General features: G+C 39.9%; 1 long non-coding RNA gene across 1 annotated transcript; it reads right to left on the bottom strand.

The window, feature by feature from the left end:
* Positions 1-26,695: 26,695 nt before the first annotated feature.
* Positions 26,696-62,752, bottom strand: LOC133423648 (uncharacterized). Its single transcript, XR_009770825.1, has 3 exons — positions 62,639-62,752; positions 56,617-56,758; positions 26,696-27,640 (listed from the first exon to the last, which is right to left on the bottom strand). It is a non-coding gene; the product is annotated as an uncharacterized LOC133423648 (long non-coding RNA).
* Positions 62,753-72,089: the final 9,337 nt, after the last annotated feature.

Here is a 72,089-nt window from a genome sequence, read left to right as displayed (position 1 = left end):
ATAAACATGAGCAGACAAGTCTAAATGAAAATTCCATTGCAAACTTATTTTTAAGACAATTTTATATAATATCACAAAGCAGACAGAAGTCATTTGCACTCTGCTTTCACGTGGTGTAACCATGCATTACTTTAAAAATCTGCTAGAAAGACATGGCAGTCTTTAAAGATCATACATATTTCAAATATGTTAATTTAAGCAGTGTTAGGGAGCAAAATGTACAGTAGAAAACTATGAATTTGTCTTATGAAGAATCAAAGCCTCTCTAATTATTCATTTGGAACAATAATTAATTCCAAAACAGCTTCTCGCATTCAAAGAAAGAACACATATTCAATGGGGAAATGATTACTCCTCTTTTGCATTAGCACTTTTGTGTTGCTCCATTTAAATGCTGCAGTTTTTCCAGCACTGACTAGTCGTGCAGGCTGAAAGACCAACCAGAGTGGCCTGATACCATCACCCTCTTATAACGCACAATAGAGAAGGTGATGAGTGAATGCTTGTCCTCTCACTGTATGCAAATATATATGGGCGTCACATGTTGACACAGTTGATTTTCCAGATTTGCCACCTTAGATATTTTTGTGGCTTTGAAAAATTGACAGACTGCCGTTAAAGACACAAAAAGAGCACTTAATGCTTAAGCACGAGGCTACACCCTCACCGTGAATCTGATTTGCATGATATGTCAGATGAAAATATGTGGACAACAAAGAGCAAACAGCAGGTGACCCAGCAATTAGAGAAAAATCCAGAAGATGAAAGTGGGTTGCTTCCATATCTTTCATATGACTCAAACACTCTTGCAACCCTCCGACAGTTCAAAACTCGTGTTGAAATGACTTGTGTTGGTAAAAATCTTGTAATGGAAAGTGAAGCCTTATAGCTGTGGCAACACTAATTGCTTATTATCCTGGGAGCGAGTTAAGGCCTGGCTTTGATTACATATTTTGTTTTATATGCACTCTACTGTGGAATCATCCACGTTGAAAACGTGTCTGCTCCAATCTGTCAGTAAAGACAAGTGCATGCGCTGCCATATCAACAAATCAACAGCAAAAAGCCCTCTATTGTCTTCACACGATGACATAATAAAGTCGGAATATGTGCTATTAATTTGTGACAATAGCTACACATCTTTATGACATCAAAAGCTAAATAAAACATAGCACCGCCTTGTCAAGCTAATATATCTTTCTACGCTGCAGTCAAAACATATATATCGAAAAACTTTAAAGAACAGCTGCATTTCATCAAATAGGAACTTGGCCTTAAAACGGTGCTCTCACCACTTCTTTATGACTCACAAATCTAAGAGAAGACAGTATTTCTTTTGATGCCAGAAAACTCAAACAGCAATCATAATACTGTCTGCAAAGTGCGAATATTTGTATCTTCTTTTCCTTCCGTTACCTCTTTTTTGTGCCTACCCTGCTGTCTGCCTATGTTGTTTTGAAGCGGTGAATAGATTTAAAAGATGCAGGATGACAAGACAAAGAGCTGGGGAATAGCCCCGGGGCACTTTGCGCTTTAAGTCATGCCATTTCCTTGCATGGCAGGCAGCACTAAATAAGTTACTTATAAGCATTTATTGATGCACAAGTGTGGCATCTGTTCCTAGGCTGTGGTTCTGGGTGTAATTAGCTCAGAACCTTACGCACTTCAATCAAGCGACACATTTAGAGATGCAGCCATCCTAACGCCCCCCCCCCCCCATCAATGTGTCTTCTACGTTCCCTATTTCCGTCTCTCATGCTTGGGTGTTTTACTCATTCACACTGTGTGGAATCCTCCATGCACAGTAATTACTCCACGATAACCTCATCATCATTATTGTTATCCTCCCCAGTATTGGTGGGGATTGTTTAACTGTAAAGCCGGTGAGGTGCGGATCTGGCGTGGGCCCCTATAATTTCGATGATTTTAGAGCAGATACTAGACACTGAACTATTAAATTGGCGCGTGAAGTCAGTTGCCGGTGCAGGTGCGAGCTATTTTGTTGAACTAGAATTTAAACAACCCTTGAAATTCTTTTTTTGTTCCAGTGAGTGCGAATAACATTGTTTCACACACACACACACACACACACACACACACACACACACACACACACACACACACCCTGTGTGTGTTCTGTGTGATTTTGTATATGTGTTTAGGCACGGCGCAAAGGGGAATTAAATTTGATTAATTTCAGACGGATTTTGAAAATATAAACTATTCATTTTGTTATGCAGAACACAAGAGAAGGTTTAAACCTAGCCCAGGGGTAGAGCCTTTGTGTTGAATCCCCTTTGATATTACTGAGGGCTTTTTATTGAGCGCTTGACATGATAGATAAACCATACAGTGGATTGAATGGCCTTCCTCTGCATCACCCAGTAAATGCCATGTGCCATTAACAATGCTGCAGTGGGGTACATAAACCATTAATATAACCTTTATGACCATGCAGTCTAACTGAGCATGTCTCCTATGCAAAGCTCTTCTTCTGATGGACGTGTGCGTTGAGGCCTCCTCACAATACCACTAAAAGAAGAATTTAATTGCACCAAACAGATGAGATGACAGACATTAGCTTTTTAAAGGCTGCTGTAAAATGAGACAACATAAGGACGGGTACACCTATCTCCTACGGTTTCCAAACCAATAAAAACCAAATCTTGCTGTGGGAGGAAAAAAAAAATACTGCTTGCTGTTTCTATGTGGTCTGACAAAGCCAGCAACCAGTCGCAAGGAGTCTACGCCCTGCTGAGTGGCTTTAATTGAGGGGAAAAGACGAGTGCCTCTTACAGGCCAAGGGTGTGGAGAGGGTGGAGAGTGACAGGCGATCCGTCACAAGAAGAGTGGCCCCAGTATTGAGACCTGTGGGGTGCCGCAGACCCTCGGCCACTCCAGCAGGACCGAGCCATTGATCATCACTAGGGGCCTATCGAGGAAGGATTGTGACTAAAGCAGGCATGCATGAAACAATGGTCCATAGTTTAGCTGACGTGCTTAAGCAGCTGGGTGTCAGTGCCTTTAATAGAAGGGGTAGACTCCCTCTATATGGCCCACAAAGCATTGTCTGTTTCCCCCGTCAGACAGAAATCGTGGTTTTCTGTGAGGGGCTGGACCCACTATCATGTGGTGGCTTTCCCCCTCTCAGCCAGCAGTCTCCATCAGCTGAATGGACTTTGTGGCTGACATGGTCTATATGTTTGTGTGTGGATGAAGGGGGAAGCTGCAAAAGAAGAAAGCAACCCATTGAGTCACATTGAGAGGGGGGGAAACACACACAGCATATCACAAGGGAGCATCTGCTAGGAGGAATGTGTACATGATGTCAAATGATAGTCCAAAGATAGGCCTCCCTTCATAAAAACTAGAGAGGGTGATAAAGGCCAGCCCTGACAAGAGAAGTCAAGAGGAAGAGAATCTTGTTTGTGTTGCCTTGTCGGAGAGTTTTCTTAATGGGGTTCATTTGCAATACAGGACAAGATTTGGGGGGTCTTGCCATCTTGTGACACACGAGTTGGACTTTTTGCATGGTAATGTAAACTCTAACTCAAAGTATGAGCTTGGGTTAACGATCATCAGAAAAACTCCTCCCCCTCCCACCGTCTTTGACATCAACACTAAGTTAACAGTCTGGAAAGATAAAGTTTGATGAGCAGGCATGCACCTTGTTCCATCTTCTGAATGCACACTCAGTGTCAGTGCACAGCAAGGCATGTTCAGACACATGGGGGTGATTAAAGATTCCAAAAAAACTCAACTCTAATGCTATGCAGTGTAGCACACTTTAAACATATATTTTTCTATACAAAAACCTTTGTGCACAGTGCAGATGAAGGAGAACATTTTCTGAATAACTTAAAAAAAAAGAAATACAAAAAAACTAATAATTCAAGGACACATTCAGTGTACACTTAAATTTGTCTTGACGAATTTTTCCTGGCTCCAGTGGGACTGGAATAGGTTTATCCAAGTCAATAGGTAATATGAAACAAATATTACATGATATGTAATATACATATCTATACATATAGTTTTAACTCCCCCCACATTTGTACCTTTATCAATTTTCCTCTTTATATATTTATTTAATTGTATCTATTCATTTATTTGATATCTACCTACCTACCTACCTACCTACCTACCTACCTACCTACCTACCTACCTACCTACCTACCTACCTACCTACCTATCTATCTATCTATCAAATATTAATTCCATCCATCCGTCCGTCCGTCCGTCCGTCCGTCCGTCCGTCCGTCCGTCCGTCCGTCCGTCCGTCCGTCCGTCCATCCGTCCGTCCGCTGGAAACTATCCCAGCTAATTTTCAGGTGAGAGACAGGGGTTCACCCTGGACAGGTCACCAGTCCATCACAGGGCCACATATAAACACACAAACCATGCTCACAACCACACTCACGCTCACACCTTCGGGCAATTTAGAATCATCAATTAACCTAATATGCATGTTTTTGGACTGTGGGAGGAAGCCGGAGTACCCGGAGAGAAGCCACGCAAGCACGGGGAGAACATGCAAACTCCACACAGAAAGACCCCTGCCGGGCCTGGGAGTCGAACCTGGGACCTTCTTGCTGCGAGGCAACAATGCTAACCACTAAGCCACGGTAAAATATTAATTGTTCTACTTAATCACTATTATATCGTTATTTTGTGTCTTTTATTCAGTGTTCTCTCAAAAGAATGAAGATGATGTTTCCTCCATTATTCCTCTATTTTTAATGTAAGTGGCATGTGTTTATGTGCATGTTGTTATTTTTATGTGTGCAATCATGATATTATGTTGTGGTGATCGAAGCTGGGAGGCTTTTTTTTTTTTTAAAAGGTCTTTTAGTCATGTAAAGCCCTTTGTGTTGCACAAGTTGTTTTAAGTGAAAAGTGATATACAAATAAAGTTTGACTGATTGATTGAAGGGCAGCACAGTGGCTTGGTGGTTAGCACTGTTGCCTCACAGCAAGACGGTTCCCGGTTCGACTCCCTGGCCCGGCAGGGTCTTCCTGTGTGGAGTTTGCATGTTCTCCCCGTGCTTGCGTGGGTTCCCTCCGGGTACTCCGGCTTCCTCTCACAGTCCAAAAACATGCATAGTAGGTTAATAGATGATTCTAAATTGCCCGTAGGTGTGAGTGTGAGTATGTCTGTGCATTTATGTGGCCCTGTGATGAACTGGTGATCTGTCCAGGGTGAACCTCTGCCTCTCACCTGTAATTAGATGGATAAAGCAGGTATAGAAAATGGATGGATGGATGATTGAAATAAACAAAAAATACTTTATTTCATTTTAACTTCAATTCTATTTTTACAGTGTATGTCCAAGAGTAAAGCAGATCTACCTCATTTCATTGTCCAAAGTCCATCAAAACAGGACAGGGCCGTAACACACAGCTCATTTTGCAGATATCATACAATAATCAAAAAAAGTAACACTGTACCAACATATTTAATCTAAGTCGGTGGTCATGCAGTGTACACTGTAAGACTGATTGTAAAATTGGGTCTGGAATGCCACTGTCGCAACAAGATGGTGACCTTTGCCATATTTTCAATTAAAAAGAGGATGGTGGCGCTAACAGCGCAACCCAACCCAAATTATTAGGTTCTTCCCCTTACTATTTTTCCATCTTCAGCATGTATAGTGAGTTCATACATGTGGAACACACATAAACGGGAGAGTTATTATGAAACCTCAATATCTGCAACTATGTAAACCTCCATTTGCCTGGATTTTTATCATTAAGTAGATTATTCTTTACTGATAATTTAACCAAAAATTAGTTTTTGAAAGATTAATATTTATTTTGATGTGTTGGGGGGGGGGGGGGGGTCAGAAATTCAGAGTGACAGTGGTGGTCAGGATGTGAACACACTATTTTCTAGATTGTTTACCCCTTCATAGATAAATCAAAAGGGGGAATGATTAGACATAACAAGACAAATTTACTTCAATGTGTTTGGAATATATGACTGAGAACAAGTCAGATCACGGAGGTGACATGGTGATAACTAATAAAACAGCTAGACTGAAATTTAGAAAATTACAGCTTTTTTAAGTAAAGCACATGCATTTTTATCAAAGGTATTTGTACAATTGAATAAAAATAAGTTTGTTGGCCAAGTTTCATCTATTTCCAAATTATTTCAAGATAACGGAAGTAGATAAAAAGGTCTAAAGTTGATATCAGGTATTGAGTTAGCATTTGGCAGTTGGTAGACTGGAGCTACTGTACCAGTATCAAGTCCAAGGAAATCTATCTGTCAGTGAAAGAGACCATCATTAGACTGAAAAAAGAGTAGAAAATAGAGAGGGAGAGAGGGAAAAACCTCAGGTGTTTTCAAATAAACAGTTTGGCTCCTTGTTAAAGAGACAGAAAACACTGGAAGACAGCTAAACAGGATGATTACAGGATCCCTTTTATAGTGAAGTAAAACCCCTTCACAACATTATAACAGAAGTCACACAAACTCCGGAGAAGATTGGCGCATAATTGTCAAAATCTCTTACGAAGAGATGCCTTCATGAATGGAAATCCAGAGGGTTTACAACGAGATGCTATCCAACGCTAATTTTCAAAGACAGGAAAGCCAGAGTTGACATCTAAAGAAACCCTCCCATGGTCTGGAATCAGACTGTTTGGACAAATGAGACCAAGATAAACACGATGGGAAAAGAAAAGTTTGGAGAGGGACAGGAACAGCTCCAGACCACATAATGCTTGAGGCATAGTTATCATATGGTTATGTATGGTTGCCAATGCAGTGGGCTTACTGGTGTTCATTTACGATGTTATTGCTGACAGAAATCTGGCAAAGCATCTTGAGGGCAGAAACTCAGGATTTGGTGAAGCTCCCATCTTTACACATTCACTGACTGACAGGGATTTTCATCTAGTATTAAACATTATCATTATGTTTGCAGTTATTTGATTTTGCCATGGTACTTTCAAGCTTTGAAAAAAAAAGATGCTTTGTTTAAAATTGCTGTATTTCCTTAGTGGTTAATGTAATATTTTGTGAAACCTTTTATCACATTTTAACAGTTTTTCTTTTTCTTTTCTCTTTTTCAAATCCATTGTGATGGCATGTAAAAGGCAAAATCAGTAAAATTCTGTAAGTGCCAGAATATGTCTGGACATAACTGTATTTCCATTTATATCAAAAGATTTAGCATTGTGGCTTCTGCACCGTTGGAGGTTGAATACACATTTTAATTGTCATTGTGCATACTAAAATACATACCTATAGGTATTCAAAGAAACCTTATTTATTGAAATTTATTGTACGCAACATTGAGGAATTGGAATAAAACACATCAATATGTACTTAATCTACCTAATCTACAGTTATGTTAAATATACATTAGATGATAAATGTCTGACATGAACTTTACCTGGACCAGAGCGTTTCTTGGCTTTGGTGTGGAAGCTTAAGACGTGCAACTAGAGAGTATGATTAAGTGATTTGTCTTCATTTAAATGGGAATTACACATATTGAATAGCAGCTCTCTATGGCCACAAACATATCTTGCTTTAAGGACGGTAACTTAAACACACACCTGCAAACAATCAATCAATTAATCACTCAATCACTAAAACATCAATTGAATTATGCCCTTTTCCTATACGTTTTATCCAGTTAAATGTTTATTTAAACAAAAATAAATCAAGTGGCCTGGCTATAGGCTAATACATATTTTACTTGACAAACTGACATACCATATTACCCCTACTGTACAGGGTCCACAAATGTGTGTTCTCACATGCTACACAGATTTCATGCAGAGTAAATAGAGTCATTATGCCACTGGTTTTGTCTTGGTTTTGGTATTGGTCCTTTATTTATTGCAACTAGCAGATATTACTTGAGAATGGGGGTTGTGGGCAAGTCATAAACCAGTACTCGCCTAAGCTCTGAAACCCCTCTCCGGTTGACCTCTCCACCTACATCTCTGTCCCCTGGAGTCTGGTGGACTGTGCTCTTCCCAAGGGGATTCTCTTTTCAGCCACCTGACTATTACCTGTGGTCTGAGCTGTCACTGTAAGCTACCTGCACAGGACAGATACGCTGCCTGCACACACACACACACACACACACACACACACACACACACACACACACACACACACACACACACACACACACACACACACACACACACACACACACACACACACACACACACACACACACACACAAACTGGTGTTGACACCCTGAGGGAGCTTTGAGGGGTAGGGAATGTGACTACCAGGGGACCTGGCAGCTCTGAGAAATGAGAGCATGCCATCAGTCAAGAACCGGCCACGTGCTGCCTGTGACATGAGCAAAATGGTTGTATGAGCAGCAAACACATGTCTCAAAGCTGATAAGCGAGAAAATACTTTGCAAGAAATAAGCAATAATGAATCACAACAGCAATGGCAGCAAAAAAAAGAAAGCGTTTAAAATCTCAAAATGCGGCATGACATTACATGACATTACAGAGAGCCTAAATGAACATAAAAGAACAGTGAGAGTTACTGTTTTTGAAGTGCTAATTTACAAGAACTAAGAAGAATTCCAGTTCCGACTAAAATTAGAGCTGGGTGGATCTCTGCAGATCCAAGTAGGAAGGCAATAGATTTAGCTATTGATAGTAGGAAAAACCGTCCTACCAATAATTTTGCTTTGGCAGAATTGTTCTATATTTAAGCAAATTTGTTTACATTATCCCAGAGTAATGTACTTTTCTGCTGATCTATTATGACTTCAAAACAACCATTAGAATTTGATTGAGCCAAATCAAGCGTTCAGGCTGCCAAACTGTTGCTGAATCACCTGGAAGTTACCTAAAAAGCTTCAGTGTAAGAGAAATTTCAATGATCCCAACTTCAATCTATGTTCGCTTGTGAACCCATATCCTTTTCCTCTTGGCTGCCGAGAAACAATACATCTACGTCCGAAAAACTATTTAAAATTTTCTAACCTCTTCCTGGAAAGCGTTTTGGTTGCCCAGCAACTGGCATGGACACAATTCTGTACGTGTATCTCTTGCTCTGCTGCCAGTATATTCTTTCTGAAAGGCCTTTAATGAGTACATCACGCACACACTGCTTCAGACCAGAGCTGGCCAGTGTTCCCATCCTTCTCCAGTCTGCAGCTGCCTGACCTTGGCAGAAATTCAGGTGATTTCCCCCCCACAGCAACTTTTTCTACACTGCAAAAAGAGCCCCTCTAGAAATAAGTCTAAGAGTCCATAAATCTAGACAAAAATGTCTTATTTTAAGCAAAAAAATCTTTGCAAATAGGGTGAGAACATTTTTTTTGAATGTAGACAATTGATCAGCAAATTTTAGGCAATTGATTTCAATTGAAAGTCTTCCTCACCCTGGTAAAGCTGGTGGTGAGGTCTACCATTGTGATGTCAATTCATATTTACAACAATATAAAGTTGTAATAATTTCCCAGCAAACTCTGGCTGAGGTCATCTGTACACTTGCTGTAGGCATTAAAATGAAATGAGTTAATGCAGACTATTCATGAAAATATTACCATCTATGAATCATGTTGCATGCAGGGAGCACAGTCACATATGCAGGGAACATGTTGTCACTACCAATACTGCGACATATCACCTTGTACTAGGTCACCTACTCACATCATTGGGTTGCAAATTGTTGAGTTATTGATTAAATAACAACTTTATATATATATATATATATATATATATATATATATATATATATATATATATATATATATATATATATATATATGTATATATATATATATATATATATATATATACTACACAATATACAAAAATCAACTGCCAGCTTTCAACTCAAGCTGTTAGCATGTTAGTCGGACATTCATCGCGCTGATTTGGAAATCAGGGACTTGACTTGCCTTCGTCTGCAGGTTCATCTGTTTCACAGATGCATGAATCAGTGATATGTTGAATGTAAAAGTTCTTCAGTCTTTGTTTTCAGGTAAATACACTTTTGCAACCTCCTTCTACGTTATCATGAGCTTAACTGAGTCTGCTCAATTTCAGTATTAGCATGCATGGTTAGCTGCAGTGTTGGAATCAGAGTTAGTGTTTCTCCTGGTGATCTGGAAATCAATGGACTTTCCTGAATCTGTGGGTAACCCCAGTCCACTCAGACCCACAGAAAAAGCGTCAGAGATACATTTAATAAAAAAGTGCAGCCTAATTTTCTCCAACTGTACTTTTGTGTGCACCTTCTGACAAAACCAAACTTTGTCTTTAAGTTTGTATTTGACATAAAGTTAAAGTTCAGTGAAGGTTGATACAATCCGCCCACCATAACTATCATCAATACAACCCATTTTTTTAATCATGTAAACTGTTTGTGCCAGCAAACAAGAATTTACACTCCATTATTTTGTTCAACTTCTAGAATCTTGCAAACCCCATTCACTCATCTGACACCTCGAAAAGATGTTAAAAGGATCACATAAGGGTTGAAGCCTCTTAAGAAAGATCTGTGAATCATTAGCTTGGTTCGGTGCCAGGCTGGGCCAACTCATTAGCTATGTCAATGATCTGCCCTCCAGGGAGAATCTCCTTTATGTTAAATAAATCAGAACTTTGCCATACAATCGAGATTTTAAAAGATAATTGCATGCTTTGATGTAACCTCAGTAGGTAGCTTTGTTCTCTATACGCATATACACTTGGCCTGACAGGAGCAAAACAGCAGTTGAGGTCTTTTGTTCCAGCTTGTTACACCCCTAATGTGCTGGCTTTTGCAAGCCAGGGAAGTCAGGCGTCTTAGGGTCACTGTAACTTTATTAAGCACAATGCCAACCCTATGTATCGCCCAAGACATGGCAGGAGGGAGGTGAGGGGGACAAAGCTTACCATTGTGAGTGAGGCTGGAGGACTAGTGTGGGGAACCACATGTTTCTTTCCCACAGTTATCAGTTAGGGGCCAGCATCCGAAAATAACAGATGATGGCTAGTAGCAGCTAGAGATAGATAGAATTAACAGTTGTGATAAAGACAGCATGCCACCGTCCTGTGTGTTTAATACTGAATCATTGGCTCTATTATCTTCTCATGTCACATCACAGCGATGCTAATAATAGAAAATCATTGCTTTAATTTCTTGGTAATTCAGATTAGTGAAATCCTCTGTTGTTTTTAATATTTTAGAAGCCACATGTTCATTGTCATTGACCTTGAAGCTAGAATCTGTCATGGAAATACAAAATGAACTTCCTTCAAAATGCTGCGTTAGCAGCAAATGTGATTTATCTATGAAGGGGTAAACAATCTAGAAAATAGTGTGTTCACATCCTGACCACCACTGTCACTCTGAATTTCTGAACCCCCGCCCCCCAACACATCAAAATAAATATTAATCTTTCAAAAACTAATTTTTGGTTAAATTATCAGTAAAGTATAATCTACTTAATGATAAAAATCCAGGCAAATGGAGGTTTACATAGTTGCAGATATTGAGGTTTCATAATAACTCTCCCGTTTATGTGTGTTCCACATGTATGAACTCACTATACATGCTGAAGATGGAAAAATAGTAAGGGGAAGAACCTAATAAAATATAAATATATACTATATGTGTGTGTGTGTGTGTGTGTGTGTGTGTGTGTGTGTGTGTGTGTGTGTGTGTGTGTGTGTGTGGTTTTGTGTGTGTGTGTACTTCTTTGCATTTTGCATTGTATTTGCAAGAAAGAACTTGTTCAACAAGTGAACAATGCTGTCACCCTGAACTGAAAGGTTGTAACCTGGCTCATAGCACTGACCAGCGAGGTCTACAGACAGCTGAGGAGAGGGACGCAGAAAACAATCTTCTGCTTGTTCTTCTCTCTTGCTTTACGTCTCCTGACATGGCCTGACCCCTCTATCGATCCCCTCTCCACACAATGAGCTTCCTCCTGAAGAGATGACCGCGTGCATGTGTGTGTGTGTGTGTGTGTGTGTGTGTTCTTTCCTGACATTAAATCTAGTTCTAACTAACATACCCATAACTCTCCAGGACAAATCTCCAAGGTGTTTTCCAGAGCTGTAGTCCATTTCCTATACAATATACTATTGTTCTTCTTTCTTTCTTTTTTGTTTACATTTTAAATCATGTTTTTTATTCGTGTTTTAATGTCTGTGAAGCACTTTGAATCAACTTGTTGAATTGTGCTATACAAATAAACCTGCTTTGCCTTGCCTATACTTTCCTGAAAGTGCAACCCGAGGAGACGCATTTACATTTAAACATTTTTTTTTTTTTTACTTTAGCAATACCATAACATATTTCTTAAATTCATTTATCAGTAAACACCACCTAAGGTGTTTATTATTATAAGGAAAAATGACTCATCTACCAGCAGACAGACCGGTCTCTATTTATTCTTGTCAAAATCAATGACTAAAAAGAGTTGAATCATTTTACTTCACACACACACACACACACACACACACACACACACACACACACACACACACACACACACACACACACACACACACACACACACACACACACACACACACACACACACACACACACACACACACACAGTCATATGCAGGTTTGTATGCACACAAACACTGTTCACTCATCCTATTGTGAAAAGTTATACAGTATAATGAGTAAACCAGGATACCTGCCTGAGAAGCAAAATCAAAAAGAAAAAGAAGAAAAAGAACACAACAAAACATCACGGACACAGAGAAAAAGAGCGGAGCAGGAGGTGGAGATGGAGCTGGTCGGGCTTGGAAAGGGACTTGAGATAAAAATAACTAGTCATAGGACACAGAGCAGATCTGAGCATTGCGTCTCTCGCCCCTGGGCTCGACCTGCTCAGCCACTACTGTGAGAGAAGGGAGAGAGTGAAAGAGAGAGGAGGACAGGGTATGAAAGAAAGAAAAGTTTTTGTAATTAGTTGTACAAATGTGGCTGTTTAACGATCCAGGTTGTATTCTTGAAGAGAGTTGAGATAGACTCCAGCAGGTCCCTGCAAACCTAAACAGGAATAAGTGGATATAGATAATGGATGGATGTCAAAAAGCCAATAAAAACAGAAATATAAAACCTAAATGAGCAACACACAAAGGGAGTAAAAACAAGGAAGAAACCTTCAAAGCTGCTCTGTGAATTCTGCACGATAATACGTTACGTATTAATAACATAATGATTCATCTGTATGTAACAGAGGTTTGACGGAAAACGTCTGTTTTTAAAATCAGTTTTGTTCAAAGGATCAAACTGAGAAATCAAAAGAAGCTGAAGAAATTAAACAAATGAAAAAAATAAATAATTGAAATCTTCAAAATATTAGGCACAATTGTATAAACAGTGAATCAAGAATTTGTAGCGTCAGCTTCCAAAGAATTCAAATCCAAATAAAAAAAGGAAAACAGATAGAGGGAGCGTTTTACGACTACAAAATGTAACATGTTTTTACTCAAAACTTCTAGTCGCCTGTACAACGTCAGTGAAGATCCGAAAACTTCTCCAAGTAAAATTGAATCTCTCCAGATGGCTCGATGCCGCCAGGAGTAAGTGGGAAAATATGTTTTTGGTATTTGAAGAGAGACCCTTCAGATACGAGTAAGTCCTACACAAATAAACTTTTTAATACACTGAATAGCTCCCACAGCAGTTGTCTCTGAAATAAAAGACAAAAATCTGCTAGAGATGTAAATATTAAGAATGTGAATATTGGTACAGGAGCAGACTGTGTCGCCAGCCCTCGTCTCGCCTCTCGTCTCACACAGATAACCTGATGAATACCCTCACCACTTAAGGGCATCTTTTTTAAAGTCCGTCCCGCCTCTGCAACAACGTAAAAACTTTTATTTTTCTCTCTGTCAATGTGCAACTGACTGACAACAGCATGTTTCAGTCCTGGCACCATATGCCCTCCACGCTGTTTAACAGTCTCAAATGTGTTGTCTGTAAAGGACCATAAAAAATAGGCGATCACGGATAACGCCTGATGGCCATTCTTGGCATCAGGAGGGGGGTCCCCTCCTCCTCAAGCAGGGCTAATTAACCGACAGGCTTATCTAATGATACCCCTATCTCTTTCTTTCTGTCTATCTTTCTCTTCCTCTCAGCACTGACCCCCCTAGACACTTCTTCCTGCACGCTGACATTGTTTTCTATTATTATTCAGGCGCTGATGCCTCAGTAAGTAGTAAAAAGCCTGTTGACCATTCAGAAGCAACTGGGGAAGAGAGCTGGGGCTGTGGATAATTAAAAGTTCCCCAGGTCTCAGGCCCTCAGGGGTTAAAAGGAGGGGAGGAGCTGGGGCTTTGAGTGACTGAAACAGGGGCTTTCCATGGTAGTGATTTATAGCCAATCTTTTGGGTGACCGCACCACTGAAATGGATCAAATCGATTTGATTTTATGTTCAATTAAAATGTGCCCCAATTAATCCTGACTCAGAGAAACATGCAGACTTTTGAATGTACGTGTATTGTAATTGCTTATGGCTGAACGGTGAAAACTAGGCGTTAAACTTGTTTCCTAGCTTTTTCCGTTTTGAATACCAACTGTTTTTGAACATGCACGTTTATTTTAAAGGACCTGGGACAGCATTCTTGTGTGACATACCAGAGCACAGTCAGGTTACATAAAAACCTGTTTTGCACCTCAAACCCTATGGTCCATGCAGGCTTTGAGCTAATATGCGTATCACTTATCTTTTACATTCTGATACTGTTAATCTGGCTGTGGCCCTAATGAAAATTAAATGGTTTTGTTTCGGATGTAAATGCCTCACCTCCCCCCATTTAATTGTGTTAATTTTTCTTTTTTTCCAATCACATTTGCTTCAGTCCTGATGTTCTGTTGTCTCACATTCGCATATTGGTCATTTCGTTCTGTTTACATTCGTTGCAAAAGATACCTCCTGGTCGAGCCAAGAGTTTCCCCCTTAGATAGTTTACAATGAAGAAACATACATACTTACTACTGCGTACTGCAGCATTTTGTGCTTTTGAAGTACGCATCATCGAATCATGAGTGCCATCATGCTGGCCATCCTTTACACACACAGACGTTGACTTGTTTCTTTGGCTATGATACATCAACCTGTGCTTTATGCAAACCAGACGACAATGCAGTAGGAAGGCCCGCCTGTCCTGCCCTGTGTGAAGAGCTAAAGGAATGTAATGAGAGAGCCCCCTCCTTCCAATCGATCAGCTGATCAACCCTCATTACTCACTAGCTCTGAGCTGATTGTATCCTGTTGTCAAGAAGTCACCTTTAGCCCCAAGGGTTCTGCATGTTTTGTGTCTGTTATTGGGCAAGTGTATGATGGGGGATGTCATAGCTGACTTAATTACTGGGGAGGTGAGAAAAGGAAAGAAGGAGGGGTTTAGCCATCGCAACACACACACACACAACTGCACACAGCAGGGTCAAAGAGGTGAGAAATAGAGGGCTGACATTCATAGAAGAGAAAGAGGTAGTTTAGTTTTCCCTTTTGCAACACTTTCCATTGGCTAGCTTTAATTCTGTCCTTGCTCCCTCCTTTTTCTTCCTCCCGTCCTCCCCTGCCCCCCTCCCTGTCGTCCTTTTTTTTTTTTTTTTTTGGTGGCAGATTTAAGCTGGGTCAAGCAGAAACGCTAGCCCAGTTTCCGCTGCTATGGCCGATAAGGCATTGTACCTTGACTCAGTAAACAATGGGATGCCATCTGTCCATTAGTGAGAGCGCAGCCTGTGTGTGTGAGAGGGAGAGAGAGAGAGGAAAAGGAGGACCCATTAGTGTTCAATGTGGGACCGACACAAAACACAGGAGCTCTAATGGAGAGACGCCTGCTCCTCAGTCAAGAGTCAAGCAAGTTAGTCTTACAATTATGTAATGAGGAATGTGTAACTTTGAACTCGTGTTTTTACCGTGAACTTATCACACATTAACTGAATAAGTACAAAAAGCAACAACAATATAACTGCTATGATGACGTATATTTGATTTCTCACATGTGGAAATGGTACAAATATGTAATAAATAAGTATCATAACATAAATCTACCAAAATATTCAAATAATTATGGACTTGCAATTGTGTGAAACCGAGGCTCAAAATGAGTTTGTAAGGGTTCAACTGCCTGACCCCCCCGAGGCTTTTGCAGCTAAAGACGTGATCACACAGATCGCCTGAGGCAACTCATGTCAGCCTCTGGCAGTGACCCCAAAAAGACCTCCCCACACTATTCCCAGAGGGTCAATAATATCTGTAACTCACATTCAAATGCTGAAATGTAAAATTAAAGTCAGAGATATTTCACCGCCATAATATTAGATAAATTACATAATTTATGATCAGTCATGCAGTTTGTCTTTTGGGATCAAGATACTCGTTACATCAGACCGCAGCCGCACTCACTCAGCCTGCTCATTCTGCCTCTGGAGTGCTTTACACTTCACCCTGCTGTGCTGTGTGGATCGCGTGGAGGCAGGAAAGGCGTAATATTTCACTTCCTGGCTAGTTCGCCACTGTTCCACCTTGGAAGGCAAAATGTGTGAATTTGTGATGTGGAAAGGTGTAATGGAGGCGAATATGACAACAAACTGGTGATGTCGTTTAGGTCCGCTGACCAGCGTTCAGGCAGACCTAAATGCTGACAAGCAAGCTAAGAAAGCTGCAAAAAAGTAGAAATTAAAATAAATACCATAAGGTTTTCAACTACAGAGGCCAGAGAGGTAGAGACCGGCTGCACTGACCGTAATACTGGATCTTTGTGCTGTCACTGTGAATGTACAACTGGAGGAGGATGAAGACCAGATCATGGTGCATCTGTGTACCATAACTGAAGGTACTGTAGCTTAAGACTACATAAACTGGTCATGGAGGGGCTTAATGTAAAGTCAGTTAGTGGATGCTTACCATAAGTTATCCTGGTATCTTTTCAACATTTCCAAAGCTAAATCAGTGCACACATAAGTGAAGGATATGCACATAAGTCTGTATTTAGAGGTGAAATAGTTTCAATGCATTTTTTTCCCCACAGTGATTCCAAAACGTATCTGCCTGGCCCAGTTTAACCGATCCTGTCCTGTGTGCCACACCAACTAAATAACCACACCAACTCCTTTAACTGGAAGGATATGAACTCTTCACATTGAAAACCTAAATAAATGTTTTTAGTTTTAAAATGCTCTGTATCATAATGCAACACTGGTTACAGTAGGTTTTCTGGCTTTAACATTTCTTTTCCCCCATCTCTGTCTCCCTCTGTCTGCACTTATCCCATTTTATCCATGACTCTAGGTAGCTTGCAGTTTTTCTCTCATGCCAATAAAGGGATGTGCTAGAAGTCATGACATCACGGTGTCTTGAGTGAAAGGGTAACAGGTAGAAAAGTGTGCTCTATAGGCGCAGTGTGACGCTAGTACGGACATTGCAGAAATGCTGTAAAGTCACTGAACCATGAGTTGTTTTATGTGAAAATGGAAACTTGAGTGTAGCAGGTACATTTGTGCATGTAATAAAAGTCTTCAGGTATGTGAGGGTATCGTGTATGAATGTTCAGGGATGTGTGCCTTTGACTGACTATGGGGTGCCACAAGGACATCTAAGTTACATCCCTCAGGCGAAGAAGTTCTTTTTGAGTGTTTTCACTAAACAATGTATGTCTCTCCGAGGTTGTAATTCTCACCCCAAAAGTGTTGTTTTTTGTGACAAAAGTTTGACAGGATATAGAGCATGCTTTAATCATGGCACACCTTGGCCAGTCAGCAGTTGTGAATGATGAGACGTCTGTGAATGCTGAACACTGTGTGGATGCCTTTCAGCTCAGCTTGGTTTCCTTTGGTCAGTAGATTAAATTAATACAAAATATTACAGTTTGATATTAGAAATATGAGAGTTTGAAATCTAACTAAGAAACTTTGGAAGAGAGAGGGGAAGAAAAGAAACGGAAGGAAAGCACAAACGAAGTACTTCTATTCAACAAAACAAGCAGTGGTCCTGCATTGCAGAAGCTTATCTGGCTGTTGTGTTTAGTAAGGAGATTCTGTCATTTCAAGTGTTGTGTAAGTTACTAAAAGCTGTAGTTTACCTGCAAGCAGGTTAGACTCATGGTCGTACAAATAAACCCCATCAGAAATGTGCTTTGATATACCATTCATTTACTTAAGACATTGGCATGATATTTCTAGCCTGTTCCAGCACAATACCATGTTGTAAATGAGACCCGCTGGTCGATTACACCACAGAGGGTGATTTTTAAGTTTCGCCCTGCTAAGAAAACCACACACGGCTCCTCTACCTCATAGGAGACAGTGTAGTATAGTGGACGGTTAAAGCAGTCTAAGACGACCTCTGAATGAGCCTAATTTGAACCCAAACAAATATCTTGTCGCAAACAAAACTAAGTTGTTTGCTTCTTAAACCAAGGCAATGTAACGCTTAGAATACAAAGTGTAAAGTGAAAGCTAAAACTGGGAATGCAAATTTATGTTCCTTTATCTGCCATTATTCCTTTATGTCAGTGTGGGCTGGCCTGAACCTAAAGTGTGACACATTTTACTGTCGGGGACCGGCAAGTGGACTGTACACTGCTGTCATTTGAGAATGTTGATACCCGACTGTTTCTCAACTCTACGTCACCCACTCCCCTATAGATTAAAATAAATAAATAAAAGCTATATATATATATATATATATATATATATATATCTATATCAACTATATATAACGACTGTAAATGAGGACGCTGTAGTAAGAATTCCGTCTTAGTAAAACTAAGAGGACGTGTAATGAAGGTGAAAACAAACTTTGAGAAGGATGTGTCCTCTCTGGTATTATACTTCTGTTTATAAGATACTTTGTTTTACTGAGAATTCTGATTTAATCACTCAAGGCGGGTCTAAAAAGCTGCCTGCTTCATAAATAAGGACTTGGACAGTCATGGACTCACATATACCAACAAGCACACATAAAAAGAAGAGCACCTCTTACCTTCAGTAAGAACAGCAATACACTGCTATATATCTAAAATGAGAAATACAGTAAAAAATGTGTTCATTATAATACTCAGATCAAATATTATGATGGATTAAAAAAAAATGCAATCAGGAGAACATACGCCAACAAATGCTAAGATTTGATTGAGCAGTTTGACAACGTCAACACCGTACACAAACTGCTGTCATATTTACAGAACATCTCAAAACAAAGATAATTAATAACCTAGAAAATAAAGTGGGCCAGATTTAAAAAAAAAACTCTGTAAGGTATGTCTAAAAATGCAACACAATTACCGTGTATAATGTGATTTCACCTGTCAGAACAACAAACGCTCATGAACTGTGCTTCAGCGTAAAGTGCAGATTTTCAGGAAGCGAGACGTAGCACATGAGAAATGTGCGGTACGCTGAGGCAAAGTATGAAAAAGACTGACACAGAGCCTGAGGGAGAAGATGGGGAAGGCGAGGGAGGTGCTGGGTACCTGCTGCGAGACTTCAAAGTCCATGCTGTCACTTACATTATTTGACCTTTCACCCCCTGCAAACCTCATCGTTGCATTGTTGGCCGAGTGTGTTATAACGACTGAAACATTTTCCGAAGAAAGAGGGAAAAAAAGCTAAAAAAAAAAAGCACTAAAGACGAAATCCAGACTGAGGTCAGGAGAAGGATATAATTTGAAATCTTAAAAATCATGCCTGTCTAAATGCATATGTCTCCTTCTCTTTTATTTTTTGTTCTGTATTTTTTCCTCTGTTTTCTCTTCCTCACTTATTCTATCTACCTTTTAGTGATGGTGGTAAAGGGAAGATCCTTTAAAATGATTAGAGTTAAATAAATGGTGGTGTGGCTGGGAGCCTGAGGCCAGAGAACAGTGAAATCAGATGCTATCAGCTCGGTGGGGTTGGGCTCACCTAGATCTGCTACAGCAAAAACACCATGGTTAACATCTATGCACATCACTAAACTGTAGCAACTATACTATTTTCTTAAAACCAGGTGCAGCAGCTGGCCTACATGTCATATATCACTACAAGTACAGGAGATACCATACACCTTGTTAGCTGCAGAGATAAGTCAGTCACCGATGTGAGCGGTTTGTTCTCATGTCTTGATGGAAACTGGGATCCAATACTGAACACATCTTAGTGGTTTCAAACTTATAATAAGGAAAAAAAACACTCTTTTTGGACACATGCTTTCTTAATATTATTCTCCAACTGCAGTATGTGCTCTATGTATTTCTCTATTTAATTAACAAGCTTCTAGTAATCAAGGATGATGTCTGATATGCTTAGGTTGTCATCTATCTACCATTTAGGTTTGAATCTGCTTGTGTGTGTGTCTTTGTGTGTGTGTGTGTGTGTGTGTGTGTGTGTGTGTGTGTGTGTGTGTGTGTGTGTGTGTGTGTGTGTGTGTGTGTGTGTGTGTGTTTGTATCTAAGGTCATGCCTGGATGACTATCTGTCTTTTTGTGTTACTGTGCCTCGGGGAAGCTACTGAAATCTGATAAGCAGAGCAGGAGCATAAATACCTGACTACTTTAACATCACAGCAAAGGAGACACACCTTGTGCATATACATATGAATATGTGCGTGCATGTGTGTCTGTCCGTGAACATTAATCATCAGTATCATGTGCCAGAAATTGTGCATGCATGGTTCATTAATGTGCTTTGATAGTGTGCACATGCAATTTTGTGTGTGTGTAAAACGCACGTGGAGCTGTCGTCTTTGTCTTTCTTATTCAGGTGAAGTACTCAGAAGTACATCAACACTGTTTGTTCAGAGTCCATCTGCTTGAGTATCAATGATACTTTAATGAACAAAGCCAAAGCCCCGCACACAAACTGCTGTCATATTTACAGAACAGCTAAAAGAAAGTATCGATAACACTTTATTGGTACTAAACTTGAATGCATCTTGATTCTATAAGTCTCCGGTACTCAAATGGGGAAACTGAACACCATTTGTCCTGAAGATATTCTATCTTTTGGTTGTTTCATGTTGATGGTGGAGAGCATGGTCTACTGAAGCTATAATCTCACCTTATATGGTTGAGAAATAGTAACTGCAAAGGCAGTTGATGATAGGTTGAGGTGTCATATCTGTCTCAGGTCTAATTACAGCCTCCAGGTTTGCTTTCTAGCTTTGCTATTAATGACAAAATCTTCTCAGAACTTATATAGTTTTCTTGACAAAGGAAATTTTCTAAAAGTACTTTGTGTACTGTTTTATATCTCAATACTAAAAAATCCTGTATATTTGGTAAGAAAACCCTGTTGGGAAATAAATAAAAATGCAGCAACCTTACCCAGGTTACCTTTTCTAAAGTCAGATTTTATGTGCCACTTTAATTTGTCTTGCTCAACTTTTAGTTTGGAAAATCAAAGTCAGTCCCATAGTCGGTGAATGCAGCATAAGATAGCGCAGAAGGTCTGAAGAGAAGCCTTTCACCGTTTGTCAGAAGCACAAGAGTCTAAGTACTCTGCAAAAGTATCAGATATGTTACTTCTCACAGAAGAACAAAACATGTACTCTTTAACCAGACTGCGTTCTGTTCACTTCATTACCTCACGACAGATACAGAGCAGCTGCACCCACACATGTCTGCACACGCAGAAGGTCAGCCAACAATTAAAATCACAAATTGCTTAATTTTCATAAGGTTTTGTCAGACATTTATTTACAAAACAGCATACTTTGTTCACATTAAATTATGTCTTTTTTTAATAACTTTGTTTTGTGCACATTCAGCCACTATTCCAATTTTTTCCAATGAATTACACATTAATCATATCATTTCCTACCATTCAGATATATCTCACATCCTGTTCATTGGAGCATAAGAGGCCACTTCTCTCAGGTCACATATGCACAAACTGATCAAAAACCTCAGTTCCAGAAAATGCAAAGAGCATCGCTGTGTTTGACTGGCAGCCTCCAGAAGTTCACTATTTGCACAACATTTAAGAAGTTTGTGATAAAACATTGCGTTACCAGGATTGGAGTCTCATGACATTTAAAACTAAATCGTGGCTGAGGGCCAATTACATGAAATTGCCACATTATAAAAGCTTGTTTAATCTCGGTGGCAGTGAATGTAAACCTTAATTTATTCAGTAATTTTTTTTCATGACTAGTTCTGGCCTTTTAAGTGACGACATCTCACCATTTAACTGCTTTTACAGATCTGTTTAGTGGTGGTTAGACTATATACACACACACACATATATATATATATATATATATATATATATATATATATATATATATATATATATATATATATATATATATATATATATATATATATATATATATATATATATATATATATATATATATATATGTCTTTCTGGACATGCACGTTGCACGTTGCACAGGTTGTATAACTGTACAGTGACTCATGCAAGAACACTATTAAGCACGAGCATGTGTGACGGTGCATCCAGGATGTAAACTCTAGAGCCTTTCGTTCATCTCCTGCTAAGTGTCTAAATCCAGGAGAGCAAGTTTGGGCAGGTTCCTAAACCCTTTTCTCATGCAATAATCTTCGTCCGCTTTGATGTGTGACCTCTGCTCCTCTCATTGCAAGTGGAGAAATTAACGGCTAGATGAGCTTAGAGTTTTACAGTGGATCACTCGCTGATGTACATACCTACTTGCACCAACACATTTATTGTATATACTCGCATATGCACAATGGAAACATACACAGACACATGCTTACACTGTCTCATGCAGGCACATGCAGGTAATCCTGTGCAGATATACACACGTGGCCTTCCCTGACACACTCTTTCATAAGAAATACTAGTGTTTTTTTAACACATTGTTATTCAATCCGATAATTGTATTGCACTTTACAAACAACAGCAATGATAGTGTTGGATAACTTCAACAATTTAAGTTGAAAAACACTTGGATTTTAGAAGGCTTATCACCAAAACCTTAAATGTGCTGTATTTGCACCTTTGACTTTGTGTCTGTTTGTATCAACTCCAACTGCATTTTGCTTGTGTCTTATTGGCCCGCTCTGCAATCCAGTTTCACCTGGTTCTTTGACCCGTTGGGGGTCAAAAAGTCAGAAGAGTGCTGCATGAAAGAAAAGAGATGATCCTCTGAAGCAGCAGTCATCAGCTTCTATCCGACAGCTAAATACTTCTATTCTTCTCTAAGACACAAAGATGCAGACTGGGTTGGGAGACACTGAGGTGGTGCTCAGATGGAGGATTTGCAGGAGGACATTTTGTCCTCTGTCCTTTTTTCCCCCCTTTATTTCCTGACAGACAGGTGGGAGCAGATCATTACTGCAGCACTTGAGCATGAGGTGATGCTGATCCAGTCAGAATGTGAACCCGTGACCCCAACCTGCATCTGTTACACCCAAAAGCCACATTCACTCCTTTAAGCCTTACTCCATGACTTATTCACACAACAAAGCCACGCTTTAATCCATCATGGCGTTGTTTCAGACAACAATGATGTACCAAGTCATCCTCCTCCAACTCCTGTCATCAACTTGGTTGCTCAGTTTAAAGCTTTAATCACCCCAGCACCCTCTGCTAACGTGGCTAACTTGCTCTGGATGCAGCCAGTGGTGTGCCAAGTGTATCTCATCGTGTTTTGCAGTCTTTGTATGGGTATTAGTAAGGATTTAAGTAAGAACTGCTAATGTCTGCACACTCTATCTGCTGGGAAACACATGTAGACGTCCTAGAAAGACTTTGCCTACATTTGTTTACATCTCTGCTTAGACTCTGAGTGTATGGTCTACAGAAACCAAACATACATGCAAATGCCTGAAATGAATTGAGGGGGATGTTTTTAATACTCGTGTTATTTATTTATTTTCTTTCTTAAAGCACCGAAACTCCTTTTTCTGTTTAAAACCTTGACTGCAAACTACTATTTAAGGGCATTTAGAGTTTTTGGGCAAATTGCAAAAACATTTGCACAGCAATACTCCAATACGTCGCCTCGGAAAGTAGTTTCTAGATCAGGGTTTTATTGTGTTTGTTGATGACTGCCGTCTTTTTATGTGCTTCGCTCCATTGCTCCCTTCCTTGCCCATTCTAGGGGGAAAACAAAGGAGAAAAAGAAGAAGAAAAAGAACATTCTACTTGTTAATTCGCTGATCTCACCAACAATCGATTCAGATGCATTTGTCACTGTTACGGCACATTGAATGGCCCCAAAAAAAGAACATGGAAGCAGTTAAAGCAGGGAGGGTTTAATCTGAAGTTGTGAATGACAATATTGATTTGCTTTTTGTGTTTTGACAAGGCGGGATAGCGACTCAGAATCAAATGTAACAGGGACTAAAAGCTGTTGCAACTTAATGCTTTTCTTACCACTTCTCCACGTTGTATCAGTTTCATCCCCTGTTCATGGCGTGATTTATGTTTTGATAGATCATTTATTTTTGACAGGAAGAAAAAGGAGATGTCATGAACAGGATTCTGAATGTGTTCGAGTTCATGTATCATACAGTTTGTGATTGCAGGAGAAAAGAAATCAAATAGCCTGTAAAAAAACACATTTCATTGTTGATTAATACTCTATTCCTCTTTAATAACAGTCATATGACAGCAACATATGAATAAACCTTTCATAAATAACCTGCTTTCCTGTAAATGAAAAGCATTGCAGTTTATTTAAATCTAACGGGAATGACAATAAGTTTATGTGCAAAAGCACACGAGTGTTGAAACAGAGCAGAGCTGCGTGCGGATGGCACCAGAAGGAAAACCCATCTCTGCGAGTGAGAGTGGAGGTATTTGTCTTTAGAGGGCCTTGTGGACACATTAAGGCCTATTTGCATGTCCATAATGCCAGCAGAGAACCCCATCTCTGTACTTAGCTCACTGGAGCTGTAGGTTTAAATATTGCTGGGAAGCAGAGCATTGAATGTTGCTTTGCTCTTTCAGAAAAGAAGCAGTGAGTCCCAAAGACAGCTTGTTTTAAATGATTTAAGACATTTATTTTTCACTGGAGGTTACTTTGTAGTTCTTCTCACTCTTCAGCATTTTGTATATAAATTTGCAGTAATTACTACTAGATTAAAAAAAAAACAAGTAAACGCTAAATTCAAAGAGGTCAAGACAATAATAGAAGCCTATCCTGTCATGTGCTCAATCGACCTCAGCCTGGAATCTCTGACTCTTGTTTACACAATCATGAAAAACTGCAGCCTTTCTTGACCATCTCCTGATTCCCTCCGCCAACGCATTTGACAAAAATGTTAACTTTTTTGCTCTTTTGTCTCGACCACCACAATTAAGGCCCGTGTCTTTGAATAACAAAACAGGGGCCCCTCCTTGCAAGGTAGCCTCAGGTTGTGTTTACACTCGGGGACTTCAAAGGCATTGCTGAACTTTTCTAAGCTCCTCCTGCTCAGGTAGTAATCCCAAAGTATAATCTCTTTAAAAACTGTAAAACCCATTAGGATGACACCATCTAACCCCCCTCCCCTCCCCAAAAAAGAAGAAGAGAGCAAGGAAAAGAGCCTAAAAAGTGAACTTTGTGAGAGAAGCCTCTTGTGGATTAATAAAGTGGCAGCGAGACGAAAGAATGCATGTTTACTCTCAAAATTTCCTGGGATATTTTGGCAATAATTGGCTGGATGGATGGGTTGCTTCCTGAGAAAAACATGCTAAGGGTGGTTTAAACAACATAATGTGTGTTTAAATAAGAGATAAAATGGTGTTAATTTGGCCTAACTGACTTTAAAACAACAACAAAGCCAGTAAAACAAACAAATCTCCATGGCTGCCCTGCCTTAAGGGGCTTCCAAAACACATTTCAAACTCAAATAAATAATCAACAATGTTTGCAACCCAACCAGTGCATTTAGGCCAAAAGTAATTGTTAGTGTTTCTTGAATATTTTGTTATTAGTTAAGTCATCATCTTACAACATTCCAATAAACATGTTTCACAGCTGAGACAAGATCCTGCGTAGATATCTCCCTCAGGAGGAAAAAAAGAAAATATAAAGAAAAAACAGATCTACCAAGGTTATATGTTGGGTCAAAAGCGGTTTAACCCTTTTACACCAGTCGAGTCACTTTCATTCTCTATGTCTGTTCATTTTTCTTACTCATACTTTTTTATTATTATCTAGTTCCCCTGCCCTCAGCTCCATCATGCCACATCACAGTCCATTAAATAAACTAAGCTGAGCTTTGAGTTCCTGCATGCATCTCTTACCGTCCACACCATGTCCAAAATAGCTGTCAAAAGACCCTTAATATAGTATTTCCAGTGCAGGAACTCACTCACAAGGCTCGCTTCCAGCATGGGTCTTTGAATGCCAGATATTGGAAAGAGATGCTTTTACTTATTGATTTTCATTTTGGCTATCATTAGAATTGACCTTCTTAATGCAGGACAGTTTCTGGATTCAGCATAAAATTATCTGGGCTAAAGCGTCTTACAACCACAGCAGCCTAATGAAATGATTTAAAGGTGGGTTAGCATCTGCTTAAGGCAGGTTGACCCACCCCATTTATTCCGTAGTAGAGAAAGCTCTGGGATACATTATTGCCCTCAGATGAGGAATTAATTTACAAAAGACACAGTTGAATAAAAAATGGCTATAAAACATGGTTAGAAAATTGAATTATATTGCAGGGTTTTCATCTGAGTATGACCATGGTCATGGAGGACAAGTACAAGGATGAGAAGTGCACAGTTTTGACAAACATTTTGATCTGATGACAAAGATTTGGCCTAAATATGTTTATTCTGAATGTTTTTATCATCCTCCCATCTTGTATTGGTTACATGCATGCACCAACAATATATCACTCGTGCTAAGAACTGCAGTTCACTGACTCACCAGTGGGGGCAGGCTCCAAAAGCAAGTGAATCTACATTGACCACTATATTTAAATTTTGCCGCAGAAATAAACAGCCAGGTTGGCCAACAGGAACCTCATGGTGGGGGGGTCTCTGCTAATGATTCAGCATTCTCACGTGAACATAAATCATGTGACCACTATTCATTTAGGCATTTGGACCATGGACATTTTGCTACGAGTACATTTGATGAAGTTGTAGAGTAAAAGAAAGCATAGAGAGACTGGTAAGGTCTCGTTGGCCTATTACGCCAACGTGGAGGTGCAACGGGGTTTTCTTTTAATCTCAATCGCTACAACCGCAGAAATACACCTCAAGTGATGGCTGGTCCACAACTCATGCTTGTCCTCATTTCAGATCTGGCTGCACTTGTTTGGATGTTGTTTTCCTAGTGACACTTGGCTAAAAAGGGAAGCTTGGACGGATTTGATAAGAATGAATGTAAAGTAATATTAATTCACCATCATAAGTTAGCCTAAGCTAAGTACGCTGAGCGGAAATGGCTTACTTTGATTGACATATGGTGGACTTGTTCCAGCTGGTTTCCCAGGTCTGTTCGCTTTTGCTCAGTGTCAACATGGAGTCACGTAGTACGAGGAAGAAGGGGCTTCATAACCACTCTTCCTAAACCTATGTGTGATGACACTAAAGGCTCTGTCCTGTAATTATACATTCTGTTGTTTCATGACTGCATATCCCAAAGTATTTATGAAAAACCGTCCTTTCTGCCCTTTCCAGTTTTTCCATTTGATGCTCCACCGCTCCACCCGTCAGTTGCTCCATCAGGTCACCTCTTTCTGCGTTTCTCCAACCGGGTTATTCTGCAAAGCACAAATGGAGATGTGAAAAACAAAAAAAGAAAATAAAAAAGAGAATTTTCTTTAATGAGGATGACGAATGCAAAGGTGCTCTTGTAAATCATCACATGGTTTACAAACTCAATAAGTTAGGGCTTCCTGCCTCAGTCAGGCAGGCCAGCACACACCTAAATTATTAACGAAGCTGGGGGCACCCAGAGGCACAACTTTGATGATGTTATAAACAGGGGAGAGGACAAGGTGCCTTCTCAGCAAAAGATTATAGGACCTCTCACCTCCCCCCAAATCCCCAACCTCAACAGACTAATTACCCACCTCCAACGGTGAAGGAGAGAGATACAGATAGAGGGGGAAGCATCAACTTGGCACCGTCCTTTCCTCCATAATACCTCAGTAAACTAATTAAGTTTTTAGCAGTGATGCTTTGGTGTGAAATAGATAAATATAACACAAACTTTTTATACTAAAATCATGAAAGAATTTTCTTCTTTTTTTTTTTTTAGGTATACCTTTCTACAGGCAAGCACAATCTCGAGCTTCTCTGGGCAACACTTTATTTTCCTTCAAGCTTTGATAATAGCTGATGCAGCATTTAAGGATGGATAGAATGGTATAATTCGAAAGAGAGATGTGAAAGAAAAATCCTTTGGTCAGGAAACAGGATGAGTAAGATGGGGCCAACTTTATTTTATAGAAACAGTAATGGAAATTCAACAAAAGTGAAAACCTTTCTGAAGACAATGAATTATCTTTTCTGCGTTAAAAAATCTCAATATCCAAATCTTGGTAACGGGATACCCCGGTGGTTGCACCAAATCTTTACTTAATTTCTCTTTGGAATAGATCAACAAAATGTATTTATATTGCACTAAGCACTCACATATGATTGTTAATTACCTTTGACTCATTGTTACAAAAAAAGAAAAAAGATGTTGCAACTGGTTTTGATCCTGAGGACATGTGCTACATATTAAAAATAATATATTCAAAATAATATTCAACTAACAAACTCTTTCCATTTTCAAATGAAAATATGCACAGTTTATATTATATTATATTAAAATTTTATTACACATTTTATACATTTACATTGAGCTGTATTTGTTTTGTTATGCTGCAAACTAATATCAATAATGTATTTATTATTTTCAAAAATACTCCTGAAAACATGTGTGCTATGAATAAATGTGAGCCTTTTCTGAAAGGTCCACATTCCTGTGCCCTTTAGACATACAGTACTTTCTTATTCTGTTCATCATAACAAAATACATAAACTATTTAGAAGAACAACCTCAGAGCATTGATGGCTACAATAAACCCAAAACAGGGGTTATGTCCAGTAACTACCTGCCGGAGGAAAAGTGTGCAAGTAATGACAACACGATGCAACGGCATTATTCTGGGTTTTGTAGACTGTTGCATGTTGGGGGATTGCTTCCGATAAACACAAATTTCCAAGATAATTAGGCTTCTAAGAATCACAGATGTAACACTGACATGCTTCCTCTGGAGACCCAGATGCATCATTCTCACTGAAAATTAGCTTGGGCAAATGGGTGTTGAGTTCTTGTCAATACCAATGAGAGCCAATAAATACATCCAATTACTGCAGAGTCATAAGTGGCAAGACTGAATATCAAATTGGTGTTGCCGTCCCTTCGCCGTTAGCCATGGCTGAGATTGGAAATGTCTTCTGAGGAGGGGGAGGTATAACTGATCAATGCAATATTGGCACTACTTTAGTACATTTCTCTGTACCACTCTCTTCCACAAATATAAAGAAGTTATGTTGAAAACGAAGGATGAAACAATTGGGTAAAGTGATGAAATGATTTGTTTGGTTTCATTAGCTTTTTTTTTTTTATATGACTCCCAAGATTGAGGCTAACATCTTTGTAGATCTTGTTATGCCACAGTGGTATGTTAGTAAACTTAAAAGCAAGCTTAAAAAATCTCTAGTGGAAATGAAATAAAAAGGCATGATTTCCCCAGTGCAAACATGCTCCAAATTAAAAACCAAAAAGAGGTCCCCAGCTTCATTGCTCTGACGCTCATACCAAGTTATATGAATTTATTATTAAGCAAATCATAACTTTTACAATTTCAATATGACAGTTTAAGCAGTAATAAGGTCCAACATCAAAGTTTGGCTTGTGCAGTGATCTGTTTATGAGGAATTCTGCTCTGTTGATTTGGAAACACAGTCAAAAAATAATGTATGTACCGGTAGAATAAAAAAACTAAACAAAAAACTAATAGCTGCTGTAGAGAAATTAAACTCAATCAGGTTAGACCAAAACCTATTTTTATTGTATCTACTTAATTTCCTTTAATTTCCTCTGGTTTCACTGAAGCTTGGAGGCTAGATGTCTGCCTTTTGATTGTTAAGAAGGTAAAATAGACACTAGGTTATTGCATACTTGTACAAGCAAGATGGCATTATAAGCCTTTGTATGAGAATTTTTAAAGGTGCTAACAGCTTATTTATAAAGCATCAGAACCTCACTGAACAAATATTATAAAAGTCATAATGTCTGTAAAACATGAGTTTTGTAACACAGTATAAATGTAGGATGATATCTGATCAATGTATGCTTATTGCATTATTGACATAGAGAAGTGTCATTCTGTATAAAAGTATAAAAGCAAGAAGAAAAATAAAAAAACTGAACTTTTTGATGTTTAAGACATGATATATATCAAAATCAAACCAATCCATGGAATGATGAATAGAGGGGGACTTCCTCTTTTTACCACATGTGACATTTCAAGTCAGACTGAAGTTAAAGCTCTCGGTTCAAACGCCACTTCCATTTTTTTCCTCTGGATGCTCCATCTGGCGGAGTCTTGGGCAGCAGTTGCTGCTTGACATAGGGCCATCTGTGAAGGGCGAGCCTTCAGAAATGCACAGAGCATGCTTTCATACATTTCCCATCACAGTCAAGCAGAAAATTGGGAAAATCGTGTCAAAGAAGAAGGAGCTTCCCGAGCTCTGGTCTTGAACTATGGCCGAGTAAAGGAGGTGGCGTTATGGAGACATGAGGCCTGATCGCTGCATCTCTCTGGAACGCCAAAAAAACACAGATGCCCCAAGGGTACTTGGTGGCACACGCAAGTCTCTGTTTTTCTGTTCTCCCCTCTTCTTTCTTCTTGAAAATAAGCGTGGCTGTTACATAATGGCAACAGATCAGATGACTGTCACTGACCTAAACCTCTCACTCTTTCATGTACTCTCCATCTCCTTTTTTTTCTTGCTCTGACATTTTTGGGGATTTTCTTTGGTCAAATGAACTCTATCACGGGGCTGGAGGTATTATATTTAGTCTTTCTGTGTGTAGGGGTTATCTCCAAATGAGATGCGCATACTTAAACAGTTTTTTTCATTTTGAGTGGGCATCATGTGTCTTTGCACCTTCTCAATGTGGACGGCTGTAATGTGTAAAAGAAAGACACTTGTTTCTGTTTTGTGGTGGAACACAGAAGTTATGATTAACCCAGAGACACATATCCTCAAGTCAAGACACGCCATCCCACAACAATAAGTCATCTGTTGATTTCCAAAAGGAGGCTGATGACATAGATACCAGAGTATGCACTCTGAGAGGGATGTGATGTCACCGCTGCCTCCTAAAACTGTATCAGTTCAAATCAAATTAAAACTATGGCGCCCTGGCACATTCAATTACCCGAAATACCCAAACCCAGAATACCACCAAAGACGCCGTCATCTGACATCTACGAGGATTAATGGAGGGCTAACAAAGTTTCTTACACTGAGAGTAAGTCAGACGAGTACACTTCCTGTATGTAAAGAGGAGCAGACAGCTTTCTTCGTCACTGTCTGGGTTTGCAAATCTGCTCGTCAGGGATATGATGACCTCACTTAAGAGGTAAATATAAACCAAAATGTATTCAGGCTTTCCTTGCTTTTTTCTGCCTTGAGTCAACAAATTTTAGACAGAGAAGATTGATGAGACGTGACTTCACTTGACAGCAGTGACGTAGCATATCTTAAACACGGTTAGGTTCTGCAGTCATAATTAGTTTGCCATCCAGGGGAAAGTTAATATTTCTCAAGTTGAAGTAAAGCATGTTTATTTCCTGGACCAGCTGTAATGGATAACCCATAAGGCCAGCATGCACTGCACACACACACACACACACACACACACACACACACACACACACACACACACACACACACACACACACACACACACACACACACACACACACACACAGACACACAAAACAGTGGCGCACAGATGAAAACACAAACACACACCCACTCCCCGGGAGTCCCACAGTCTGACAGAGTGACACACAAATCTATCCCCATTCGCTACATGACAGACCAGGCCGGCTGGTTGAGCAGCTGCCTGATCAATAGTCATCAGTGACCTTGTTCACTTAAACCACACTCTCACACACACAGCAAACAGCAAATTTCTGTAAACTTTGATGGGTGTACGTGTGTGTGACAGACACCATCCTTTGTTATATGTGTCCCTTAGTCGATTGTGTGAGTGTCTTATACATATATATCTGGACAAACATTGTGACAATATTGTGATGACAGAACATGTGAGTCTTTGTGAGTGTGTGTGTCAAGAGATACCGAATATGCATTTTAACAGAAAAAACTAACAGGGTGTCAAAAGTGCAGTAATCAATTGCTCGCCTGGGTCACTGATCAATTGTCACATATGCCAATCAAAATCTAATTATTCATATTTTACAGTTATTGCATGGAAACCCAGGCGTGTGCAGCACAAATTGCTTAGCCAGCCAGAGACTCCATATGATGTACTTCAGACTGAGCCAGATGGAGATCTTAAGACATAAAAAGACAGGCAGTTTATTTAAGTGCGTCAGTCACAAATTTGTCATCCAATACCTACACTAATAAACATTTTTCACTCTGCAGATATTTTGGTGAGATTTGGCTGAAGGAGCTGGGAACAAAGGTAACTTTGATTGATATGTGGTGGGTGTGTTCCCGTCCGCTTGCTGAGCAACATGGCTGCGCCCCATACTAGCAAAACAGGCTTCCAAACCGTTCTTCAAAGACCAGTGGTTCATGTGACCGAATGGTTCTTCCATTGTTATATACAGTCTATAGTCTAAACCAGTGGTCGGCAACTGGCGGCCCGCAGGCCAAAATTGGCCCGTCTCCAATAATATCTGGCCCGCCAGATGACATTGAAAATCTGATAAATATTTTTTATTTTTTTATTTTTTATTATTATTTACTATCACAAAAACGACAATTTCATAGAGAATACAAAGCCTTTATTTAGAAAAGATAAAATAAAATAAAAGTAGAATCTTCATGATTCCGGACGCACACAATTCTGTATAGTTCCCTGTCACCTGTAGCAAAGGGGGCCTTAATTAGAGGTGCACACAAATATTCAGGAGTGACGTAGGCACAGACTCCCGGCAAAACTCCTGAAGCTGTTGAAATGGTAAGACGTATTTGTTGTGGGTTAAACTGTGAAAAATACAACTGATAACTTACCTTGAGTTTTGCTGTTGGTCTTTTAAATGGTAAAACGTCCATTATATGTGTAAAAATACGTCTGAAAATCCGCCTCATTTGCATATCCTCTCACTCGCTTCAGGAGACAGAGAGCCTGCTGCTCCATGTGCACGTACTGACTGTCCTGTGCTACTGTTCATAGGTGCGTCATGGGTTTTTCATGTGTTTAATGTCGTTCTGTGTATTTTAAAGAAGGACTGCATTTGTTAGTAGCTTGGCAGAAAATAATATTATCACCAAGTTAGTAATAAGCGGTTTCATGACGCAGCCACAGAGTAGCGCTAAAGCAGTAATAACACACTAATAACAGTCTGTAGCAAATTCAAGGTACTTTATTTAAACTAATGACTTTCTTAAATTACTTTTTTGTACAAGATATAATAGTATAATAATACTAGTAGCCTATAGATAAGGGGAAAAAAGTTTTGTTTAGTCGAAAAAAAAAACATGTTTCGCCTGATTGATGTGATGTTCTGGCCCACCATTCAGTTGCTCCGAAAAAATTTGGTCCGAGGCCAAACTTACTTGCCGACCCCTGGTCTAAACCTTGCATGTCCAATGGCTGTCAGACTTGCACTGGAAACGCTTACCTTAATTGGCTTCATTTGTACTGGACCGTCTGCAAAGGATAAAGCGGGTAGAGATAATGGATGGATGGATGTACTGGACCGTACGACTTACTCAGTGGAAAAGTGGCACTAGTTATCTGTAGTCCATACATACACATACCACAGGTGCAGTGATGGGCAGTAACGCGTTAGAAGAAACGCGTTACTGTAATCCGATTACTTTTTTCAAGTAACAAGTAAAGTAAGGGATTACAATTGCAAAAACAGTAATTAGATTACCTTTACTTTTCTGAAAGAAGGCTGCGTTACTGCGTTACTAAATGCAGTATTTGTTTTGTGAAAATATCTCATGACTTTGCGCCGCTCATACTGACGTATGAGCGGCGCAAAGTCAAGGCCTATTTATGGTTCCGCGTTACACCAACGCAGAGCCTACGGGGTAGGGTACGCGGCGACACGCACCGTACCTCCGCGTCGCCGCGTACCCTACGGCGTACCCTACGGCGTACCCTACGGTGTACCCTACGGCATCTGGCTCTGCGTCGATTTAACGCGGAACCATAATTCAGGCTTCAGTGGTAAACCAGAGACGACATGAAGTGCGAGAGAGAGCAGGAGCATGCAGCGTTTAACGCCTGGAATTATAGACATTATTTTGAGTTTGACTCGGTCAAAAGTGATAAAAACATTCTCGTCCGCTGTAAAGTCTGTGTGGGAGGAAAGCTCGTTGCGAGACCCCCGGATTCCTCCTCTCCCACTGGGGCTGCAGCGCCGGCTGCCTCATCAGACTCCAGCGGGAGAACTGCCGGTGGCCCCTCTGCTGCTAAACAGGTGAAACTAAATGTAAGACCAACGGGACTAATGCCCCTTTTGCACTAGTCCCGCTTCACCTCGGTTCTACCCGCCACGGCCCCGTTTTGCGCTTTTGCACTAGGGCTGAGATGGGTAGAGCCGCTCCAAGCCGATACTATTTCTGTAACCATTCTGGCGAGGTTCTATCTGGGCTGAGCAGGGACTATTTCTGACGTCACCACCCTCCGCGCCACTGATTGGTCGGGGGGCGGGGCCGTCATCACCCTCCGTGCCACTGATTGGTCGGGGGGCGGGGCCGTCAGACATTTGAATCAGGAAGCGGGAGTCAGCGCGAGCGCGACTCGCAGCGATTTTATTATAAAGCGCAAAACGTCTGTTTGGTGATCCAACTCTGAGGTGCAGATGTTCATAAACCTGGGGGCTGAGGAGAGAATTAAAAAAGGGATGTAGACGGGCTGTTTTACTCTCAGCCACTCGCGGCTCCAGCTGATTTCTGATCAGCGCCGACATGAACAAAGCGGTTGCGCAATCGAGTACGTCACAGCAGCTTCACCCCAACCTGCCCACTTCTCACCTGGCTGTGGAAAAACAAACGGGGACAAAACGGGTAGAGGCGTGACGAGCCGAGTCGGGCTGAGTAAGTACTAGTGGAAAAGCGCCATTAGTGCAGCTGAATTGAAGAAGCTTGTCGCAGGTTATATTGTAGTTCAAGTCAGAGAGAGCTGTATTTTGCCTGACGCAATGTGCATAAATTTAAGACTGAAAATAATAAAAACAAGTTTAAAAATAGACCGTTTCATTTACTTATTGTCATTTAATTTTAAATGGTGGAATGTGCACAAAGATAAGACAAATAGAATTAAACTGAAAGTTCTATTGTTTTATATTGTTCCAGTAAAGTGTATTCAGGTTGTGCATCAAGTTTTTGAAAAGTAACTAAGTAAAGTAACTAGTAATGTAACTAATTACTTTTGAAAATAAGTAATCAGTAAAGTAACGGGATTCCTTTTTTGGTTCAGTAATCAGTAATGAGTAACTAATTACTTTTTCAAAGTAACTTGACCAACACTGCACAGGTGTCCCACCTGCGTAATATTATTCCAGCATGGCACTAATGATTAGCTTGTCAGTGCATGCAGGCGTTGACAGGTATGTTCTGGTTGTTTCTACATCAAGTTAACTGGTGTAAAACTACATTCAAGCCACAAAAAGAATTGAGAAAATAAAGTCATTACATTTCACTAAAAATTAAAACATGTAATTTCTCTCGTAAAAGTAGCCGGAAAGGAATCAATGGAGCTAACAGTGCTACCACAACAACAACAAACAAATGTTTACTGATAAATAAAACATATTCAATCAAAGCATAAATGCTAATGAAAGGAGAAACAGCTCTCACAGAAGCCGAATGTGTGAGCTCTGGCACACACAAAGTGTGTGAGAGAGAGGTGTTAATTGCTGTGCTAATTAGGTCCTGATTGTATTGCTCTTGTTTTGCACTTGCAGGTGATTAAAATTTCAATAGTGCACATTATTTGGCACTGTTAACAGGTGCCAAGCTCAGCACACAACGCAAACAGGGAAACACACGTATTCCGAGTCACATAAATGGATAAACACATGGTCATGCATGCACCCACACACACACATCCACACATTAATTAATGTTGCTTTAAAGGGTTATTATAAGCTGCACTGCATTTTTCAGGAAGATGCCTGTGGCTTTTATAAATATCAGCTTGCTACTTGTTTATTTTGCATACATTTTGACAAAATTATAACATTTTAAATGAGTATTTGAAGTGTAAGGATTTACCCTTTTACATGTCAAGGACAGCAGACACTGTCAAGCCATCATCCGTTATATACATTTAGTTATACAGTGAAAAATGAATTACAAAGAAGAGTGAAAAAACAAGACTGATGCCAGCAGTGCTCTTAACTTGGTGATATTTTTCACCAGATTTACTTACTTTTCAGACCATCATCTACTGCTCTTTTCAAAACAGTGACTGGCGATGAATGTGTAGACTTTTAGGACAAATCTCCAGAGTGCTGCTGGTATGAGCAAGGTCTTGTCCCTGCAGAGCACCTCTCTGTGCAGCTTGTCAAAGGCAGCGGATACTAGGTTGTGGTAGTAGGTTTGAACAGTGACAAAAGATATCCCACACATATCTGTTACTTCTATCTGTCTCTGTCCCTTGTACATGAATGGAGACACAATCCCTTCGGAGATGTTGTCATTAACTTACTGAGATGCTGATTTTGTCAGATGACACTGCGGGCAAATCAAACAAACAGGATTTTAATCAAAGAAGCGCAACACTATTGCAATACAAGGATAGCAACACAGGCAGTCACATGGTCTTTATAGGCTAGTTTTCAGTAATTGTGTAATCCTTTTACCGTCTGACAAGACAAAAGTGTTAACAAGAGTAGCATCATTGGTGCTACCTTTCATTGCCGCTTGGAAATGTAAAAAAAACACTGGGAAAAATGTTAATTATAGCTGTAAAGTGTAGTAGAATACAGTTGCCTGTTTGGAAAACAGAATACCTGATCACTACAGTATAAGACATAGATGTACCAGCCGACTCCCTGGCTTGTTGGCAAACTCACCGTACTGAGGAACTTATTTATTTCACTGATTTATTGTTGTACAGACAGTTAAGTGGCTGTTGCTATTGAAGCAGGAATATGCATTGATGCCTGGGAAAATATGTATCTGTTATTCCTCTGGGATTGTAGTTATGAGCTGTGAGAGTGACAGGGTAGAGTCTCAGTATTCTCTTTGTGGCGTCTTCCTTCCATCCATCCATCCATCCATCCATCCATCCATCCATCCATCCATCCATCCATCCATCCATCCATCCATCCATCCATCCATCCATCCATCCATCCATCCATCCATCCATCCATCCATCCATCCATCCATCCATCCATCCATCCATCCATCCATCCATCCATCCATCCATCAGTAGACCCATAGACAGTATAACACAGAGAGAAAAAGATGACTTCATGACTGACATTTGTTTGTTCTGAAAGGACGGCCTACAGCGGCAGTTTCTACCGTGGGTGACAGAAGTGTTACTCACATAAGAAATCTACCAGGAGGCACAAACTTCAGGAGCATTCTCTTTTAGTCATCGAATATTGTTATGTGTAATGTCCTCCATAATACACTCATTACCTTTATACAGTGTTCATGAAGGTTTAAAAGAAACAACAACAAAAGACTTCACCCTCTCCGATGCTTTGTGATTATTGCTGTTATGAATATTGATTATGAAGTAAAGCTGTAAAAAAGATAAGCACTTAATTTCTAGATTTAGTGTAGGAAAAGAACCATAAAATTCATGGATAAAAGGCATTTAGAGTATTAATTGTACAGTATATTGTTTATATGAATTCACTCAGTTTCACAGCTAATGTTTTTTGTGCAGGGCAACCTTAGAAATGTTTTTCCTTTTTAATAGCATAGTGGCATTGGCAGTGTGAATCATAAAAGGTGTTTGAATACAGCTGATAATAGAAGAAGAAATTAGCTTGTTCTTGCTTTCCATTAGTACTTAAAGTCATGTAATCCTTCAAGCCGCAAGTATGACCATTAGGTTGAGGATGGCAAAAACCTTTAGTTTTAATTAGCAATGGCAGCATCAATAAAATAAAATAAAATAAAATAAAATAAAATAAAATAAAATAGAATAAAATAAAATAAAATAAAATAAAATAAAATAAAATAAAATAAAATAAAATTCATTGGAATTCAGTTCAATTCAATGCAACTGTACAGCAATGATTCAAAAACAGTAATCAGTTTAGTTCAGTTAAGTTCAATTTTATTGTACCTGAAGGTAAATTTGCCTTGCAATAAGGTTGTTCAGCGAGTCCAGAAACAAGATAATATCAGTACATACATACTGTACATACATACATAAAATATACAACATAATCATAAACTATAATCACAACATAATCACAAAATAAAAAAAGTTTTAAACCTTATCTATTTATTTAGGAGGGTTATAGCAGTAGGTATAAAACCATGCTTAAAATGTTTGGTTTTGCTTTCTCATTTTGCAATCTCCAGGCATTTTATCCTCAGCAAGCATTTAAAGTTTACAAAGCAAAATATAATCCAGCAAAAATGTAAATGATATTCCAATTCAATGAAATTCATTGTAATTCATGCATAATCCAGTTCATCCTAGTACCTAATCTGAGTTCATAATTTAATTCATAATCAAGCTCAAATTCAGTTTGCAGCCTTTATATCATTAAGAAATGTTTGGAGGCAAGTTAATGTCTCTTCTAGCTTCATGTATCGGTATAGCTGAGTGGAACCTGCATGGGAATGTAATTTATGCCATGCAGCTTTATATTAGTCCTTATTTGAAGCATCTAGTGAAAAATAATGTCCCAGGCACAGAAATCTGTGGAACATCATGACCAACTCTGTATGAGGAAGACTCCCCATTCACACGGACAGATAGGGAGATAGACTTAAACCGTGCTAATGTGGTCCCTGTCATACTGTACAGTACCTGGAACATGTTCAAGCCTCTCTAAAAGAATGTGATCAACAGTATGAAATGCAACAGGAGAAGTATCCAAAAACAACTCCACTTTCTGAGGCCATGAGGAGATTGTTGGTGACTTCCACCAGTGCTGCTTCTGTACTATAATGTGATCTGAATCCTGGCTGAAACTCTTCAAACAAATAATTTCTATTCAAATGATCAATTCGATGATTTGCAACAGTTTTTTTCCCCTAAAACTTAAGAAACAAAAAGGATATTGGATATGAGTCTATAATTAGCTACCACTCCTAAATCAAGACCAGCTTTGTAAAGTAAGGTTTAATTACAGTGACCTTAGGCGCCTGAGGCACATAGCCTGTATAAATTGATTGCATCCAAAATTGAAGCATTAATTAAGGAACGTCCTTGAACAGTCTGGTTGAGATGGGGTCTAAGAGACAAGTTGATAGTTTAGAAGAAGTTATTGTTACTACCACCTCAGAGAGCTCAATAGGGCAGAAACAGTCCAGACACAAATCAGGCTTTCCATCAAAACCTGACTGATTACCTTCTTTTTTTAAAAAAAAGCAACATTGTCAAGTATTGTACACATTACAGGCCTTACTACTATCAACAAGACAGCAAAAGTAAAGTCAACATAGGTGTTTTTCAATCTATCAGCAATGTATATGTACTAGTTGACTGCATGTATACAATTTTATATTGGTATATTTAAATGTGTAAGAGTAGTTAAACATACTTATATGTATATTAAGTATATGGCAATTTTATGTAATTGATATGTATCAATGCTGCCCCTCCCCCCAGCTATAACACAGCCACTTAAATATACTCACAGGCCTACAGTACATGTATCCCAAACACACTCCACACACACTACACACACACTACACACACAGCACACACACACGTCACACACCAAAATTAAACAACTGTAAAGGGAATGCTCCTACCCTTTTCTCTCTCCTCTTCTGTTTGCAAATACTTGGATGTCCTGTCCCATTTTACTCCAACACAACCCGTTTTACACACATACACCACAACACATCACACCGTCACCAAACTGCACACGTCACTGTCTTGTCTTTTCTTTCCTGGTCTTTTACGTCCCACCGTCGGTGATCTTAGTCCTCTTTTGCAGAATTTTTATTCTATTTCTTTTTCTTCAAGGGATCAATAAAATATGGGCAGGCTGTCAATGAGGCTGGTGAAGGTAACACACTCTGCACAACCATATACACATACCGTACAGTACACACACAAAAAGCAAAAGCTTGTTTGTTCTGAGTGTTTCTCTCATTCTTTCTTTGGCTCAAACACCCAGATACAGCAATACATCCATGCACACTTAAGCATTATGTCTTGACCAGGTGCTTTATCTTCAAAAGATACTGCAAGAGGCTGCAGTCCTGGGCTGGGACACCTGCTGTTCTCACATGGCTGAGAAGGGGAAATTAATGTTCATTTGTCATTTGTGTAAATTATTGGTTGTGGACATCCTAAACCTTACCAAGATGAGGCCAATTATTGTCTGACCTGAGGTTTTAAGCATACTCTTATTTTGTTTTTCAAAGCAAAAAAAATCATTATAACATTTTAAAACAAATACGATAACATGTTATAATAGTAAAGGAAAGAGATGTACATTAATTTGTCACTGTTAAGGAGCCTGACTCAGTTTCAATAATTGCACTTCATTTTTCTCATTTTGATATGGGAATTAAGCATTTATGTGTTAAATCCCAAAAATGCAACAAACTCGGATTTTGTTCCCTTTTTAAGTCAGTCTACCACAAATGTTTGTAAGCATTAACAAAATATAAATCAGATGGTGAATCTAATGGTAAAACATGAATAAATAAATATAAAAATAACAGGCCCACAGTGCACACAACAGCTCAGGAAACAGGGAAATAGGATCTTTACATTTCTCCTAGAACAAATGATATCATTTGTTTTACACAAAGCAACATGTGGGCAGATAAAGTCAAGTATCGAATAAAACACAGTGATGTAGAAAGTTGCCATCCCTGCATGGTCATCAAATATCTTTACACCACTTGGTTTGCTCAAAGAACTACAGAAGCAACGGGAGAGAGCTGCCCTATTTTTGCCCCCAAAACTTTTCACTGCTGATAAAGATCAATGGTGCTGCTGATGATATAAATTCTGAGCTACCAGTTTGTATTGATCTAGTTGTAATGCTTTTGGCTCTCGGGATAGCAGATGAAGCCAACATAACAACTTCAGGAAAAAAAATAAAATAAAAGACTAATATTGTGGACAACTCATCAATAGTTTTGATAAAGAATTCTTCTAACCAAAAATACACAGCTGCAAAAAATGTGCCTTTCAAAAGTATCTAATGCTTAGTTGTTTACACAGCTTTTACATTGACCTAATGTCAGTAATTGGCTTAAAATCTGTGTTGGAAACAGATGGTAATACTACTTTTATTATTTAGCATTCAATTGTGTGTGTTAAACTGTCTTTCCCAATATTTGTGGTCACATTTTTTTCTTATTTTTATTTTATTTTATTTTATGTTTTACTCAAAACAGAAATCATGGATCCAATAATCCAATAGATACTTCCAGGATCTCTTAGTTACCTAGCTAGTTAGCTAGCTAGTCCATATAATCCACCTTTTGCGTGTAAATAAACTTATCAGGATGACAGAATCTAAATTATAGCCTATACTGCTTAAGAAATTCCTTTGAGGTGAAAAGGCACAAAATGGACTGAAGATTGTTTTTTTTTCTCCCTGAAATCATAGATCTTGAAACATATTTTGACACTTTAGATCTACTCAAGGGATTTCTGCTGTTTTTAAACATCCCACTTGATAACCTACCCTGATAATGGGAACAATCCTAATGGGAATGTTGCCAGTGAAACAACATTTGAAACAGGAGCCCCACGACTCCTCTGCCAGGCATGCTTGGTCCATTATTTGGCACTAAGTACAGGCAAAAAGACGCTTTGCAAGCACTCTTCAGAAAACCTATGGGTGGCATCAAATGGGATTTGTCCAGTTATTCTAATATGGTCTATACACTTTATAGAAACACACCCTAACCCATATAGCTTAATTGGTATACTTGTACACTTAGATTAGCATGTAATGAGATCCTTTCACCACTTTAAATACACCAGACAGGAGGAATTGTCCATTTATGACACTGTGCCCAAACACGGGGCTTTTCTGGTAATCTGATAAGTAAATTGGCAGCAATTATCCAACCATTTACTCAAAAGCACATGTGGAAACCGAAGATCAACTGGATATGCTTTAGAGGTAAGGATGCTAACCTCCCATCATGTATAGACACATACCAACACACACCTGAATAGTCTACACTGAGGTAATCATCACAGTCACTAACCCCAGTCTCCCATTCTCCTGTTCAACTTCTAAAACTCATCCCATCATTAACTAGCATCTGATATTCAATCTCTTTTATTCACTGTAACAGGTTGAGTTTCCCCTAATTGGGTCTGGATAATACCAACGTGATTTACAAGTGCTTTTTTTCCCCATGTCGACGCTGCTGCAGCAGATTCTGGTTTCATCCCGCCAGTGGTTTTTGAAGGTATCATTTCTCTTGACTGGAAAAGGCCCCTGTTGGGTTGTCAGGCTCATTGCTCAAGGTGCGCGCTGAGTTTCAGGAGGGCCCGTGCTGACACATTCATAAATATGACACCTTGTTTTGTCCTTCTGGCGTCTTTTTGGTTGGCGATGGCCTTTGAATTGGAAACAGGTAAGCTAATAGGGCTGCGTCTGATTCATGGGAACCATGGGCTTTGGGAGAAAGCAGGGTGGCCCTAAGGCGACACATGACAGGCAGATAATGACTGTATAGCTGTCAAGTCAAGGATACCTGTCTGCTGGTAAATACAGATTTGCCTTTTTGACATCATTTTTCCACCTCCTGGAAGATCAACTGAATGCAGTTTTCAGACTACAGTCACTATCAGACTCTTTCGCACACACACGCGCGTACGCACACACACACACACCATAGCACACCAGCACACACACAGACTCGGATGTACATGATCTTGCACATACATTCAAGCCCATGCTCATGAATACATGCTGACAAACAGCTTTTCACACAAACACACACAAACTCCAGCAGGAGCGAGAACAAAGGCCTCTAAATGTATGCGGTTATAATTGTGATTTTCTGCACTGTCCAAAGTTCCCATATAATGGTCTATGTTTGGGAATGCATGGTGCGACTTAATATGATTCTATTGTAGTCAGGCATAAAAGATAGAAAGAGTGTGTGCGTTTGTGCGCGTATGAGAGTGTGCGTCCATACACAAGTGTGTGTGACGCACAGGCCGGCTGAGGCCTGTGTTTTGCACGTTGCCCCAGGGAATGCAGGTGAAAGCAATCTTGGTCCGTGAAAGCAGACGAGATGCGCCTTTCTGCACCCAGAGAGCTGGCGAGCTGATTTCTTTTTGATAGACTCAGGCTCTGACACCAACACCCCCGCTCCTCCTCCACGTCCGCTTCTCAATCCCCAACACCATCAAGTGCACCCACAGTACAGCTCATTTACAACTCAGCCATTTATTTTTCAGGTCATAATTAATTTTTTTCTATAAGGTATTCACATCGATGTGTGTTTTGGATTTCCATAATAGTGGACTCGCTGTGTTTCATTTCCAGACACACACAGGACAATATCTTTCACTTCATCGGACTCAGTACACAACTGTCTGTGTAATAGAGCAGCCAAACCATTTGGTACATGGCTGACACGAGGAAACACAGCCTAAGCGTAACTCATTTGTTTATGATACAGTTACTTGCCATGCATGCAGGATGATTAGCAATATATCATGTTGGGTTTTAATTGGGAGGTATTTATGGGCTGTCGTGTGCAGTGGGTTGGAGCATGCATTTATTCTAACTTCATAAAAGACCAATGGGATTAATTCTGTGTTTGGGCCCGACACATGACTCATTCTTACTTTTCTGTGAACATGAAGCTTCTTTTGTTTGCATGAGATTCATGACTGATAATGCATTCATATAAACAGAGCTTTGTGTAGATTATTATTGTTCTAATCAAGCTTGGGATAATGATTTGTGAACATGTGGCCAGGAGGAAGCTGTGTCGCATTCAGGTTCACATTATGAGTAAGGAGAATTTATTCCGGTCTGTGTTTACTGTGTGGATGTACAGACGCTTTACAGTGTGCTGTTGTGCAGACCATTCAAAGAAAATGAGACAAAATATATAAAATCCCTCTCTGGTGAACACAGATAGGCATACGTACATACAGACATGGACAGCTACAATCAGACACAGGACACAGCATGCACACATAGACACACACTCCCTAGGGGTGAAACAGTGACACTTATGACAGTTTATTATACAGTGACATGGCCAGTCAGCGGGGCTAAACAGATTAAAGTCTGAATGCTGCCAGTATTCAAACAGCTCTCTTCATTTCAAAAGTAAACAATAAAGTACAGTCAAACTACGGAAACGCCAATAGTATTTACTTTAAATCCTGATGAACAAGCACCGGCTCACGCGACTCCGAAACAAAGTTTCCTAATTCCACAATTTATAGTCCAAAACTTCTAATAAATGCTTTGAAACAGTTTAGAAAAAAAGATTCCAGCCAGGCTTCTTAAGTCTGGGCAGTCAGTCACTCATCTCACTGGCCAGCCAGTCATACGATATCAGCCTCTCGATGGCCCGCTAGCTAAAATGGAAATGTGTGTTAGTGCCAAGAGTTGGAGAATGTTGGGGGACTTAGCCTTCACACAGTTGAGATAAAGTAGCAGGTCTAAGCCTTGCCTGGTGAAATGACATATCCCACCCCCCACCTTCCTTTTTTCTGTACAATCGCCATAATATTGTGTTTCTATGCTGGGCCTGTAACCTTTGATTAAATTAGTCCTGTATTGCCTGGGTCCTTTTCTAAACTGTAGGCACTGGAGAGCTACTTAACGGACCCTGTCCCTTGGAGGGAAGAAACTGCTTGAGCTTACAAGTGTACGGCCACAGAAATATCAAACCCCTCTCACTCAATTCCCTCTTTCTATTCCTCCCTCTTGCCTTCTCCTTTCTACCTCTTTCTCTCTCTGCGTACAGCCTTTCGCTCCCTCTCATCGTCTCTCTTGAAGTTGTTGTCACTCTGCGTGAGCCTGTATTTGCACATATGTGTGTCCGTTGGTCGATCCATCTGAGTCTGTCAGTCTCCAGGTGAGGTACACATTGTATGGTCTCAAAGAAAGAGCAGTAAAAATTACATTTTCTTGTAACATTTCAAACCTGTGAACTACCGGTGCTGCATACTGACTGACAGCAGTAATGAATGGAGCAGAATTCCATTTTGTTCGAGGAAGTGGGATTAATATGGGCACAAAGGAAAAGGAAACCTGGCATTGGTCAAGCGTCAATCAGTTCTTGGCCTTGGTTAGATGAAATGACACTTCTCTTTCAAGCTCATTGCCTTATTTACTCTTCATATTTTGCCCAGGGGTTCCATATTTCCCCTTCTGAGTTGTGTGACTTCAGAAATAACATATATGTTTATATATATATTTTACACATTTTTTTACTGCTATATTCTTTAAAAATGGCTTCCTTCCTTCCCTCCTAGTGTTCTCTTTCTAGACTTGCTCTGCCCCGTACAGCAACTTCTGTGCAAAATGAAACAAGTGCCACGCAAAGTCAAAGTGCCACACATGCATCCATAAGTCTTTAGAATCATCCCACCATGCTTGTTTTAGGACTTTGAGAAGAAGCCCTACTAGAAACCCGAGGAAAGCCATGCAAGCATGGGGAGACCATGTAAGATGCACGCAGAATGTTTCCGGCCGGGATTTGAAAGGATTGCACACCACTGTGAGTATTATCATTCTTGTCATTTTCCACAAGATGCTTAATAATCATTACAATAATGCATAATTTAGACACAATTTTTTCTGTAACTTTAGAGGGACAGCTTTTCTTCATTTACTGACATTACATTAGCAGCCGTATGTAGGCCTTTTAAAAGAGGCATGTTTTGTACCTTTACTGGCCTAACAGGGTTTTGATGTAATGCATTCAGTGACATGAACACACATGAACAAAGTGTATTTTAGCTCCTCCCATATTTGTCAGCAGCTGCTACAGGAAACCCAAACAAAGGCCTGAAACCTCTACGTTCACAGATAGTATATCTATCCAGATGGTTACATCATATATCCATATATCATTTTAGCATCTTTATTTATATTATTTCATACACTATATATATATTTCAATTAAAAAGAGCAGGGGTTTTATGATATTCAGAGTTTCTGACAAAATTGGTCCTTTGACTGTTTTTATGAAGTTACCAGTCTCAGAGGTATGCCATTTGTGCACTGAAAGTTATACTGACAAAATTATATATCCCGACTAAGGCTGATAACATGCCTCGCAGTTATGCCCTCCTGGATGACTGAGGTGTTTCCCTTTCAACCATAAATGAAAGTTTCCTCATATTTTTCCCAGGGTTATCGCACTGATTATTCCTATCCCGAGGCCCACTGATACAGGAAGAAATCACTTGTCAGAAACACCCTGAGTGATTGTGCTGTGTGAGAAAAGTGTGAATGAGTTGCAAAAGATACATCTGCATCTCTGATTAGATATGTGTTTGTGTATGCGATTAAGGGCGTTGTGTGAAATCTGAAACTCAAACAGGATGTGCAAATGGATGACTTGCACAGTGTTGGAGTGCTGTCTCCAAGTAGAATGAATCATCCTGTCAAACTGTGGAGGTGAATGGCTAATTATAATACATAGCTCTGAGTGATGAGAGGAGTCAGGCATTAAAAGCATGAGAAAAAAGGAGAAGACAGAGAATTACTTGTTAATCAGACTGTGAAACTCCCGTGCGCTATATCTTGAGGAGCAGTGTGTTCCAGAGTTAAGTTTTCACCATCTGAAAAGCATGACATCTACACTTGCAAAATGATTGATAGCACAAATGTCTTTGGGTGGCATATTGAAAGATAATCATTTTAAGGCTCCATATCTCAGATTTAGTATTGAGGGATAGGCCTCAAGAAAAAATCGCCTGGAACCTTGTCACTGGAATTTTTAGTAACTCTAAATAACCAGGGTAAACCGTTAAATCTGCATTCTAATGTGTCAAATATGCAGAACATTGCCATAAAAGGGAGAAAAGAATCAGTCGCAATGTTCCCCTCGACTACAGAAAGTTATAAGAATGTGTGTAATGTTACTATATGATACAAAGCCTGTAAAAAAAATGGGCTGTCACACATGAGACAACTCCGGCTCAGCAAGTGCTACGCAGGTGTGTGCTTGTGCATGTGATGTGTGTGTGTGAACACACTAGGGACCTGGAACGGTGATATGAGGCACTACCAGCCTACAGATCCCCCAGTGGGGAGGTCTGTGCACCTGGGTCCACACATACACATACAAACAAACACACACAAACACCTCTCTCATGTCATATTTCACGTCAGTGGGCATTGGATTGTAGACATGGGATACCCCAACATGACAGGGTGGAGCAGGCTTTTTCCACAATGTGACATCACAGCACATAAGGAGATCTGCTGCGTGTGTGTCTGCGCGCATCTGTGTCTGTTTCCATGCCCACACTTTTCACACATGTCAACACACAAAAGCCACATGGGAGGCCATTGAGAGCTGTAGCAGCTGTGGAATATGTTATTCAAATGGTGTGTGACTGTTTGTGTGTGCGTCGCGGCATTAATACGTGTGTGTGCGCCCATGTTATCATCGCTGCTTGTAAGAATAAACGGCACTGATGTGTCTCTGCGGGGAGCTTATAGAGAAACACTTACCTCTCTGCATTTACTGTAGCATGGCAATGAGTGACTCAGTTCTTTTATCTGTGTACCAGACAGGACAGGAACATTAAGCAGATTCACATACCGGAGCCCCTTAAAATTGTAATTATGGTGGTATCATAGTAAGCACGGTAAAGACATTAAAAGCAGCTAATACCTTTTTTTTTTCCTCAGATTTGTCACTTTTGGCTTGTGCACATGTATTTTGACCCTGAATTTAAAACTAGCTCAGCTATTTCTCCACATGAATGGATGAATCATGAGACGATATTAGAAACCTCGCATTATACAATCATTGGAATTTGACTTGATGAAAAGCAATTTCAAGCCATTAATTGCGTTTACAACAATGGCACTGAGCTCTTTATTTTAACAAATTCCTAAGAAGTATCAGTAATTATTTTTTTCCTATTAAAAAAGAGTAAACACAATTTTACTCAATTTTTCTCCCTTTCAACAGTTTATTTAAAATGTTCTTCATGCCTTTTAGTCGATGCCATAAGCAAGCCCGCTGTGTGAGTGTATTTGTGTAGCAGACACTCATTTGCACTAGCATTATTTAATCCTGCAATAGGATGTGTGTATGCCTGGGTTCCCACCCCTCAGTGTGTGTGTGTGTGCGCGCGCGAGTGTGTGTAAGGTTGGCTCCGTAGCCTGTGTCTAGCCTTTGCGGCACGGTCCAGGGCTCTGCGGCTGCCCCGGGGCCACCATTGTCCCCGGTCTCCACAGCCCAGTGGCCACAGATGTTCCCCGTTTGATACTGTGTTCCTCACACACACACACCCCACTCCCCTTGATGTGTGGGTGGCCAAGCGGGGTGCCCTGTTGCGTGCCACACTCGTACACCATTGGCCGCCTGGTGCTTGCACGTGACGCTGAAAAAGGGGGGAGCCATCGTGTCTACAGTTTTAATCCTGCCACCATGCATAATGGAACAGAAGTAGCCCCAAGTCGAGAAGAAGGCTTTGCATGAGGAGGTGTTCCTAAAAGGATCACGGGAAAGACAGAGAGCACACTAAGATCTTGCTCAAAGCACCTTGAAGAAAGGAAGTGAACTTGGGAAGACAGCATTCCACGTCGTGTGTGTACGTGTCTATATGTAAAGCATGAGGTGGAGCCTGATGGAGCGGCTTAGAGCAGCAAACAGGCCGTTGAAATTAACTGCAGCGATGACTGTCAGGATATCACCGCCGAAGGAAAACCCATGCTTGTGACAAGGTGCATCATTTTAAAGATTGCTGTTACCATTGAGTGGGTATGAATAGACAAAAAAAAAAGAATGACAGAAAAAGAAAATCATGTTTGCATTAACTTAAAATTAAAACTGTATAAACATATTGTATATAATTCTACCATAATCATAAGTTCTTTCTTTCCCATGAAGGACAGGAAAGACGAGCAAAGTTGTCGGCTCATTCAATACAGCAGCAATTACATTGTTTTACTTTATGTTTAAAAAATCTTTTCCTTACCCACTTGTTCAGGAACAGATTGAATTTTTCCAGTTTCACAACCGACACACACACGTCACTCTCATATCACGGCGAGATCTTTAAAAATGCTAGAACTTTTTGAAGGTATGGACTATTTCTGCAAAACACGATTAAGTGACAGGTGCTTTCAGTGCGCTGATCCTGGCATGCACTCCACCAATCGTTTCTCCGTTTGATGTGACAGACTTAAAACATGCTGCACCAGTTCAGTTATGTTACGCCATCCTTTAGACTGACACTTCAAAATGAAGATGCATACCAAAAACAAGAGATAAGGAGAGAGGAAATGGGTGAGTGTGTTTCAGAAACTTAAAGGCAAACATCTCTTGACTGATGTACGTAAGCATGTAGAAATATTTTAAGTAATTGCTTTTTATGTAACTTTCAATAATATGACAAATGATGAATTGCTGTACCTTACAAAGTATATATATTTAACCTTTTTTTTTTTTTGTGTTTAAAGCTAAATGAGTACAAATATAGGAAATCACTGTTTTATTTATTTGCAACTGCACAAAGACAAACACTAACTGAAATGCAGTGCAAGTTGAAAAGAGAGGAAAGAGTTTTCTTCTGCTTCAAGACACGGCCCAGTCTTAATCAAAATCCCACACAGGAAGAACACTTGAGTAGCTTAATCAAAGATCAGCCTGCTCGGTATTAATAATAGAGCACAGTACTGAAATGGAGTTTTACTTATTCAAGACTGCACTTATTTGCCTCATATACCTTTAGAGTATATTAGGCTCTGGGTGTGGCAGAGGAGGGAACTAAAAGTGAAAAAGCTGGTGAAGTACTTATGTATTCAGCAGGGTCGCCTGATGGAAGCATTTCAGCTTGCTGGATGGGTAACGTTTCCATCAGAATGTTAACACAAAACCATTTCTGTTTCATAAAGAGTCTGCCTTTTTAAATCTCATCTTGGATTTAAACGATTACTACTAGTTTCACTCAGTTTCTGATATGTCATTCCAGTGAAACATATAAACAGGCTTCTTAGTTGCACTCTAGAGGAAAGAAATAAATCTACTTGTTGCAAAATGCTGATAGTGAACATTAGAGTAAAGTGTCATTACAGTATAACATGCAATAGTAGAAACCAAAGCATGATTCAATGGTTTATTATTATGTCTAAATAGGATTATGGACTGTAACACTGTATGTTAATAAAAAAATAAATAAATAAAGAAAGAAAGAAAGAAATAGGATTATGGAAAATTAAACTCGGTGCAAACTCGACTGGTTTTGTGGTATATGTACCCACCACTGTCCTCAACCCCACCTACTGCTAACATGTTTATGCAAAAAGGACAGGTTCCTATCAACAAAAACATTCGTAAATTAGTACATGATATGCATTAATTATATCTCTTTATTTTCCAGATTTGAGTATAGTATTTTGAAAATATGTTTTCCAGCAACAGAATAGGACGGTGGTGACAAGGCCAACAAATAAACCTTGCAAGTTCAACATTTTAAAGTCCAAACCACAGATTTAAAGTGTGCATGTCTGTTTAATTAATCATGACATTATTGGCTCCAGGTGGTAATGTCATTTCCAAAAATGATACTTTTTTTAACCTACTGTATATTAAAGTTCACTGCATACCAGCCTGCAAATGCTTCCGCGCAGGTGAGCAACTAGTTTCAACTGTAAAATGTTTTTTTCTCACAACGAAATTAAATGTCGCGATCAGTCTTCATAATGATTGATGGCGCATCTGCCACCTGCTTTGACCTGGCCGCTGACTAAAATGAGCTGTTTTCATGCACTAACAAACGCATAACTCATGTTGTGGGATTATGTGGGAATCTCAGCCCTCCACGCCCTCATGCCATTTCTAAATCCCTACACCTGCCACTCAGCTGCTCCCACAGAGAACACGGGACATCTTGAAACATCACACCTGTCTTCCCCAAGGGCAATATGGCTTGGGAAAATATCTCAGGTAAGCTTGATGTTCAGTCGCTTGACTCCTTCGCTACAGCTTGCTGTCTTTTTTTTCTTCTTTCTTTTTTTTGGAATTTGACTCAGGAGGTCAACCCCATGTTCAGAACCGTCATGTTTTTAATATCATGACAAATTCTTCAACTCGGTAGTCAGAAATAAGGTACTGAATGTTCAAAATAACAGACTTGCCCTCCAAATTGTGACTATTTTTAATTGGCTGACCTACATTTTGTCTGGGTCAAATAGAAACAGTGAGTATAAACTGTAAGCTTTCTGCTTCAATTCAAATAAGAGCTGTCAAGTGTGTTTTCAACCTAATCTCCCAGTCAAGGTTTTAAGATACGCAGCATCTTATTTAAATAAGAAATATGCTTGCTTTTTTTTCCCGATTATTCTCTATAACCTGAGTTTTGAACACAAATCCTATCTCTTAAGGCCCATAATTCATTTGAAACAAAAAGTAAAAGGGGGGAATGCAAAAAAAAAAAAAAGCCATAAAAAAATCCATGTCTGGTCATGTCACTTAAGGAGTGCAAACCCAAAGACAAAACATGGAGCCGTTACACAGGATTATGTACTAGAAACCCTGGAAAACAATAGCCTGTACCAATACAGTGGGACCGAGATCCGTGCAGCGACAGTAACATGGACATGTGTGGTGTGGAGATAGGCAGGCATCATCTAATTAGCTCACTGAGAACAGCCTATTGTTTTCTAGTTCAGAACAACTGCACTTCAGTCACACCTCACTTGTAGATCGCTGCAGACTGGGTGCAATGTGGCTGGGCCATTGTTGGGCTAAATGCTATTAACTTTTAAGCCGAGCTACACATAAAAGTGAAGCTGGTGTAAATTACAATTCCCCTGCGCATAATCCACTTGCTGATGGAAGACATTACAGCGGGCTTGTGTCTTGACAGCAGATTACAGCAGCAGCTTTACTCTGCCCTGCTTGCGAACAGGAGAAGCCACGGGATTTTGTCTTTATCTGCCCCATCCCTTCTTCATCTTCTTTCTCTCTCTACCTCCTTAACTCCCTCCTTTGCTGCCCTCCCGTTCTCCCATTGATCTCACTGTGGTATTCAGTATGTGCCAATGGTTCATGCCTGCAGGGGGGCCACCAAATCCATTATCAGGTAGGACAACAGTTTCCACGCTGTTTCACTCACTCCGTATATTATATGGAGGCAGGAATACATTGAGAAGGGGAAGGTATGAAAGATGGGGGGGAGACACGATAGCTTTTTAAATCAGATTATGAACCAATGAAAATATAAATTAAACACCACAAATAGCAGTTTTTAAAGAAGAATGTATTTTATACACTATATTGTATATTTTATTGGACTGTTCAGTCAACAAGAGTTTCTATACATTTTTCTAACCACACCTGAATGTTCTCAGCATATTTTCAGCTCTGTGTTAATTACTAGAGCGGTATAATTTATCACAGAGGCAGGTCTGCACAAAAAAGTTGAGCAAGCTCAAGTTTCTTCAAGCACACGGGATTCATTTTGACACCTGAGCACCTCAACATGTTACGTGCATGACTTCAGAGATAAGACGAGATAACACATGAGCATTACCTGTGACAAGCTGTTATCTTCTTTCTACATTCCAATAACTAGATCTTAGAGGACATAAATGGGAAACAAAATCAAGATGAATGTGTTTTTTACCAGACTTCTGCTAAACTCAGTGACTATTTCTTCACCCAAGCAGATGCTGATAACTGCAGCGTGGTCTCACGCTGGGGTTTTGGTGCAACAGTGGGGCTCTGCTCGCTGAGATACTGGCCAGATATTGGGGGAACTGAACCACCACCACTGGCGACTGGCAACATTGAGTTATTCTCACACACTCACATACACTTACACTTACACACACACACACACACACACACACGCAAACACACTGCGGACTAAGAGAAGCCCAGTATAACAGTAGTGATGGCCAGTGCGCCAGTCTGAGCGTGAGTGTGTCTAATTCCCAACTAATGCCATCTACCCCCCCAGGTCCACTGTCCTTGGCTGCCTGCCACTCTCTTGGTACTCACTGTGCTCCTTTAAAAGCCTTTCAAGGAAAGGTTCAGGGGGCATAACACAACAAATAAATAAATAACATAAAGAATAAACACAAAAAGACTGTTTTTGTAGACATAGAAAAGTACCTTATGTGAGCTGTGTTAAAGCAACCTGATGATGAGGACTTATTGAGTGCTTCATATATCAGAAGATGGGAAACTGACTTCCCCTTCTTTAAATATAGCAGGAGATGTTATAACCTTTAGGCATGGGGCCTAATCTGGCATTCACCACCGATTTTTGACATCTTGACACAGCTGTTCTACAGCTACAATGAACTTTGAAGTTGCAGAAATTCTGCATGTTTGCTTCTCTGCACCTAACTACCAATTTGCCTCGAGTTGCAAGCAGGTTTTGACTCTTCAGAGCATGTAGCATTCTGTATGTCAGATGTAGCCGTGTTAACCAATCAAGGCCCCGAGGGTGTGTGGCTTCGTGTCATTGTGCCGCAGGCTTTCTCTTATGAAACCTGATGCCAAGAGCGAAGCTTACAATGAAAGTCAAAGCAAAGTAAATTAACCAGTCAGGCCTGTGTGACTTGTTGTTATCTTGTGTGAAAGCTTCACTCTGCAACTCTCAATTCTCTCTCTGCACTCTTCTACTTAATGAATATGGCCCAAAATGCTGCAGTATATAAAGTTTAAGTACAAACACACGATGTGGATGATGTTATTTTGTAACCATCCGACTGCAAGTTAACGAGGCATTTCCAGAGGCACACCTATCAAAGCATGTTATCTGTGACAAAAGTTTTTTTTTTTCATTCTTCACTCACCCTCTCCTTCCCAGGTTTGTTTTGTCAAAGAATCTAAAATAAATATGCCCTCTGCACTATTTGAAACATATCGTCATCACAGTTAGCCCTCAGTTATGCATTTCATGCAAAGAGCCACTGGCATTATTCCTGCAAAATGCCAAGGCATAAATGCTGCGCTCCAGGTGATAGAATAAGAAGGATATATTTAGAGCAGACATTTCCTTTGTGGAATTTGATTACCCAGTCATTATTTATCTTTTGAATATGTATAATTCTAATGATTGGTTCTGTGTCACTTTTGAACGATCTCCAACAACAACAGAGAGGTTTAAGAGTGACATTAAGAGTGACAGTAACGGACACTATTGGGGAAGTGTATTAAAAAAGGCTTTGGACAGTTTTGTGCATGTGTCAGAATTCGATTGTCTTTAATATCAGAGACACACAGATTCCAAGAATGCTGTTTTATCTGTAAAAGCAAGCAAAGTCCACAAAAAAGGGGAAAGGATGAAACTAGTTTCCTTTTCTGTAAAAAAAAGACAATCAACAAACATATGCTGTCGTAATATGTAGGTATTCTGACAAAGAGACAAATAATTGTGATCCATAAAATTATGTAGAAGCCATATAAAAACAGAAGAAAATATAACAAACCTTTGCAAATAACTATATCAAAATAAATTCTTGATTAATATATCAACATCCCTGGGCATGGTTCATATCTGGCAGATAAAATATTAGATGAGATGTATATTTAAAGGTTAATGATCACACATGTGTGTATGTGGTTTAATATGAAATGATGTGAATATGTGCAAATGTCTGCTCAAATGAGCACATATCTGGAAAGACAGATGACGATGACAGATGTGACTGTATTTGTCCATGGGTGTGTGTAGAATAAGAGCAGTGTTTGTGTGTGGATGATGGAAAAATGTCGAGCAGACGTGGGAGCACAGTGACGGCTCTTTGAGTTTCATCTGTCTCCCCATCACTGCCTCCTTCCCTCTTTCCCTCCTCCTTTCCTTAAGGCACAAACTCTGCCAGTTGTCACCTTAGAGTATTACAGGCCTGCTGAAGCACTCCACTCCTTCGGGAGGAGAATGTCAGACCAAGCTTGGGGCAGTTTTGACAAACAGAGTATATATTGATACATGATAAAGTATGCTAGAAATCACCCGACTGCTGAGGGCTACTATAGTTTTAATATCATCATTTGAATTAACAAGCATTCTGTGGAGAAATAATGAGCTTTCATTATTCAGAACATCATCCTTACCCTGGCGGAGACTCGCAGGGCTATTAGTGCTTGAGAACTTAATGAAAAGAAGATAAAGAAGGTTTGAGATAAAAGTTTGAATGGCCACACTCGGTAACCAGAGTTAAAATTTAATGCGGCTCCAGTGGATGACGGATGAGCTTCTTATCTAAGGCCCGGGGAATGGGTAGACAGGGGATCCGCTTTGGAAGCTGCCATTCTTGGGTTAGGTGAACAATGTGCACTCCTCCTGCTTTTTTGACAGGCCCGATCCCCAGGCCCGGGCCCAGGCCCAGTGTGGTGTACCTCCCCTCCTGGACGACCCCGGGCCCCCAAACTCCACTTGCTCAGCCACTCTTACCAAGCCAAAGATATGACATAATGTGTGTCACGGAAGCACTTTTAGATTTTACAATTAAACACTCTGGCCCTTTTCAAACATTAATTCCAAATGATTTACTTTGGATTTGATTGCGCAATATGTTGACTGGGATTTTGCCCCCCAGTTCAGTCTGTTTCCCTTCCCTTCTGTAACTGTAGCGGTTTACAGTAGGGAAGAGGTCTTACATAATTTATGATTAGTTCTCATCAAGAAAAGATAATTGATGCCCACAGGAGTTGGTAGTTTAGGTGAAGATGCACAAGCTGAAAAAAAAGTAGGGAAAACAACTGGAAAAAAAAGTATAACATTTCTCATGTTCTCCATTCCATCTACTTAAAATTTCACGACTATATTCACATCTATACAAGCAAAACTGCCGTAGGACAGATTCCCTTCATTAAGCCAACCCTGTGGTGATGCCTTTTTCTTCAAAACTAGCGTGCCTCTTCGTTCGCCGTGCTTTAGTGCCAGTGCATTACATAACTGACTTGCACCGAGTTGTCAAGAGATGGAAAATGAAGCCAACAACATTCTTCTTCTCACAGAGCCAAGCTAACAACCCTGATGTGCAATTAAGCAAAGTGTGTTATTACAGATCTGACTCCTTTGTGGATAATCATCTGTTTATAGGGAAGCATACAGGTACGACAGAACTCCGACACACTATACACATTTAGAAACACACACGCAAGTGAAAAAAGAAAAGAAAAAAAGACAGCAGCAGCCACTCACGGAGTCCCTCTGCTTGATGCTGTGTTTGTCCCAAGGGCCTTAAGGGAAGTATGTTTGCTTGCTGAACCATTGTGAAGTCTCCAACAGACATGTCTAGTTTGCTGCTGTGCTGGGCTGCGCTGTTCCCTGCTGGAGGAGATCTCTGTGAATGGGAGGGGAAAGCATTGATTTGATGAATGAGTGCATATTTGTGGGAGTACTGGTGGCCAATGTGCAGTCTGGTGTGAGAAGTTATTTTTGTTGCTAGAACTTGACAACAAAGCCTTTAGCTCTAAGAATGCTTGAATCACTGCTCAGAGAACGGATAGTGCAGATGTTCAGTTCTCATGTTGCTGTGTCTGGATGTGAGGTGGTATGTCACATGTGCATTTACATGTATGGAGTGTTTCTATAGTAACTGTTATTGAGACGATAACGTCAAATAATAGCTAGGTAGTTTTGGGTGCTAGGACTTATGTCTGTAAGTAAAATAAAGTTGGGACGATATGGAGAATTGAAATATATATGTATAGTTGAAGGACAGCAGTACCATCTTAGTAAACATTGAAAGTATTTTAGATTCATTGAATATATGTAGAAAATATAATATGTAGAAGAAAAACATATAACCTCAATCCAATCGTCTTTGATCAATATCTTGATTAAATATTTTAATGATTTACTGACACAATTGTTGACCAATTAGAAATTGTTTTCACATCTTTTTGCTCCCTTAACGACTTATCTTTTATGTTTAATAGATACAGGTTGTTTTCCAAATCATCATGACATTCACCTGTTGATATCACCTATTGGAAAGTTAATTTGTTTGCTCTTGTTTTTTTCTTTCCCCACCTTTATGCTACTAAATTGTGGTCTGTACACTTTTTCTTTTCTTTCTCCTTTTTAATTTATTACAGGAATGAAATGGAGTAATGGATCTATATTTCTATATTTCTTAATAAAATTGAGCCAAAAAAAACCCCAACAAGAAAACATGAAATATATTTGGTTAGTACAGTCTACCAATCAAAAGAAAAAAGAAAAAAATGATTTTTTTATTCTTCCTTCCAACTTTATTGTGATGTGTCAGTCACAAATACATGGAGGTAAGTCTACCACCTAACCCGACTCGTTCTTTACAGCATGTATTCCTTCGTGCAGCTGATTAAATCCTGAAAACTCCAAGCTGTTTCAGGTTAGCCGTGTGTTGCTAAACCTTTCCCATACGTCCACACACATGCATGTGCTGCCCATGCAGTTTGTAAAACTCACAAATGGACCAATATAATAATTTCTAAACTAAACAATGAATACCTCTACAAGGACAATAAAGTCTCACATTAAACCCAGGTGTTTTATGGATAAAAGGGTATGTATCATTTGAATGCATTCAACTCCACTCTTTTTTACCATTTATAGACAGAACATGGTACACACTTCAAAGAAAGTGTTAAATTTCTTTAAGGACTCATAAAGGTTCTTTATCCATAATGGCAACTCCATTTATAGTGGTTATATAACTTCAATTAAGCACCCACATATGTTTGCTGGTACAGCAGCTTGACACGGTACAGCAAGAGTATGACCTGGTAAGAGACACCTTGAGCAGGGGTGGGGGGGGGGAGTATTGGACTGCTGGGAAGTCTCTAGGGTTTCATGGGTTGGCTGGGATTCTGGGTTTCCCACAAAAATAAAAACATAAATACATTTTTTTTAAACCACACTGAAGTTCATAAAACGTAATACCAGTTAAATTTGGAATCCACATGTTTTTGATGTGGTTTTCAGCTTCCCTGTATGCTATGAGTCACAATGAATCCGGTTTATGGATCCATATGTATTTTCCAAGGCTTTTTCTGTGCATGGATGATTTGAATTTATTAAGTATGTTAATTTGGATTTGCCCTTTCTTTAAATAAGATTCTGGAAAAGTTAGAAATGATGCATTTGCAGAAATCAGTTCAATGCAACTAATATCAGTGTTTTCCATCCAAAACTCAAAAAAAGGAACATGGATTTCATGTAATCAAACGTCATGTCAGACTGTCACAGATTTCCATAAAAGCAATGCATGTCAATCTCAATGTTTTGCAAAAGTGATCTATTATCTTATCAACAATAGTGTCTATTCTTGCTTTTTTTTCCATTAAATATAAATCATTCAACATGATCTAAGACAATAGCTGTGTTCCTTGTATACACATAAGCTCAGCACTAAAGCATTACAAAACTGCTTGCTATAAAACAATCTCCGAGGGGTTAGATATAGCATTTAAACTCTTAAAGAATTTTAAGGGAATTTATAAGAGGCACAGTCCTGCTAGATTTCCAGATAATCTCAGCCTTTTCTTTAATTCAGTTATATTGCATCATTTTTATGGGAAGTGGCAGGGATCGCTGGAGGGTAAGGCTGGGGGATGGAGAGGAGTGTGGTCTAACTCTCCTACAAGTACTCACATGCCCAGAAAGCAGGCGAGCATCATAAAAAATGGCTCACTAATCATTTCAATACAGCGCCAAGGCAGGCAGGAAGATGGCCTAATGCGCACAAGCACATACATGCACAACAACAGGTGATATTCATAAAAGCTGAAGCGACACTGTGAGAACACGACACACTATGGAAAAGGGAGGCGAAGCAGAAGAAGGAATGAACAAAATAGTATGAATTGAAAATAATATGTTGGACAGTTTGGATTTAAGCAGAATCTTCAAAATGAAGTGATGTCACAGCATCAGAGACCTGAGAAGAAGTGTTTTTATGAGGCGAGTGCGCCGGAGACGTGGAGACATCTCATTTAGATAACTGGAGTGGTGAGCCACTGTCATCTCAAGGGGAATCTTGCTCCTAATTTCCCCTGGAATCACAAACAGCTGTTGTTTAAACTAGATCACATCACTGTCACATGGCTGCAGGGGCTTGCGGTAGTCGCTCCACTGCTACTCCTGACTGTCACCATCCGACAGCCATTTTTAACGATGATCCCTAACAGGTACTTTAATGTTCTTATCGTCTCGTGAGACACTGGGGGTGGAAATATCTACAAAGAGAAATCTGATCTTGGGAAATATTTGCTTCATCAGTGAACGATATCCAAGAGGACACATCGGCTCACTGTTCTGCAGACAGGAAATTTATTATGTTGTCTCTGTCTCCTTTTATCTTCCTTTTAAACTCAGGATGTGTGGGCCCCATCATTCTCCTTTCTTTCCCAGGATCACATGTTTGTGCCATGTGCTGTTGCTGATCACAAACATATGCTTTAAATACCGCAGACAATCAGCAAACATAACAACAAATGCAAAAAGAGATACAATACTCTCGCTAAACCTTCATTCTTATTTCATAACTCAGCGTTAAAAAAAAGGTAATGCTGTTCTGACACATGTACATAGGGAAATCCATGTGATTTGCTTGCCTGCGATAGTGTCTTTAAAATAACATCCTAACTCACTGAATCCTCCAAATCCCAGAAAAGCGCATCGAGCTATCGTCTCCCTGCAAGTTATGACTCATGACATCAGACACTCTCACTCAGCACAAAGGAATTTTATAAGAATTTCTCCACAGTAATGGTACATTAGGGCCCGTGCTGAAGTTGGATAATTGTCATCCTCACCTAGAGAACACCTGGAGTGTAACCACGCAGTCAGCTCACAAAAGTTGGCCAAGAAAGAGAGACGGTGTTTGGAAAATCAGGGCGGTTTCCTGACGGGGACGTAGGCGAACAGCGGCTTACAGTGACAGCCACGGAGGAGTGCACTTTCAACATCTAAAACAATGTCAAATATATAAACTATCAGTCATTGTTGAAACATTGTTTTTGTGGAGAATCTGGGAAAGGCATGGGACATTTCCAGCATTCTATTAGTCCCATCTTTATATATAAAAGGAGCTCATTTTGATGTAAATCTGTTTCAGATTTTATGAAAAAAGTCTAACAAAACAGTGTAAGACTACTTTTTCTAAGATTATCACAAACTTTTTCATGATTCCCAACCATTCTAAAAGGGCTTTTTGGAGATCTGTCTATCTTAGTTCAACTAAGATTACAGTGACGGTTCTGGCAGCTGCATTCCTGAAATCATATTTCATGTAATTAGGCTCTGCTCTCGTCTAGTGGCTTTACTGGAAGCTCAGTGGACTTTACACATTTGACAAAGCGCATACAAAGTCTGTGTGTGAGCGGTTGTGTGTGAGAGGGAGAGAGACCACATTTCAGGAAAAAGGAAGAAGCAGAAATGTAAATGAGTGCGTCCATCCATCCAAGGCTATGCTTAAAGCTTTTCCACATGCGGACTTCCAGTACCACCCACCCTGTTTTTCCCTGTAGCCTGTCTGTTTGTATAAAAAGGGGCAGTGAATTGAACTTTTTAGTCATTGATTATGGGATTAGACTGGCTTACTGTGTCCAATGCCACTCCACATTATTTTTCATGAGGCACTAAACCATTTCTTATTCTTTTTTCAAGAACTACTAGTGAGTGTAGTTCTCACACATTTACCTGTTTGATGAGCTACAAAGAGACATTGCTTTTATGACGCTTTCATCTCCACAATATCATGTTTTTAAGTCTGTGCCAGGGAATCAGTTTTAACAATTGGCTTCCTGGTTGCATTATCCGTGTTTTTCGCATCTCTGTCTTTTAATTTTCAATCCCCGACGTGGAAAGCGCGGCTCTTGGGTGTTGCTCTTCACCTTCCCATTGTGTGGCATCTGCCTGCTGCGCTGATCACAAAGTGAGAAACAAATCATCAGGTGAGTCAAAGGGTGCAGCATTCCTCCATGAACCTTTCCACTGTGAGCTCCAGAGTTACCACACAGTCAGCCCCTCAGACATGAAAGCACAGGCGCGCGCACACGCACACACAATCTGCAGGTGTGCCATAAATTATGTGCATGAGTAACTGTCTAGAAGAAGGAACGAAAAAAAAAAACGAACTAAGAGAAATAAAACACTGACACACACTCACAAACAGATGTACGCAGGTCTACCTACCACGATAAAAGAGCACGCGGATCTGCAGCGGTGTCATGTTCGCCTGTACCCTTCAAAACTGACTTTGTGGATGTGTTTGTGTATTTTAGACCACTTTGGCCATGACATCACTCAACGTAAGATTTTAAACTTGCTGGAAAGATTAGAAAATGGAAAATATTTCTCATTCGGTTTACTTTCGTTGTCGGTCTGGCCATGTGCACGGTAGGATATGTTAATCAGCGCCTGCTTCATTTGTATGTATGCTTTATTTATTAACATTTGGGAACTTTGTTCTGAGCATTAACGTGCAGCTGCACACTGACACAAATGCAATATTTACACAATCACATCAATCACACGCTGGTACTTCTGCCTGTTTTTGTAGCTGAAAGCGTGCACGCACGTACGCTGCAATGCACGACTTTGTTCCAGGTTCCGTCTATGCCAGTGACTTAGAAATAATTTTCACAAATGGCTTCCTGGTTGCAATCACAGCGGAATGTGGCATAAGGGACTGGCAACTTGACAATCCAGTTCAGCGTTGGTGGGTGACGAGCCAGAACAAAAGGTCAGAGACTTCAAAGCCTGCACCAACTTTAAAACAGAGCTCTAGACCTCTGACAGCTACATAATATTTGTGTTGCATATATCTGAGTGTGTGTGTGTGTGTGTTTGTGAGCTATGAAGAAAAACAGTGTTGAAATTGTGAGTTTTGATGAAAATATACCAAGAACTATTGCTTATGACTGGCCAGCAGCAGAAACGCTCTGATAATAATGTACCACTTGACGCTTTCACAAACGTATTATCGTTGAAAGTATAATATTTGGTAGGTGGACTTAAAGACAGGACATTGTAAATCTAATATTCTGCAGATAGTTAATGACTGTCCTTCATGTTAACTGAGAGATTAATAATCCATACATTTCATTAGCGCTGTGATGTTCTTGACATCCAGTCATGTGATCCTTTTTTGGTGTGCATTTACGCTCTTGAGAACCTTGATGGACGGGCTCAAAAGAATGTGTGTGTGTGGGATATATATCTAAAAACTCACAGCTGCAGCTCATAAAGTGGTCACTGGGCTGTCATCGGCACATAAGTCACGTCCACAGTGGTCCATGTTTGTTGCAGGTCTGATTCCAGGAAGTCAGTACTGATACTAACGACAACAGAAGTCAGCAGCACACGCTTGTCTCCGTCTATTGTTATTCCCTGTCTTTGTATTATCTTTCAGTGATGGTCACATGATTAAGGTTTAGCGAATCAGGGAATGACATGCCATCACCCAAAACAGCCAGTCAGGAGTAGAAAAGGTGCAGTTTTATCTTCTTCAACGTACTGTATGCAGTTTTGTTTTATCATAGACTTCTGCTGTACCTTTTACACACTGAAACAAGGTCTGCAGCTGTTCACTATTTTTACATTTTCAAGGGTTAGATTCGCCAGATTAATGTGGATTTTTTGTGTAATTGTAACAAAAGTTTTACATTTTGAAAAGAAAACATATTAATGTGAGCGCGCCCGTACTCTGTTTATCTCAAAACTCTGCAAAGTCACATTAAACTTGGGTGCACACTTTATTTTTCTTGGAAGACACTGAAAAATTAATTTGTAAGTCTGTCATGAATAAACCGCTCATGCGTAAATATGCCTGTAACTTTAAGACAAAGGGAGAACAGCTCTATCTTCATTGCAAGGAACAGATTTTTCTCCTTATCAATGCAATACAGGGCAAGATTAAAGAGTCAAAATCCTCCCTTCGTGTGTGTATGTGTGTGATGTGTATGTATTTGCTTTTGCATGCCTGCCCCTGGATGTTCTCCTTCTCCCCCCGCCCTCTCGTCACTGGCCCTGTAGCTACTGTAGCTGCCAGGCTCTTCATTTTAGCATCTATCAGTCCCTCCATCCTTATCTCGGGAGGAGTCTGCATTGATGGATCCTATTAGAAGGCAGTCCTGTCACAGTATCTGCTGTGTTTTCTCCTATTTGTCACACAGACCTCGATACAGTGGAAAAACATGGCCAGTTAATGATTTTCACCAACTAATGGGCCTTTGCCCTATCCAATCTTTTGTCCACTTTATGATAGATTGTTGTCGATTGCATGGAGCAATACGGAATAATACAGACTTGAATCAACAAAAGTACAAGCTGATTTCTTAGTTGTTAAAGTGATTGAAACTAAACGCAAGCAAGATGAATGACAACCCTGTCATACATTTGTTGTATATGACAATAAAAGCTTCTTCTTCCTGCACAGTGATAAAACAGCAGATACGGTCTAATACCCAGGTTATCTTGAAGAAATGCTTTTCAAAACCCTGAAATTCTTACAAGAAGAAGAAGAAAAAAGTAATACACAAAAACCTTTTTGGTCAAGACTTTATTTCTCTTTTATTTTGTCTCCCGTAGCAACAGATGCAGACCAGGCTGATGCAGGCACGTCAGGCTTTACTGGGGGATTGATAGTATTAAATATTTACTGATGAAATATAGATCATCTGTCTTGTGTTTACTCTTTAGTACTATATAGTTTACTTTATAGTACGTATAGTACTACTTTGTGAGAAAAAACATGAGCCTGATCAATGATGCATCCACATTATAAATAACTAAAAAAATGCACTCATTTTTCATCCTACCTTTATTACCTCTCGTCTAATTTGCAAATTTAATATGATAATGGTACTAAAAGTAGAACTGAGCTGTCGTTGAAATGCAGAACCATTTTACCCATCATCTGAACTAATTTAGCCACCCCTTTAGTCTATTCAAATGCAGAAATTTGATGCAATTGAATACAATCTTTCAGTGACTCTGAGTCAAGAATTTCTGCAATATCATTTTATTTACAGGTAAAGTGAAAGATACCGGCAAGACTGATAATTGTTAGCTATTCCTCTGCGTGCTGCTCAGAGGTAGACTTTGGCCTGAGAGCAGTTGGTATTTTCTATTTTTATTTCTGGGGCCATGCACGTGTAGGTGAACTGCTAATGATTCAAGGATGCTTTCTATTTTTACATCAAGAACTTTCAGTTCCAGATAATAGCTTGTTTAGGTTAGGCTGAAGGAAAATCCTGAATGTGAGGGCATTAATAATGTAGTACAATGCAATAGTCAATTCAACAGATGCCTCTCTAGTTAAATAAAATCAATTTTCTAGACATCATTATCCAGCAGAGCCAAGAGTCTTTAAACCCATATGTTTTACTGTACGTTTCAAGGGATGAAGTACCAAATAGCAGAAAGTACAAAGCAGAGGGCACAAGCAAAGCTGAGCAGCAGGGAGTGTCCACTGAGCCAACCGAGATGCAAATCAGGTGCATATATTAAGCTGACATAAAAAGTTTCGTTTTGAGACCTGTTCTTACACCCGGTTTAAAACATGATCTTTTTTCTGTTTACTGGAATATATTAATACGCACCAAATAATGTGCCTTGAAGTGTGAAAGTACTTTTGCAATGGACTGTAAATCTTCCCAGTTCATGTCTAATGTATATTTTGCTCATAACTACTTTCACTGCATTCAGTGGGACACACAAACAGCTGCTGTCAGTTCAGAACGCTGCTGCCCGAGTCCTCACTTAGACCAAGAGAGTTGAGAGTTATATAACTCCAGTTCTTAGACCTTTACACTGGATTCCTGTCTGTCACAGAATAGATGTTAAAATCCTGCTGTTGGTTTATAAATCTTTGAATGGTCTCGTGCCAAAATACATCTCTGATCTGCTGATCCCTTATGAGCCAACCAGAACCCTCAGCTCGTCAGGGTCACGCCTACTTTCTGTACCCAGAGTTAGGACCAAACACGGTGAGGCAGCATTCAGTTTTATTGTCCTTACCTTGGAACAAACTCCCAGAATGCATCAGAACTTGTTGCTTTACGTCAAGGTTGAAAGCCTTTTTATACACTGCTGCATCTCAGTAATATCCCATCACTGTAATCTTTATTTCTTGCATCCCATTTGTTTTATTCTTTTCAACTTATTTCTGTATGTCTTTAATTCTGCTTTTAAACTCTTTTACTTTTTAATGCATTTAAACAATGTTTTTATCTAAAGACCTTTGAATCTTCTCGTACATGAAATGTGCTATACACATAAACTTGCCTTGCTTTGTCTAGGACAGCATTGCAGAACAGCAGGCGGAGTCAAGAGTGACTGGAGCAAATTAGATGGAAATAAGACATAAAGGACTTACTTACTTAAAAAAAAAGGTAAGTGGCTAAATGGATAAATAAAGCAGGGTATAACACGTCTTTCCAACAGCATACTACATGTAATACAAAAGGCTCGTATACACTGTGTGATGGCAGTCCAATGGCAGTAGTTGTGGCTTTGGGACTGTAAACATCTAAATTGCTGCAGTATAAAAATAAAATGTGGAGAGCAAATTCAATGATGGCTCATTGCAACAGAAACTGCATATGACAGCAGGACAAAATAACTTTGAAAATTTAAAAAAAGATTAAAAAGTAATCCTTTAATCATTGGCCCCAAATATCAAATAGATTTGCACCGATTTTCTCAGGCTTTAATATCACTTGGATTTAATTTAATCGTGAAATCAGTAAAAAGGCAAAAATAAAAGAGCAAAATCCTCTGAATGTTGCCCCAATTTACAAATTTACAGTTTCTAACGCGAGCCTGCTATTCTCTGCAACACTGAGTCCAAATCAAGCTGTCAGCAAGCGTGCCAGCATATCCAGAGGGTGTCACCACACATACTGTACTGAGCTACGAACAGACACTGCTTCATGCAGCCGGATTACAGCAGCTGCCAAAGGCCAGGGAGGAAAGGAGCAGGGAGAGTACATGCAGAGAGAATGTGGGGCAGAAAGATGCAGAGAGAAGGTGAGGAGAAGAGAGGAAGAGGAAATGGGAGCAAAAAGAAAGAGGGAGAATGAGGGAGGAGGTGGAAGATGGCAGGAGGGCAGAATGCAGATGCGCAGGACCTGACTGGCATCTTTTTGGACGGTTAACAGACAGAGGGAGGCGGGATGGGTTGTGGAGCCCTGGAAAAAGTTTGGGCCCTGAGGATGTTCTGTCCCACTGCCAGACCCAGAAGTGTGGCTAGGAGATAGCGGGCCCACGTGCGGTGCTGCACCCTACACACAAACCCATACTAGGATACACTGACGGTGAAGATTCATCAGTGCATGGATGTAGATAGAAAATAAAATAACTAAATACTATTTAATATATAAAATGGGATAATTAAATAACTACGTAGAATCTGGGAATTCATGTTTGTGTCTGTTGGGAGATTTTTCAAGGTCTCCATATAGAAACACTGTCTAAATGTGAAAAGCTCCTTTAATTCATACTCTGAATTTAAAAAATCATATGTTAAATCTTTTCACAGTGACCGGTACATCTTCAGTCAGGTCAGCTCTCTTTTCTCTACCTAACTTTCTTTATCTGCATTCTCTGTCATTGGCAACGTAGAGCAGAGGAGCTTCAGGCCATGTGTGCAGGTTTTGGGCCAATTATAGGGATTCTCATCAGTGCCGAGCTGCCTTTGGCTCCAGGCACAGAGCATGTAGACCAGCCGAGGGTCCACACGGGTGAGCCCTGTACCCTCACATCTCTGCACAATGAGTGTACAGCACCTGGGAGACCAGGAACCTTTTGGTGGACTTGATGTGGAATACAGAAAATAACAAATAAAACAAAACAATATTTTGCTGCTTTGCAACATGCTCCAACATGTATTTGAAATAATCCTGTGACTATGTAGACAAACCAGAGCTTTATTCACAATATCTACCAGACAGATAAATTATCGGCTGATATTTTACATTTTTTTTATATTTTTATATTTTATATATTCTTTGTACATACGAGACATGCCTTATTTATCTGCTTTTATTTTATTTTATTATTCTATTTGGTACTTTCAACGTCTTGCTGCTTAGTTGTTCTTGCAATTGCCCCTCGGGGATAAATAAAGTTTTTCTGAATCTGAATCTGAATCTGAATCTGAAAATGATGCAATTTTCATCGTTCTGATAAATTAATGAAAATTAAATAAATTGTTTGCTGGTGGGCTGCACTTTTTAAACAGTCCATGTCATATCCATCTATCCAAATATCCATCTATCCACTGATTTCAGTTTAGGGTCATCCTCTGGAGTCAATCCTCGCTCTCTTTGGGTGAAAGGCAGGGGCGCATCCTGGACGGGTCACCTTTCCATCGCAGGGCTACTCTCTCTCACTCACACAGCAATTTAGAAATGCAGATTACATGCAAACTACACAGAGAGGGTCATACAAGAATGAATCCAAATAGAAAAATAAAATGTTCATTGTATACTATGTAGGACACATTACAACAAGACATGTAATGTGTTTTGCTCAGGAGGTCATGAACAATTCAGGTCACCTGAGTTAATCCACCAGCATAGCTGTCAGCTTTTCCCCCAGTAGAGCCAGCCCAGTGGGGTTAAATACACTGCGGCACTCGTCTGCTTGCCCAGGTGAACGTAAATAAGGCAGAGCAGGAAGATGGTGCCATTTTCAACTGCAAGTTGGGGCTGGTAGATGAACTGGAGAGCATCCAGTTTACATCGGAGCTGGTTCAGGATGAGTCGCTCCAGGGTCATAATGAAGTGTGAAGTCAGTGGCAGAGGTCTGTCGTCCTCAGAGCCGCGGGGAAGCAGTTTCTTTGGCAAAGGAACAGAGGATGATGTCTTCCTCAACACAAGGAGCTACTCCAGTTCCAGTTCAGTTGATGACTTATTTCACTTCTAATGTGTCTTTTTGCATATGAAAAACACTGTGGACATATTAAAAAAGATGAGTAATTGTAAACACTCAGCATCCTTGAACAAGATGAAAGTTATAAAGATGTGCTATAATGTTATTTTATTCCCAAATAACGTAAAAAGTTTGACAATAGTGTCTTTGTCTACAGTGAGAAGCATGTATGGTACAGAAGGTATTGTAATGCATGCCATATGGCAGCACATAGCTCTGTTTGACAGCAATGTCACTTAGAGGCTGCATTTTACACGGTTCTGTACTTTGCTAGGCAGGAAACTATGCTATACGCTTGGTGACCGAAGCATATAATGTCAGTTGTGGTTGCTGGACTTTTCATTCCACCATTATAAGGCATGTGTGCCAACAAAAAAAGTATGCATGCAAGTATATCCTACACTGGCAACTAGAACTAGCTACTATCCCCAGTTTAGCTTTTTGGGAAAGATAAAGTGGCATAAAAAGGTCAGTGAATAAATCATTTTGGATGAATACTAGCATGCAGCATTATTGGACTGATACTTTCTGGATACTAAGGACAAATCAATATCTACAGTGGGTCATGTAAGGTTACAATAGGTGTTCATTTCCTTTGTTTACCTATAGTTCAACAGAGTTTTTAAGCTCAAAAGAAGGCATACGTCAGCCTCACAGCTGTGTTTCACATAAACATTTTACCATAACTGCCAGCTTGGAATGAAATTTGGCTGAGAAACTGGATTTAAGCATAACCAAGTCTACTTAAATAGGTAGAAAATCTAAGCTCGTTGAAAGTTCAGGATTAAAGACTTGGCCAAAGTTGATGTGAGCTGTATTTAAAAATAAATAAATAAATAAAATATCTGCTTTTATATTACTAGACCTTGAACAGCGCTGATTTGTGTTTTTGCTTGTTAAACAGTCTCAAGCCGACCCTGGAACTGTGGCCTGACATGGTAGCAGAGCTTAAAGAGGATTGCACTAGTGCTCAGGATTAGCAGGAAGCAGTTTTAATGTGTTTGAGTATGAAAAAAGTATGTGCGCATGTCTGTGTTGGTGCTAGAGGCTAGCATGCGGTGAGGAGGACAGATTCGCACCTCTATGCATGCTGCTGAAAACCTGCTAACCATCGCATTTGCAACTCTCAGTATGTTGAGGTAAACACATTTTTAGTGAAGCACCCACAACGCTCCCCTCCCACAGCATTCCCCCTAACCCATGAAGATTTTTTTTAAAGCAGATCAGCAAAACATGTCCGAAATAGCAACGCTACGGAGGAGGAATTTTCTTTGCCCCTAATACAAACATTTTGAATTGCCAAATGATGCTTCTCATCCAAATGCAAATATTCCCCATCTCCATCAAATAGACTTAAGCCTATTGACAAAATGGAAAGCCAAATATCTATGGTCACCGTTTCTTAGAAAATAGTTCTGACATAAAAACGTAGGCTATCCACTGAGATCATCCAAATCCTTTAAACACTAAATTAAGTGCTCTTGGTTTTATTAAAACCATAATATGAATAATCATGGGTATATTTTCTCTCCTAAGAGAAGAAAAATTAATGTCAGACCCAGTTTCCTATCCCACAATGCATCTGGGGTTGTTAGTTGAAAAGAGGGATGGCGACGCAGAGGAAGCTTTAAATCGTTGTCAAAAAGAAAGACATTAGGCCTGAGCAAAATGTTCATTTAGGAAACCTGGTGTGAAGGTAGGCGCGTGGTCCATTAATTACAATAATCACATCGTAGGTGTTAGAATAATTCATTAACTCAGATTTAGTTAAGGCTTCATTTAATAAGTCCTTGCTGGCCATGAGAACAGAGGTAGAATGGAAGAAGGTGGGAGGGGGACAGGGACAGAAAGAAAGAAAGAAAGAAAGAAAGAAAGAAAGAAAGAAAGAAAGAAAGAAAGAAAGAAAGAAAGAAAGAAAGAAAGAAAGAAAGAAAGAAAGAAAGAAAGAAAGAAAAGAGAGGGGGGGGCTTGAGAGAGAGATACAGGGTGCCTATTAAACCACAAGGCCTGATTGTCAATTTGTGTTTGAGCGTTCCACTGGGGGAACTGTTCCATCCTTTTTAAGAGATATATCATTTTATAAAAGACCAAAGGGAGGGAAATGGAGACAAAAACTGGGGGGATGGAAAGATGGTTATGATACAAGGGAGGGATAGAAGGAGGGAGTTACAGAGGAGGGGTAGCTGGTTGGGGAATCAGTTTTGCCTACTATATTTAACTGACCCATAAATCTGTTTTTAAATTCCTCTCCATTTAAAAACACTCAGGCGAACTGAGAGAAGAGAAGGCACGGGAAGGGAAGAATGGAGCGCTTTTTCTTTTTTGCGGCGGCTGTTAAGTACCACAATCCGTGCATAGCTAGCGCTACATTTATCCTAACAATGTAATTGGTCCAGCTCCCTTGGCTGGTGGCTCAGTTACTGGCCCTCCCTCAGGTCCCCCAGTGTGTCTGTGTGTGTCTCTCTCTCAGTGTGTGTGTGTGTGTGTGTGTGTGTGTGTGTGTGTGTGTGTGTGTAGGTGTGTGTGTGCACATGTAAAACCGTGGCCCTCCCTACAGGCCTGAAATGACGAGAAATCCCTGGCTTCTACTGCGAAAGAAAAATTCAATAGGAGTGGGGGTGGTGGGTGGCTACAGCAGGCTAACTCTGCTAATGCTAACGCAAACGAAAGGCCGCGCACCTGCTAACGGCAGGGATGTGGATGTGTGTGTGAGCACATCTGTGTGTGTGTTTATGTATGTGTATAGGTATAGAAAAGTCTGTTGGGAGTGGGGTTGTGAATTGCACCATGGGCAACAGATGAAAACCAAAGGACTCGTGCACACACACACACACACACACACACACACACACACACACACACACACACACACACACACACACACACACACACACACACACACACACACACACACACACACACAAACACACACACACACACACACACACACACTGGCTTGAGCTTTGGTGCAATAACAAGGGAGAGGACAAAAGCTTCACAGACAACATAAGGGTTGGCTCACTGTTTCACCTGGAGCTAAATATCTGAAGCAGAGGGGAGCAAGAGAAAAGACGGGAAGGAGGTGTGGATGAAGAGGGAGGGAGATGAGGGGGTTGAGGGGAGGGAGATGCATGGATTGGGGGTGAAGGAGGTGGCAGGACAAGAGGGAAAGAGCAGAATGTCTATGAGATAGCAGGTGGTTGCGATTGTGAGGCTACGATTAGACTTTTCCTGTTTTGCCGATCACTTTTTAACTAGCAGAGATTAGTTTTAAAACATTTTTTATTCGATATTTTTCCAAGATTTTGGTTATTACCTTTTTGTAAGGTAATTCGCAAAAGTGCAAAATGGGGAAAGGGTAGCTTAAATAATGGTGGCTACGAAGGGGAACAATTTTGACAGACAATGTTAAAGGCAGGACAGGGAGATTCAGCAAAAATGACAATAGATGTTGGGCAGTGATGAGAAAAAGCATGAGGAGGAGGTAGGGGTAAGGGGTGAGGATGTAGAGGAGGGGAGAGTTTGGGGGTGGGGGGGGGGGGGGGGTGTTGAGTGAGGGAAGAGGAGGAGACAGGAGCTGCATAATGAAGTGCTGGGCTAATTTGGAGAACTCCAGCTGGCTGAAGCCAGAGGGCCTGAGCTTCCAGAACATCTGAAGTACCTTAATGCTACACACACACACACACACACACACACACACACACACACACACACACACACACACACACACACACACACACACACAC

This window comes from Cololabis saira, chromosome 22 (genome assembly GCF_033807715.1).
Source record: "Cololabis saira isolate AMF1-May2022 chromosome 22, fColSai1.1, whole genome shotgun sequence".
Classification (NCBI taxonomy): Eukaryota; Metazoa; Chordata; class Actinopteri; order Beloniformes; family Belonidae; genus Cololabis; species Cololabis saira.
This window is presented reverse-complemented; position numbering and strand designations above follow the sequence as displayed.